At 37.1% G+C, this 72,089-nt stretch overlaps 1 long non-coding RNA gene across 1 annotated transcript; it reads right to left on the bottom strand.

The window, feature by feature from the left end:
* Positions 1-14,742: 14,742 nt before the first annotated feature.
* LOC141516491 (uncharacterized) lies at positions 14,743-46,635 on the bottom strand. Its single transcript, XR_012476711.1, has 4 exons — positions 46,531-46,635; positions 45,087-45,235; positions 32,639-32,865; positions 14,743-15,168 (listed from the first exon to the last, which is right to left on the bottom strand). It is a non-coding gene; the product is annotated as an uncharacterized LOC141516491 (long non-coding RNA).
* Positions 46,636-72,089: the final 25,454 nt, after the last annotated feature.

The following is a 72,089-nucleotide window of genomic DNA, read 5'->3' as shown; positions in this document are numbered from 1 at the left end:
AAGGACAATTCTAAAAGATTTATGATAGAAAATATCATCCACATCCAGACAAAAAACTATGAAGTCTGAATAAAGACCAAAGCAAACTATTTTCACTTTTAAAATTTTGTTTTATGTATTTTCTTTCTCATGGCTTTTTCTTTTAGTTCTGATTCTTCTTTTACAACCATGACTAATTGTGGAAATATGTTGAACATGATTGTATATCTATAACCTATGTCAGATTACTTGCAAAATATTACAAGGCTCAATGTTGAAAATTATCTTTACAAGTAACTGTAAAAATAAATTAAAATAAATTAAAAAATAGATAATTTTTGTCCATACTTATCAAAACTCTGATCTTCAGGGCCTCCCATGCTGAGTTTTTAAGATAAGCATTTCACGGAAAATAGAAGTTTTTAGGGACATTTCAGAAATTCTACCCCTACTTTCTAGCCCTGAGATTAGACATTCCTTTAAGAGAGAGACTTAATCCTTCCACTCTTGATTAAAGAGTAGATTGAAAATACATGGTTTTTGTGAGATTTTTGTGAGGTGGAAAGAGTTCAAATTAATCTCTATTATTAGATTTTCTCTTCCGTAAAGCAAGGTGGAGAGTGGACTGATGACCACGAAGGTAATTTTCAGCTTTAAATCTCTGTTCTTTCCTTCATCTTTATTTCTGTGCCATTGTTTCTTAGTTTCCCAGGCTTGTTACTTTTGGAATCGTCTTTGATTCTCCTTCACATCCATTCACTTGGATGTGTCCTGTGGATTCTGCCTCCCCAGTGTTTCTAACATCTGTCTTTCTACCCTTTATCCAAACTGCCACCAGCCTAGTTCATGGACCTCATAGCTTCTTGCTAGAATTATAATAACCGACAGGTCCTAATTGGTCTTCCTGACTCTAAATTCTTTCCTTTCAAGTCCATCTTTCACATCCCTACCTCAATAATTATCTAGGAAACTACTTTGACCATGGTCTTTGCTTATTCTAAAGCTTTGTTTACCAGATAAATTTTTAACACCTGACTCTGGCATTTGAGTCCCAGGACAACCCAATACAACTAGTTCATCCTTATTTCAAATCATTCCTCTCTTCTGGCCATAAGCTGCCCAAAAATCTTTCTTAGCTCAGGATGAGATCCTTAAGAAGCTGAAAGATTTTGAAATAACTTCAGGGAATGAAAGGCAGGAGAAGGCAGGAGCCACACTGTGCATGAGGTGGGGGGAGGTGTGTACTCATCCCTTATTAGATCCCATCCTGAGAACCCCGATTGTGTAGATTCCTTTCTCCCCTACAGGGTTGCTTTTTTTTAAATAAACTTTTGTTTTCCTTTATCAGGCCTGATACATCATTCTAAACTGTTAAAAGGGGTGAGAACCTTCCCACACAGAAGCAAACCAAATTTATATGCAAAGTGTGCCTGGTCTTGAATAATTAAGTCTAATTTGCATGTTCAAATGAGCCTTAGAGCTGCACTTGTCAGGGATAGGGTGGGGGTGTGAAAGAACTGGGCAGTGTCCTCCCCCTCCCCCCAGCTGGTGCCAGCAGAGCCTTGAAGGCCCATGGGGCTCCCCTTTCTGGGTTCCCTATTCTTCACCTTCTCCATGTCTTTTTTTGTAGGATGTGCCACTAATTAGATTGGGTAGGAACCTTATATCAACTATCTCAACACCAAAGTCTTTGCCTACTTCTTAGAGGCCTTTACCAGGATCTCTATAGCAGCATGCCAACCTCAGCCCAAGGGGGCAGCTGGCTCTAGGGAAAGAAGTACAGAAAAAAGGTCATCTCCCAAATTAAGATTTTCTCCTTGGGAGACTAACTCTGCAGAGCCCATAGGGCTACAATTCTAAGCTCATCCAGAAGATGAGGCCTTCTAATTGACTGCAGTCCCTCTAGGCTTCAGGATGGATTGGAGTACTTCACTCCAGGATATTTGGACTGGATTTAAACTACCCTAAAGTTTCCACCCAAAGGGAAGAGCTCATGGCGCCTGAACATCAGAGAACAATAGATAGGTGATAGGCAGGGGATACCTATAAATAACAGTTTTGCTAGAGCCATCTCACTCAACTGAACTTGATAATCCATCTTGGCCTAGTCTCATTAAATTTGAACTGAGTAGTTTTTCAAATGAGCCAATTTACAATAGAACTACTTAAAAAATCTATTTCATCTTATTCTCCTTAAAAATTGAACAAAAAATCCTTCCCTCTTTTCTCTGAATGTTTTAAAAAAACATTTTATTGTTTTTTATGCATGGGCATACCTACTTTTCACAATGATTTCTCCCTTGTAACAAAGAAAAAGGGTTAAGAAAAACCAATTGATGATGTCCTTATATCATCGTGCAACTTCCTACACCTTTAGTCCCCCACACCTACTTAGAAAGAAGGGTATGAGTTTCTTCTTCTGTTCTCTTGGACAGTGATTATTCAGAACAGTTAAATGATATTTATTGGTCTTCCTCTCACCCCTTCAGGAGGTACCTTAAGGATGCTTGAGCAGCTGAGACTTGTCCTCCTTATCCTATGGATAGAGAAATGCTAGCACCTGAGATGAAATTGTTCCCTCCTAAAAACACCAGTAATTCTGAGTTATCTTCTGATAGAGGGTAGACTATATTCTTCCTTCTCTATGGACTCTTTTAGAACCTTTCCCCTCTCTTATTATCCCCACTCCTTCAGTACCTTCCACGAAAACCCTATCACCATCCACTGGTTGACGAAGCTGGCAGGGATTCTCCCTGCAGTACACCTCCAGGGATGGAGGGAAGGGTGGGGTGAATTCTGTCACATGGGTTGTAGAAGTGGAAATTAAGTCATGTTCAGGTCACATTAAGCAGCATTTTAGATAGTCTTTGATTTAAGTTTTTTTAAAATCTCAAAGATCATTTAGTCTAGCAACAAACATTTCATAGGCAAAGAAACTTCACACAGTCAAGTGGTTCAGTGATTTGACCCTGGTCAAGTGGGTAGCAAGGATCATATCTTTTAGGACTGGAAGAGACCTAAGGGATCATCTGATGAGATTAAAACCCGCAAAGTTGTATCATCTTGGCCAACACACTCTCCCTGAAGGCAAAGTCTTCATTTTTGACTCCATTGCCAGGTCCAGAGTAGGTGCTTAATCCATACCTTTTGAGAAATTGATTACTGGATTTTATGTAGGAAGGAAGCAGTAGGGGTAGGCTTTGAACTTCAACTCTTGGACTCTGAAGTCCTTTTAATAGTGTTACTTAAATTGTTGATATGAATGGTGCTTTGAACTTACCCCACTGGGAGAGCTAAGCCTTTTCTTTCTATTGCCTCTTTCACAGGAAAGAGGCTCAGATGACTGTAGAGGGGACTGGAGCAGAGAGAAGTTTGGGGTTTAGAGGCAAATGTTCAAGACAGCTGAGAGCATGTGGAGCTCAAGGTGCTTCTAAATGAAAATCATGAAACTTCAGAATCTCAAGACTGGAAAGCTCTAGGGGCAGTTTGGGTCAATTAACATCTGATCATAAATCCCTTCTAAAATAAAGGTTGAGATGCTGAACATAAACATTCTTGATATAACCTGAACCAGATTAAAGTGGAATTGGGAAATATTTTACAAAGAACCTAGATACCTAATGGTATCTAATGGTACCTAATGCCAGTAGGTAACCAACAGGGACTTTGACAAATGGTTTAGTGGTTCTTGGTTTTAATTGAGTTTGACACCACAGATCTACAATATTCTTGATAAGTGATCATCCAGCCTTCATAAGAACACCCCAGTGATGGATTAATTCAGTGCTTATCATTTGGGTGACTCTTTTTTGTTAGGAGGTTTGTTATTCTAGTGAAATGAAACCTAATTATCTGAAAATTGAACCCATTTTTGCCCAGGATGCTTCTACTTGGCCACTTTTGAAATTCTGTTCTTTCAAATACTTGAAGTCCTGTTGCTGTTATGTCTCATGAAGCTGGATAAACATTCCAGGTTCTTTCCTCCATCCCTTTTTATGAACTAATTTCAAGTATTTTCACTGTTCTGCTGATTATCTCACTGTTTTCAACTTGTTTGTATCCATCTATTGTAAAATGTGGGAGTCATACTAGGACTGATGGGGCTTCCTGCATGAGTGAAGAGACTTGTTTGGACAGTGTATAAGCTCACTGCATGTTTGTTGTGGTTGTTATTGATGATGAATGATGTAAAAGCTGTACTTTTTATAAGATTGTTGACTAGAGTACATACACAGGAGCCTGTATGAGACAAATTCTGATCTTCTGAGAGGATTACTGGGTAAGAGCAAACAGAACCAAATTTTGATGTACCCAGATATGAGCCAGAGTGATTTGTGAAAAGGCTTTAAGATTGAAATCAGGCCTTGAATATTCAGAACCTTTTATTCTAGGCTCTGGGATGTACATACAAAGTTGAAATTTCGAAATCTAGTCCTTATCTAGAGTAAGCTATGCTGACTCTTTGTGATCAAGTAACTTCTCTTTTTAAGTGTTTGAAAATCACTCCCTTAATAATGGATGGTAGAATTTTTCCAGGAATCAAAGTCATATTCATTGCCTGCAGTTCAAAGTTTGCACATTCCCTTTTGACAATTGGAGTATTTGTCTCTCTCTCTATGGTACCTCTCCTATTCTACATGATCTTTCTTAGAATCTAAATTGCAGCTTATTAATCATGCCTGCCATTTCAATTAGTAGCCTGGGAAAGAGATTACTCTGTAGTCTAGTGACTTGGACTCATGGAGGGAATCAAGATGCTCTCTTACCAATTATTTACCTACCTTGAGTTTCAGTTCTCTATTTGTTTTATCCTTTTCCTCTAGAGGCCATGGGAAGAAAAATAAAACAGAACCAAAAGGAATTCAGCAGTCCTGACTTTTATTCATTATCCATTGTCATCAGACTCAATTGTCCCATCCAAACTAAGCAGTGGTCCTATCCAAGGCAGTTAAATGATATGGGGAATGGAAAGCTACAAATGAACTCAGGAAGAGCAACTTAAAATCTGGACTTATTCACTGTGTGACCCTGGACAAGTCACTTAACAATTATCTGTCTTAGTTTCTTTAGTTGCAAAATGGGGATCATAATAACACACACCTCTTAGGGTGGTTGTGAGGATCAAATGAGGTAATAGTTGTAAAATGCTTAGCAAAGTAAACACCTAGTAAATTCTTGTTCCTGGTTCTATCTCATGTTTTTTATCCTTTGCCTCTAACCACACCACTACCACCTCCACCCCTCTACCACCACAACTATCACTACCTCCACCAGCAGCATGCTTATTGTCTTTAGAATTCATTATAAACAAGCATTAGCTCTTTTGGAGCTTGCCATTTGGAAGGGGGATTAGATGAGCTCGAAGGTCCTTTTCCATTTATGAGACTCAGTAGATCTATAATTGATTTAATGTTTAATGTGGTGCCATAAAATATTCTTTGTCCATTTTGGTACATCTAGGCACAATTGTTGCTAAAATTTGAGACATTCCAACTGTAAGTATAAAGGTAAAGTGATGAGCTGGATCTCTTCAAAAGGAGGCCATATGACAACTTGACCAGGATGTTAGGGATTTCTGTATAGATATAATCTGGCCAAGATGCTCTCTGAAGCATCTTCCATCCCTCTAGAAGCTACAGTTCTATGACTTAAAGTTATGAACACCAACTGCAAAATGACACTGTAATGCAGTGATGCTTTCAGAGAAGACTGATGAGGGTGGGTCTATTTCCAGGACATTGAATGGCCCCAGATAGCTGTGTGCTCAGAGTTCTAGGGTCTTACATTTTCTCCATCTTTTCTTTCACATTGTGATCATTTATTGTCATCTCTTTTGTACATCCAGTACGTCCTAGGACTTCTTGAGGAAGATTGTAGACTTTCCTCAAATCCAGGAGAATGACTGGTTATGCTAATGCCTGTTATTATCTATCTGGTTCTTTTGTAATTTGCTGATACCCAGATATACAAGTTATATATCTGGCTATTCAAATTTAAGACTACAAAGACATACATCCATGACATGCACACACTGATATACCTAAGCATATGCAGTCATCTTTTTATGCATGCAGAGTTTGGGAGGTTATATGATACAGAATCAGAGGTTCTGGCCATAAATTTCTCCTTCAGATGCTGTATGACCTTGAAAAAGTCCTTTAACCTTCCTAAACCTCAGTTTCCTTATTTGTACAATGAAGAATTTGTACTAGATGGTCTCTCAGATAATTTACAGTTCTAAGTCTCTGATCCCTGGAGATAAATATATCTGAATGCATGTACCAGTTGTATACAGACCTGTAGATACAATAATACACATGTGCATACTTGTGTGTCCAAATAGCCATGAACCCATGGTTACATATGTACAGATGCATGCACATGCATATAAATATACTTTCACATAAACTCATATAAATATACCTATGAATACATACATATTTCTATATGCATACAAATATAAGACAATACTTTCTGATTCATGTCTCAACATACATAAAAATGTATCCCCATATAGGCATACAAACACTTATTCATGTAAGATTGTGTATGTCCACATACCAACACACATCCCTGTCCCCCACCCTAGACTGGTTGACTTTGTCCTCCATAACTGGCACACATGCCACATATGCAAATTTGGTTTTCAGAGCCAGTCAATCCTTTGTTGACTTTTATGAAGACAAACAGGAGAGTAGACACCATCCTCTGGTTGGGTGGATGGGAGTTTGCTGAGATGTAATGTCAGAAACTGTTGATGCAGAATTAATACTCACTTTTACGAGTTTAGCTTATGTCATAGAGTTTAAAAAAATCCTGGTGTAAATATTCATCATGGGGCTTAATTGGTTTGATAGACTGTGGCAACATGAGCGTCGTCAGCTGCTCGCTATGTAGGTCTTCGTGTTGTTTCAAAGTCTTTATTATTATGACAGCAAAGTCTTGTTCATTAAAGTTTCACAATCCATTTTCATTAGGATGAAACTGATTCTGTAAATGAACAGTTGCTTAGAAAAAATCCAACCCTCGCAGCAATCACCGGGGAGGTAGTGCGTCTGTATTAATTATCAGGACGATGGTGTCGATCGACGATGTTAATTGCCCCGATGGCTCGGTATTTGGGGAATTGCCATGCATTTCATGCCGGGATAATAAAAATGAATTTTTAAACAAAGAGATCTTAAAATAATATCTAATCTGTGGAGGATACCAACATCAAAGGCTCCTCTCCATGCTTTGAATTTTATCTTTGTGGTCCAAAATGTTAAAGAGGAGCCAGCTTGCAGTTGGTTCAAGTTTGCAAGAGGAAAACAAAACAGGAGTTAATTAACTGTTATTACAAACCTTTTCAACTTTAATTTGACTTTCAAATATTAGCATTTATCCATGAACTGTGCTTCTGGCTTTGACAAATTAGTTTTCACAGAACAAGTTTAATTAGCCATCATTGTGCTCCTATGTCACTTTGCAGCACTGCAGACAATGAATGGATTAACTTATTAAAAGTCATCTGTTTAAAAGATGTTGTCGAATGTTAAAAAGGTTGGTGGAGTGGCCTGGCTTTTGCTAAGAGATATAGGGAAGATGCTGCTAGATTGGTATCATGAGGCCCCTTGTAATGATGGACAGCATAGTCTTCCTATTTTGTTCCTCTCTACCCAACATTACATACATCAAAGGGTGTGTGTGTGAATGTATGTTTGTGTGTGTGTGTGTGTGTGTGTATACTTGCATCCTAATGTATATTCAGGGTAGAGGGATGTTTGCTCCCCACTATCAAGGCCCAAGAAAGCAGATGGAGAGAAAAGACACTAGATGGACAGTTTAGGAATAGGAACTGTCATCTGAGGGTCACTCCCTCCCTTCTCTGAACTTCCATTGTAAAGTGTTTTATTCTTGTTTCACATGTTGTGCAATGGAACATTAAGTTCCCATGTCTATTGGCATCATTGATACCCTTGAAAGTGAGGTTGTGTTTTCCCTATTACTGGTGTCCTTGAGGGTATGGCTATGGATTCCTCATTATTGATATCTCTCAGAGTGAGTTTACACCTTCCCTTAACTGGTGTTGCTAAGGGCAGGGTCATAGAAGTTCATGTCTTCTCTTTACTCTTCATGTGCTTATCTATTTGTGTTATTTTCTCCCTTAGAATGTAAGCTCCTTGAGGGCAGGGACTGTGCTTTTAACTTTCTTAGTATTCCCATCCTTTAATAAAGATTCTGGAACATGGTAAGCATTTACTAAATTCTATTTATTTTTGATATGAAAGGATATAATAATAATAGTGATAATGATAATGTTTTGTCCTTCATTCTTGAAGAAGACCATGATCTCAGAGAAGTGATACCATGATAAGTACATGAATTGGATCTGTGTGAGGGGGGGGTTGTGCTAAGTCACCAGCCTCACTTTCTCCTCCAGAGCCATCCAGTTCAGTGGCCAGATATGAATCAGGATGACTGGAGATAGCCCTGGGGGTGAGACAATCAGGGTTCAGTGACTTGACCAAGGTTACACAGCTTATAAGAGTTGAGTGTCTAAGGGCAATTCGAACTCCTGTTCTCCTGATTCCAAGACCAGTGCTCTCTTCACTGTGCCACTGAGCTGCCCCTATGTAAGGATATAAAATATGGATAAATATTATATATGATTGATTAGCTTTCCCTATCAATAGTGGATTTTTCCATTATTGGTGTCCCTAAGAATAAGACTATGGATTTCTTCTTATTGCTGGCATTGAATTCTTGTTGATTCAGGAAGGCAACTAGAAAGAACATTCTGGGGAGAGAGAAGAACTGGATTTGAATCTTCACTACTCATCTCTTGGGATAGTTATGGAGCAAGGTCTTAAAATAATAGAGAAGAGGGGACCGTCCACCTTGTTGCATAGATGAAGAGGCATAATCAGACTCTCTCTGTGCGTGTTCAAAACCTACCTGTGGCCAAGGATTACCTATGTTGGGTATTTTATATTAGTTGATTTATGGACCTGTTAATATTTATCCTGCAGAATAGATGATTAAAGAGAGAAGCAAATTGCTTCAAAGGAGCCAGATGGTAGAAAGATGGCAAGGTAAATTTGACTGTAGTTAACCTTGATGGAGGTTGGTGGATTTTAATATTAATATGGAAGATTTCCTTCTATAATCAAAAGGCATTACAACTCTTTTAGAGTAAGGTACAGAAGATACCCTCTTTTCTTGTTCAGTGTACCCAACCCTGTCCAGACAGTATGTCTTTTATCTTCCCACTCACGTGCATCCCAATTGGTTTTAGCACCCTAGAACAGAGTTCATCTAGGGAGCCTTTGCCTTCTTTAGCTCAACATACCTTCATGTTTGGATTTGACACAGGAAAACATGGTGCCATATCCTACCATTGTTACTTAAGACCTGGGTGTCAAGGCAAACAACTTGAAATGTCTTTTTCTCTGATTTCTCATCTGTAAAATGAGAGAATTGGCTAAGATTTTTAGGTATTCTTCAAGTTTTAAATACAGGATACTAAGATTATGATGATCTCAAGCTGAGAATAGAATTAGAGGAGTGCATATATGGAAGGATTCTTAGTTCCATTTTCTAAATAGAGAAACTGAGGCTCAGAATGAACAAGTGCCTTGCCCAAGATCATACAATGAAAACATTGGAAAGGTATCAGGAAGTTTTCATCTAAAGGGATGACAATTAGGCAAAGAGGTCAGACATGCTGCTTGGACTAGGAGGGCAAAACTAGAACCAGTGGGCTTCAGCTGCAAAGTAGTAGATTTTAGCTTATTATAAAGGAGAAGACATTTATTTATTATTTATTTAGTCTTACATTGTTCTAAGCACTTTGCAGATATTATCTTATTGGATTCTTACAGCAATCCTATGAGATAGGTGCTATTATTATCATCTCGAGTTTATGTTTGGGGAAAATGAGTCAGGTTAGAGATTAAGTGACTTGCCCAGGGTCACATAGCTAGTAAGTTTCTGAGTCAGGACTTGAACTTTGACTTGAAGCTTTCCTGACTCCGAATCCAGGGCTCTATCCACTGTGTCACCCACCTGCCTTATAACAAAAAAAGTTCTTAACCATCAGAGCTTTCCAAAACTATAAGGGGATGACTTGAGAAATAGTGAATTCCTAATTTCTTGAAGTCGTCAATTTGAGGCTCTGTAATCTCTTAGAAAGTAGAGATTTGGGGCGACTAGCAGGTGCAGTGGATAGAGCACCGGCCCTGGAGTCAGGAGTACCTGGGTTCAAATCCGGTCTCAGACACTTACTAATTACCTAGCTGTGTGGCCTTGGGCAAGCCACTTAACCCCATTTGCCTTGCAAAAAAAAAAAACCCAACAAAAAAACTAAAAAAAAAGAAAGAGATTTCCCTATCTTTGGAATTCTTCAAGCCAGAGGTCATTTGATGGGCATGCTCTAGAAAGATCTTCTATCATGGATAGATGCCTTCTGAGTTTCCTTCTGGCTCTGAGATCCTGGGATTCCTGCTGTGGAATGAAAGATGAAAACACCAAAAAAAAAAGGGATGAAGACTTTGGTTCTGGGATGACTAAGAACTACTGAAACTTGACGTAGGTCAGAGGGTTTTAAGATGGGGTACATGAATGTGCTTTTTAAATATTTTAATGATTCTTTTAACATAAATAATTTGTGAGTATGTATTTTTTATTCATTATTATTTGAGAAGGAGTTCATAGGCTTCACCAGACTATCCAGGAAGTCTATGATACAAAAATGACCAAGAATCTGTAGTTTAGGGACTTCTATCCTGATATTATGGGCAGTCAAATGACACTGGGGATAAAGCGCTAGGCTTGGAGTTGGGAAGTCCTAAGTTCAAATCTGACCTCAGACATACTTTACTCTGGGCAAGTCACTTAATTCCATTTGCCTCAGTTTTCTGCAAAATGAGCTGGAGAAGGAAATGATAAATTACTCCAGTATCATACCTAAGAAAAACCTCAAATGGGGTCATAAAGAATTGGGTATAACTGAAGTGTTTGAACATTCTGATATTCAAATGATGGATTTGGTTTCAATGCACCATACAAATTCCCAGCTCATAGGAACTGTGTCAAAGAGCTAATTAATAAATTTATCAGCAGCTTAGAATCTTCACAGCTTCTGATTATCTGCAGTTCACAAGCAGATAGGTTCAGTCTTTAATATTTGAAACTGCCCACTAAAATTGGCCAGGGTATATGTAGTTTCCCCAACCCAGCAGATCAAGGAAATACCCTAATTATTCCTATTATATTGGTAAAGAATCTTGTTTGCATCACAGCTATTATGACTGGAGGGGGTGCCACAGCCTTGACTGACAATATAAAATCTAATATGATGTAATCTTTGCAACTGGAAACTCTTCACCATGTCATTGCTACTCTGTTACTGGTTGTTTTTGTATGCAAGGCAGCCTACTTTTCGCTTCTGTTGTGGGATAAAAATGAGACATTATTTGTAAAATGCTTTAAAAATCTAAAATGTTTAAATATATATATATATATATATATATATATATATATATATATATATATATGGTATCTATGTATATGTGAGAGAGAGAGAGAGAGAGAGAGAGAGAGAGAGAGAGAGAGAGAGAGAGAGAGAGAGAATATTGTTCAGTTTTTTACTTTTATCTGACGTTTTGTGATTCCTATTTCAGATTTTCTTGGCAAAGAAACTGTAAAAATTTGCCATTTCCTTCTCAGTTCATTTTAAAGAAGAAATTCAGGCAAACAGGATTGAGTGACCTGCTCATATTTGAACACAGGAAGATGAGTCTTCTTGACTTCAAGTTGGTTGCTTGCTCCTCTGTGCCATCTCCCTATGTTAAATGCTATATTACTTTTAGTATTGTTGGAATGATGGTGATAATGATGAATGAAGGTCCTTTTGGTGGAAATGGAACTTAGACAATGTAGTTGCAGAAAACTTGGTGATTTCTTTTTGTCCTCTCCATCTAGGGACTGTACTTCTGAAGAGCTCCCTACACAACTTCTCAGGAATGACCCAGCACCCCAGTCTGACTCCCACATCTTTTCCTTGGGGATACTCATCTGCCCAGGAGGCCTGGGTGATGCAGTTCTTTGGTAGAGCAGTCAAGGTCTGCTTTTATACCCCTCCGTCACTAGGGCCCATGATCCCCAATGCCCTCCCAAATGCTCCCCAACCAATTCTGGAATCCATGTTCATTTCTGTAAACATCAACATAGCAGAATTTATTTTGATGTCTCACTATGATCCATGCTTGAGCTGACAATAATAACATCTAATTTATGTCTGTCATATTACCTTCCCATCTCTCTGCTCACATTATTACATAAATTAACTTAATGCGTCTGACACTCATCTGATAATTTAAGCATTTGTTCTCTCGTCTCCAGCTCCAGTTGTGCTGATTTCCAAGTTGTTGAACATGAATCTACTTTGATACTGATCTGGGAGAACATCCACTTGTAGGATCATTGCAGAATATTCTTTAGAGTGGACCTCAGGGGGACGTTCTGCTTCTCTGGGGTGAGTGAGTGATAGTGGATCAATGTGGCTGAGGCAGATTTAGAGGAGAAACAGATTTTGGAAACCTTCATTTGAAATGTGAGGAGGGGTTAAGGTACTGACCCCAGTGGCCAGAAGGCCATTTCTCTGCTCCCATTTTTCAGATGAGAAAAAACAAGTTAACAGAGGTTAAGTGATTTGCCTGCATAACTAGTAACTAACTAAAGTGGGTCTATTGCCCCCTCCATTACATCATGGTGCTGGCCCTAGTCTTCTCGACATGACTGTCAGAGGACCAGGAAACATTATTTGAAGGTAGTTGGGTCTCTAACACTAGAAGTTTCAGGGCTTTTGCTTCTCTGTTTCTAGAATGCCCCCTTTCCCCAATTGTCTTTTTGTAATTTTCTCCACCCTTCATGGCTCAGTTCAAGTACCACCTCTGTGAAGCTCTTCCTAAATGCCCAAAAATCAAGAAGGATTTTTTCTTCCTCTAGAAAGCATAATGTTTTGTTTACAACGTTGTGTGTTTATCACGTTCCTTTAGCATCATAGTTATCTCTATTGTTCAGTCATTTTTTGATCTGCTGACCCTTCGTGATCCCATTTGGGATTTTCTAGGGAGAGATACTTGAGTGGTTTGGCATTTCCTTCTTCAACTCATTTTACAGATAAGGAAACTGAGGCAAACAAGATTGAGTGTCTTGCCCAGGGTCACAAAGCTAGTAAGGATCTGAGGCTAGTAAGTATAAGATTTGAACTCAGGTCTTTCTCACTCTAGGTCCACCTAGCTGCCTTATGATATTTTTTTTTTAGGCTTTTGCAAGGCAGTGGGGTTAAGTGGCTTGGCAAGGCCACATAGCTAGGTAATTATTAAGTGTCTGACACTGGATTTGAACTCAGGTACTCCTGACTCCAGGGCCAGTGCTCACTGTGCCACCTAGCCACCCCCCCCATGATATTTCTAAACTTGTCTTTATTTTGCTCTATTTTAGATAGTGATTTCTATGAGGGCAGGATTATATTTTATCTGTATCTCCCAGCAGGACTTTTTATTCAGTACAAGTGTTCCAAAAATGCTTCCTCATTGAACTTACAGTGACATAACAGTAGAATTTCACTATCCTTCCCAGGGGCAATTGCCAACCAGTTCCAATGGACTTTGACTCCCAAAGTCATATTTTTTTTTCTCATTTAATTCACCAGTAGGCTGCATTCTCTGCCAGTCTCCCTTTCCAAGCCCTTTTGTCTTGATTACCGCTCTGTCAGAATCCTATGATAGTATTAGGGCAGTATTAATGTTTTTAGTGCAAAGGTCTAGGAGCTTCACTGAAACTGGGAATCTCAGAGCTGGGAGACTATTGGGGGACCTTGAGGAACTGTTCAACCAATTTGTGAATAATAGAAGAGAAAGCTCCACAGTTGAGTACCCAAGACCCAATGGAAATGGAGTCCTAGGAACTGGGTTCAAATTCTATTTCTGCCCATTGTGGGGGACCTTGAACCTCAATTTCTACTTCTACAGAACATTGAGATTGGACAAAGTGGTTTATCATGTCACTTGAAGAGCTAAACCTTTGTTCCTATAAACTTTTCTAGGCTTTCATTTCCTAATCTATAAAATGTGGGGTTTAGTCCAGTGGTCCCTAAGGTTCTTTTCAGCTCTAATCTGGTGATTTTTGTGCTTCTTTCAACATTGGTTCCTTACCTATAGGTCTCAGGGTTTCACCTGCAAACTATGGGCATTTGAATGTATTAACTTCCAGTGTTTTTGAGGAAGTTTGACCTGATTATAGAGTCTAAGTCTGCTTCTCTTATCATCTACCCATTGCTCCTGGTTCCTCTCTCTGAGGCTAGGAAAAACAGGGAAATCCCTTCTTTCACTTACTTAAAGATAGCTATTGTCTCCTCCCCCCATGCAATTTCCCCTTCTCTAGGCTAGACATCCTCAGTTATCCCGAGTACCACGTGTGCTGTTGTGTAGTTTTCTCCCTGTTATGTTCTCTCTCTGGAACAAGGACACATGATAAGGGAAGGCTCAAAGGTTTGGTTTTGTTTGACTTTTCCAAGTAGAACTTGTGCTTCTGGCTGGGGCCCTGTCACAACACATCTGCTCTCAGTCTGTGAAAGGTTTGAGTAGTGGGTACCCAAGGGAATTTTAATCAAGATGGTTTCCGTGCTAAACGTTGGCAGCTCATTGATGAGGTGGCTTCCTGGAGTATCAGGTTGGATGTTTGCTCTTTACACTTCATTGTCAAGAGCTGGGAAAGTTTGGAAGGTTGTTGAAGTAGAAAGATTGAAGAGACAGGAGTGAAGGGTCATGGAAACAAGAGAAAGAGATTGCTATAAATATGGGAACTGAATTTTGGAGCCTTTCTCTACTTGAGTGGAAGCTTATAGTGGGAAGATCAGGAGGCAGAAAACCTGGACGTGAGCATCCTGGTCCCTCCCCTGACTCTCTGGGTGAATCTTTGGGTTCAAGACCTCAAAAAATGGAGAACCAAAGAATGTTTCATAGAGGCATATTTCAGTCTGACTTTTGGGCAAGTGAGTGCTATCCCCCCAAATGGGGACTATCTTGTAGCTGCTAAGTTCCTTATTTCTGGAAGTCTTTAAATGGAGGCTGAGTGAGGTTGTGAAGAGAATTCCTATTCAAGTCTGAGGTGATCTTTGGGAAATGTTAAAGTACCAGGCTCCTGAAAAAAAAACAGAGTACAATACAGTTTTAAGTTTAATTTACAGTATTGACATTTTTCCATTGCTTTCTCAAGTCTAGACAATTAAAAAACCCCCAATCAACCAAGTCCTGAATTGTAGCATTTTTCAATTTTCAAAGTGTAAGCATTCACACTGAAAACTTAATGATCTTCCCAAGAGCCTGATATGAGTTGGCTCCATCACCCTCCACTTCTTCATCTTAGAGTAGTCTGATTCTCTCATTCTGTCAAAAGCATCACTATTCTTTTGCCCACCTACAGTCATAATCTCAGACTTATGTTTTATTCCTCAAACACCCTCCTCAAATTAGGAAGTTACTTTATCAAGTCTCGCCAATTCTTTTTTCACACTCATTCCAACATCTAGTACCCTCTTTTCACTTACAGGGTCACCAAATGTCTCAAGGTCTCATCCCTTCTCAAAATTGTACTATTGTGGGGCAGTTAGGTGACTTAATGAATAGAGCACTGGCCCTGGAGTCAGGAGGACCTGAGTTCAAATCCTGTCTCAGACTCTTAATAATTGCCAAGTTCTGTGACCTTGGGCAAGTCACTTAAGCCCATTGCCTTAAGTAAAAAAAAAAAAATCGGGCTATTGAAATAACCATCTGGGCAGTCTCCTGAATTCAAGTCTCTCTTCAGAAGCTGCCAAATGAATTTTCCCAAAGCATGAGCTTGCCCAGGTCACTTCCCTAGTCAACCACCTCCAGTGATTCCCTAGTATCTGTAGGATCAAATACACAATTTTCTATTTGACATTTAAAGCCCTTCACAATCTGCTCCAATCCATTTCAGCAATATTTTTCTGCTTGTTGTACTTCAGCCAATCTGGCTTTCTTTTTATCATTCCATAGGACTTTTTAATGAATTATGTCTGAAATGTAAAAGTCAGTCCAGGTGCCTCCTTCTATGTGAAACCTTCAACCACTAGTACCTCTACCCTTTCTTTAAATCTCCTTGCATTTATTTTGTATATATGTCTCTAACAGGGAGGTAGATGGTACAGTGGATGGAGTGCTGGATCTGGAATCAGGAAGACTCATCCTCTTGAGTTCAAATTTAACCTCAGACATTAATTTTGTGACCCTGAGCAAATCACTTAATTTGTTTACCTCAGTTTCCTCATCTGTTAAGTGAATTGGAGAAGGAAATGGTAAACTACTCCAGTATCTTAGCAAAGAAAGCCGTAAATGGGTCCACAGAGAGTTCCACATGACAGAAATGACTAAATAAATCCTGCATATATTTATACATGCACATACTTTCTTTCCCCAGTAGAATGTCAGCTTTTTGAAAAAAGGGATTATTTAATTTTTGTCTTTGGGCTTTATGGCCTCTAAGACCAAGTGGCAGCTCTGTGAAATTTGTCTCTCAGACATAATGAATAAACATGGTGCGCCAAAGTCTTATTTCAGTTTTAAGTCTTAAATAGCACCCTATATGATAATAACAGTAATAATATAACTAATATTTATATAATACTTTAAAATTTGTCAAATAATTTATATATGCTACTATCATTCCTAATTTTCAGATGAAAAGACTGTGTCTCTAAGAGGTTAAATGATTTGGCTAAAGTCATAGCAGTATGTGTCTGAGGCAGCATTCAAACTCAGGTCTTCCTGACTCTAGATCCAGCTATCTAAATATTGCATCATCTCATTGTGATATATTTTTGGAGGGCTTATTTCATTGGCTTGACAAGTTTGATCTTACTGAAATATAACATGTAAATTACTTTAAATTTTTTTTTAGGTTTTTTTTGCAAGGCAAATGGGTTTAAGTGGCTTGCCCAAGGCCACACAGCTAGGTAATTATTAAGTGTCTGAGACCGGATTTGAACCCAGGTACTCCTGATTCCAAGGCCAGTGCTTTATCCACTATGCCACCTAGCCACCCCTTACTTTAAATTTTTTACATAGAACAAGATATTATATATTCTGAATATTCTGTAACTATTTATTATATGTAAATATAGTCAGGTTTCTGAGCAAAAAATAGGTGTGTGATCCAGAGGAAAACATAAAACACATATCTCATATTCTTCCCCTGTCTCTTGCTCAGCCACCATCCTAGCCTTGACCTCCATCAGTATCTATTTAGGCTGTTGCCACAACCTTTTAAGCAGTCTCTTTTGTATTCAGTCTTGAGCTTTTTAAAATTATTTTATTTTTGCAAGGCAATGGGGTAAGTGCTTTGCCCAAGGTCACACAGCTCGGTAATTATTAAGTGTCTGAGGTTGGATTTGAACTCAGGTCCTCCTGACTCCAGGGCCAATGCTCTATCTACTGCACCACCTAGCTGCTCTGTATTCAGGTTTAACTCCGGCTGGTCCATTTTTGACCCAAATTAGTATTAGTGATCATATTAAAACCTGAGTTTGAACAAGTTACTGCTCTCCTCAAGAAATTTTGGTGGCCTATTATTGCCACAAAAAATGCAAACTCCTCTGGCATTGAAAGCTCTTTCCACTCTTATTTATTATTTCTTTCACACAGTCCACTTTCCATCCATCCTTAAGCTTTCTATCCAGAGATCTCCCCTGTCTGTGCCTTTGCCTATGCTTGAAGGCATATACTCCCTCCTTACCTTTGTCTTGGAGATCCATGAGCTTCCTTCAGGCATCCCACAAATGACGCCATTTCTGCTTCCTCCAGTTCTTAACTCTCCTCTCTCACCATACTACTTTGTACACTTCTTGTACTTGCTTAGTTGTCTACATGCTATTATCTCCCAGTAGAAAATATACACCGTGACTATTTTGCTTTTTTGTCTCCTATCTGTACTTCGTATATTAGGTGCTTAAGAATGCTTGAGGAATGAATGACTGGACTTCCTCAGTACTTGGAAATCTATAAAGTCTTTATTCCATCTGTATGAATCAGGTAGTGCAAATGTCAATATGCCCTTCTCCCAGATGGGGAAGTTATTTCTCAGAAGAAAATCCAGGTGGCAAGTAATAGATCTGGGACTCAGACTCTGGTCTCCTGATACCAATTGAATTGTTTCTTTATGCTACTTAAAAGAAAATAGAACCAGTGAGACATCCCTAGAGAAATGTACTGTACAGTGTGTAGAGAGCTAGACATGCAGTGAAGAAAAAAAAGGTGGTTTGGTTTGGGGAAATTTCTACTCTTTCAACAAATATTTGTTGGCAATCAATTGTGTGGAATGCTGGATAGGCTAATCCTATGCAACATTTAAATAATACTTTAAGGGTTGTAAAGTATTTTATACCTATTATCTCATTTGATAATTGCAATAATATTATGAATTATGTACTTTGTTATTACAGCTAGGTGACTTAGTTGATAGAGCACTGAAACTGAAGTCAGGAAGATCTGAGTTCAATTCCAGCCTCAGACACTTACTAGCTGAGTGATCCTGGTCAAGTCATTTAACCTGTGTACATTTAAATTTCATCAGTTGTGAATTAGACATCATATTAGCACCAGCTTCCTATTAATATTATATGTAACAAATAATATAATACGTGTAAAGCTTTTATCTTCTTGTTCCCTCTTTCCTCTTTCCTCATTTATCTGATTATCCAGCTGAGTCAAATAAGGCTGAATTTACCTATAGTTGTTTTAAAATCTAACTTTTAGGGGAGGCTAGGTGGCATAGTAAATAGAGCACTGGCCCTGGAGTCAGGAGTACCTGAGTTCAAATGCGGCCTCACCTAGCTGTGTGGCCTTGGGCAAGCCACTTAACCCCATTGCCTTGCAAAAAAACCCCAAAAACTAAACTAAAAAAAGTATCTAACTTTTAGATTTTTTTCTAACCTTTTAAAGGATTTGTAAAACATGCTGTCACAAAGTGCTTAGAGAAATCTCCTTCTGTCTCAGTTTCTGGTAGTATTCATGACCTATGAACAACATGGCCAGTCTAGACACCCCAGGTGTTTTATTACAATCTCTATGGTGAATATCATGGACTTGGAATCTCAAGAAATTTGGATATTTCTGGAGGGTTCTAGGGTTCTATCCTAGCAAGACTAGAAGGGTAAAAAGCAGACTTTTCCAAGGAGATTAGATTGGAAACCTTCATGGTGAGCTTACTGTGGTGTGTCCTTCATGAGGGAGACTTGGCTTCAAGAAGTTATCCATGACTTCTTTTTCAAATGAAGCAGCTCAGAAGCTAAGCCCATCATGTTCCTATCATGGACTACTGAGAAATGGCAGTCATTGATGGAGTGGGAAAATATAGTTTTAAAAATTCTTAGGTTGAATCCCATCTGTGCCATTCATTTACTTGATGTGACATTGTGAAAATTTATTTAATATTTTGGGCTTCAGGTTTTTCTTTTTTATTATATAAATATTTTTTTACAATTATATACTATAATAGTTTCTACCTATCATTTTTGGTAAGGTATTGAATTTTATGCTTCCCCCCCCACTCTCCTTTCCTTCCCTTCTCCTCTCCACCCTCCACAGAAAGCAATCTGATAATCTTTACATTGTTTCCATGCTATGCATTGATCAAAATTGAATGTGTTGAGAGAAAAAAACATATCCTTGGGGAAAAAATAAAATAGGGCTTCAGTTTTTTCAATGGAAAAAATTAGGACATAACCAAAAGAGAAGAGAAGAAAGACTTATGGGTCATGATAAGGGAAAGGAGTAATAGCAGACATCAAGTTATTATCAACTTTTGAGTGGAAAATGAAAGAGTATACGTTTCTTAGACTTATTGTATTTAAATTACTAATGTGCTAAGATTTAAAGAAAAAGAAAATATAAAAAGGCAAAAATTTAGAATCTATTTTTATAGATCATAATGTAATAAAATGACAACTAATAAAGGAAAATAAACAAAAGATATAAACCCATATGGAAATTAAGTAATGCCATCCTAAAGTAAGAATTAGTTGTACAACAAATCATAAAAGTACCTATTTTTTTGTTAAAAAGAATAACAAAATATGCAAAATTAATGAGATGTAACTAAAATAGTTTCAGAGAAAAAAATTATCTCTGAAAATTTATGTTACAAAAACAGAAAAAAAAAGCTTCAATGTACTGAGAATGAATTTAATGCAATAACTAGAAATCTGTGGATTAAAAAACCTCAAAGGCTAAAAGAGACAATTTGAAAATCACAAGAGAAATTTATAAAAGTAAAAATAAAATATTTTTGAATTGTTAAAAAGTAGGAGCATTAAGAAAAATATTAACAGTGCACCATTAGTTAATTTGTTTTAACAAGTGAAAAAAAGGAAATCAAATTGCCACAAAACAAAAGAGGAATAAGATGAATTCACAATTAAATGAAGGAATTAAGAATAAATAAAATAATTGCTTTTCTAAAAATATAAAATATTTGCATAAATGAAACAAGAAATAGAGATCTTTATCACAATTCTCAGAAAAATTAAAATACACACCAATGTGAATAGGGAAAAAAACTAAATCAAGTCCAGATGCAATTTACAAGTGAATGCTATCATATGTCTAAATGACACTTAGAATGTTTATTTTATAAATATTATTTTCAATCATGGTGAAAGAAAATATTTTATTAAAAACAAACCAAAAAACCCCAACTCTTCTCCTTAGGCAAATATGGTCCTGAAATCCAATTCAGGAAGGGATGAAATAGAGAAAGAAAATGTGCAATGATGCTATTAATGAATATTGACTTGAAAATTGAAATAAAATTTTAAGAAAGATACTACAGAAATATGTTTAAAATTATTCCTTAATAATCAAGTTGTATTTGTGCTAAAGATAAAGGGGTGATTCAACAATAGAAGCAAATTCAGCATAATTTAGCATATAAACAACAGAAACATCAATGTAACAAGAGATACAGAAAAATACTTGCCAAAATATTTAGCATTAATTTGTTGTAAAAACTTCTTTAAAAGTATAGTAATAGAAAGAACTTTCTTTGGGGTGAACACACACATATTTTATATATATATATATATATATATATATATATGTGTGTGTGTGTGTGTGTGTGTGTGTGTGTGTGTGTGTGTGTGTACACATATATATCCAACATTAAGCACTGTCAACAATGGAAAACCATGGGAACATTTTCTAGACTACAGATTCAAACCAAAGCTGTGACTTATTACTATTTAACTAGAAGTAGTAACTTTAATAGCATAAAAGAGAGGAATATTAACAAGATAAATATTGGTAAAGAATTAAAAAACACACATCATATTTGGGATTAAAATGGTGTATTAACTTAGGAAACCCCAGAGAATTAGTAAAGAAATGCTATGATTAGTAACTGTAGTAAAATAACAGGATGCAAAAATAAATCCACACAATCATTAGCATGTCTGTACAATATTAATAAAAATCAGGAGAAAATTGCAGAAATAGAAATTACATTCATAATGTGCATATAATATTTAGAATTTAAGTTTACAACACATAGGACTTTTATAAATACAAATACAAGCACTAGATACAGAAAAAAGAAATATTCATTGTTTGGTTTGACTTTCCATTAAAATGATTATGCTAACTATTTTAATTTACAGAAAGTTCTATACTTATCAAACTCCCAAGGGTCTAATATATAGAACTAGGCAAAATAATTAAAAAAACTAATTTGGAGGAAAATAAGATCAAATATTTTGAGAGATGGAATGAAAAATATGAAAAAAAGAGAGATAGAATAATATTGTAACTAAAATTAGACTACTAAGGCAGTAATCATCAAAACTTTTTGGTTAAAATAGAAAAAAATAGAACAATGGAACAGATTAGATGAAAAAGTTTTAGACATGATTAAAATGGTAACCTGGTATTTAAAAAAACCTAAGAATGAGAATTACTAGGAGGTGGGCTCCCTTTTCCAGAGGAATTGATGACAAAACAGGGAAGTAATTTGGTGAAAATTAGACTTAAACCATCTTTTGCTATATTCCTTAATAGTTTCCTACTCAGACAAACAATTTAAATATAAAAGATAACTTTATAAAAAAAAGTGAGTGTAGAGATACCTTTCACAGCCAAATTCAGATTGAATGCAATAGTCAATGTTGGTTCCAGAGGACTGAGGTGGGAGCACATTTCCTTTCATTTGAGAGAGATTAGAGGCAACAGAATAAAATATTTATTCTTCAGTTATAATTCTCATATGGGGAAGTCTTCTTAATTTTAATTCCTATGTGGGGAGGTTTTTTAGTTTCTTGGGAAATTGTTGTTGAGATAAAATTAAATGTCAGACCAGATAATCTTTAAAATCCTTTAGTGATCCAACCTACCATATATTTCCATAATCAGGTCGAAATCATCCAGTTCACTGAAAGATTCATGACTGGATAACTAGCATTCAGTGATTTTGTGTGTATGTGTGTGTGTGTGTGTGTGTGTGTGTGTGTGTGTGTGTGTGTGTGTCCATATGGTGGTAGCTAGGTATGTGTGATGTGTTGTACTTGCTAGATCCAAGATCAGTGATCTCCATAACTCTCTCATTAATATGTTCAGTGAGCATAATGTGATAGATAGATCTCTGGTCTAAAAGTCAGGAGACATTAGTGTTGAGTCCCACCATAACACTGACCTTTTGTAAGATTTTATAAAATTCTCATAGTATGGAATGAAAAGGTCCTGAATAGGGAATCACTGGATATGAGTTTGAATACTGGCTCTGAGTTTTAGGTTCATATACTCATAGATGTGGGGCCAGAAGGTATTTCATATGTCTTCTGATACAACTTAATTTATTTTTATAGATGAGGAAACTGAAACTTAGTGAGAGGACATTATTTTCCAGAGTCAGAAGGTCAGTGCCAAAGGAAGTACCATATTTCCCCATGTATAGGATGCACCTTAATTTGGGGACCCGAAATTTGAAAAAAAATGTATTACACAAAATTATTGGACTCAAGTTTTATTCTTCATGAAATTCATGGACCTTCTGCTCATAGCTTTCAGGCATCTTTTGTGGGAGTCTGGTGAATGGATGTATGCTTAGTCCATTCTGTTTCATGAACCTGAAGCACCAATTATATCCTCCTTTGAAATCAGTCACTTCTTTTCCATCAGCAATTCATCTTGCTTCATGCTAAACCCTCTTTGTGGACACAGGAATTCCAGTGGTCCTTTGCTCTTCAATCCATCTCTTCAATGCCTTCTCTAACTCAGGCCATTTTGCTGACTTGCCTCTCATGGTCTTCTTTTGCTGAGGCATGTTTGGTTGGGTGTCTTTTTCCTCTAGCCAGTCTTGGAATGTTTTCTCAGTTGAGGAAGACCAAACTAATGTTCAGCAGCATGATTTCTATTCACTTTTGCAAAATGGATCACTTTGAACCTGGATTCAGCACTGGATGAAAATCTTTTCTGAGCCATTTCTGGGTAGACCCTGGTAAAATATAACCTAATATAGCGATAGCAAATGTGAAGCAATGAGTGCAATAACAAGTGTGAAAAAGCTGGAAATGCAAGTAAAAAAATTCTATAACCACTGTATAAGATTCTCCTGGTTTTCATATGGTATGCTACTCAGTATAGGAGCTAGCATTTATTTAGTGAATACTAGGAGGATCTTTATTTTGCCTCTTTAGGATTCAGTTTCCCCATTTGTAAAATGAGGGCAATGCCCTAGATGTTCTCTGATTCCATGATCTAGCTGGGGTGCTTTACTGGAGAATCACTTGCAATCTCATTTATTCTGGGCTGAGTGGTGCTGGGCTCACCCTCCATAGTAAAAGATTGTTTAAGGAGAAAATAAAAAGTGTGAGAAATGGGAAAGTGGGAATCAGTACAGTACATTCCCCTAACAATGCTGTATGAAGAGGCAGTAAAAATAGATCCAATTATCCTCTGTCAAAGCTTTTCTCTAAGCAGCTGCCTAACAGAATATGACAATTTTTCGTACAATGTAGTAAAAATATATGAAAAAAATCCTTACACAATGCCAGCCCATGCTGAGCTGAATTCATTAATGCCTCCCTACCTTGCATGTCATGGAAGGAGACAAATAACACGGGGAAGCATGTTCCCGGGCTTTTTTCCTTCTTTTCTTTTTTTTGGCTTTGTTTCCATGATGGTTTAGGAATTGGGTCCCCACTTGAGTGTTGTGATCTAAATTTAATTATCTTAACAGGGAGTTAGGAAGACATTGTTCACATCTCATGCTGACATCCCTTGGTGGAGTGTTACAGGAACAGAGAGACTCAATTATGGAAAAGTATTATTTATAAAAGAGGAGGAAAAAGTTCTTTTCTTGGCACATTCCTGAGGGAGACCAGTAGATTTCTAGTAGCAGTTTCTGGGTTCTGTTTTACAACAATATAATTAGTATAACCCGAACGTTTGCATGTAGGACAGGGCAAATGGAATTCTCTAGGTGTTTCTTGAGGGGGAATTGGCATTCTTTGTGTCCAATGTTGTAAGTCAAGATAGGCAGTGGCTGACAGGTGAAACTCCATGGTCAAGTTTAGTCATAAAGAGGCCATTCTGGAGGAATCTAGGATCAAAGACTAATAAAATAGATGTCCCTGAATCCCCCAGACAGTTAAACCAGAAGGAAGAAATTATAAGGAACTATGAGGAATCAGAAGACCTGAATTTGATTCTTGCCTCAGATGATTACTAGCTATGCAACCCTGGACAAGTCATCTAGTTAACTTCCAATCTCAGATTCCTTCTTTGTAAAATGGTATTATAATAATAGTACCTACCTTTGGGGGTTTTTGCAAGGATTAAATGAGATAATAAAAATTAAAGTGCTTAGCAAACCTTAAAGCTTTATATAAATGATGATGTTGTTGTTATATTTAAACTTACTCTTCCAGAAGTGGCCCAGGCCCTTTAGAGTGTTTGGGGATGAACTTAACTATATGCATTAAAATTAGGCACACACATTTACATATATGTTATTCCCTCTGCACTGCAAGATCAGGAATGCTTCATTATGGAATTTGGAGTACTTTGTAGGAATAAAGGGGGAAAACAAAGGAGGAAAGGAACAAGCAATCTTTAAGTTTCTAATATGAGCTATGCATATACACACACGTACACTCACACCCACACACACACACATAATTTCTTCCTAATTCTGCTTGATATGCAAACAATGATGATAATGTTCTTAGAAGGAGGTCTCCTTTAAGTAACATTTTCAGTTCTCTGATCAAATATTTTTGATCAAATATTTTCATCATAGGAGTTGACCTACCATTACAAAGTATTTTTGTACCCGTTATTAAATGAGCTTTTGGTTTGTTTGATGCTTTGCTTATGAGTCTATCCATGAGATCAAAGAAACTGAAAGTTGTTCCCCATGTGCTGGGATGCTTCACTATGGAATTTGGGGTACCCTGTAGGAATAATGGAGAGAAAACAAAGGAGGAAAGGAAGAAGCATTTTGGAAGTTGCTGTTCTGAGTCAGGCACAAGGGTGGTACCTAGCAAATACTTATGATTGATTGATCCTCAGTTCTTTCAATCTATTCTCATTAAACAAGACTGGGAGGTCTTCTAGTACTTTGGTTGTTCTCCTCTGGATGGTCTCCAGTTTATCAGAGTCCTGAGGTGGCCAAAACAGGATGCAGTGTTTGAGATTTGATCTAACTGTGGCAGAGGACAGTCATCTCCAAAAAGGATTGCCAACTCTCTTGTGTACAAACTGGAACCTCAGCAGCAAACCATGTTCAAATAGAATTCATCATATTCAACAGGATTATCAAAATAAGATCATATTTATAATGCACTTAGCACTGTGTTATACCCCTTCCTGACTCAGCTGTACTCAATAAGGCCATAGAGTCAATTATTAAAGACATTAGGCTGTATCTTCAGTGCTTAATACACTGTCTGACATACAAGAGGTACTTAATAAATGCTTATTGAACTGGATTGAATTGAATTAGCCACTGGAGATGAAGATTATTGACAGAGACAGATACTCCTTTTGGTATAGTTGCAGTTAACGATGAAAGGAGCTGGGAAGAATTTAGAAGGCATTCAATCCTTTGTTTTACAGATGAGATTGAGAGAGATTAAATAATTTACCCAAAATCCCACAGAAAACAATATGGAGGAGATGTAAATTAGATTCACAAAATCTTAGTTTTGGAAGGTGTTTGAGACAGTGAAAACAACATGGTTTTGCATCAGAGTTCTACCAGAAATACTTTTGTATTGCTGCACAAGGCATTTAATTTCTTTGGGCTTTAATCTCATCATCTGTAGATCAAAGAGATTGGACTAGAGGACCTCTGGAATCACTTACATCTCTAGAACCCTGAAATTAGACTTGAATTTATGTGCTCTGACTCACTAATCCAATGAGTGTCTGTCTGTCTGTCTGTCTCTCTCTATTAGAAGCTCTCTTGAAACTTTTGTTTTCATTTTTAAAATAAGTTTTTTTTTGAGTTTTCTATTCTTTATAGATATCCCCGGTATTCTTCCTCTCCTTCTCACCTTCCCAGAGTACCATCGCATATAATAAATAGTATCTTTAAAGAGGAAAAAAAATCAGCACAAGTGATAGATACATTGCAAGTCTGAAAATATATGCAATGGTAACATATATAGACTTCTTACCTTCATGAATGAATGGGTTGAGAATGCTGTTCAATATTTATATATTTTATTCATGCATGATTTTTATAATTTTTGTTATATTCATTTTTGAGTTTTTGCTATATGATTGTTCTTTCTATTTACCTCACTGTAGTTATTGTGTGTATTATTTTCTTTGTTCTGCTTCAACTCCTTCTGTATCAGTTCAGATAGCCCTTTCAAAGCTTCTTTATTCATCACTTACACAATTTCTTGTAGCACTGCAATATTCTATTGCATTTCTTATATCACCATTTATTTAACTATCCCCAATTGATTGACATCTTCTTTGTTTCCAGTTCTTCACTATCACAAAGAGGTATTGCTATAAATATTTTGGTATATATGGAAATTTTCTTCTTACCGACGGATTCCTTGGAGTATTAACCCAACAATGGAAGCTCTAGGTCAAAGATTATATAGATATTTTAGTTACTTTATTTGAGTAATTCCAAATTACTTTCCAAAAAGGACAAAAATTATGTATTAGTGCATCTATCATCTTATAGCCCTTCCAACAATGACTACTGCAGATTTTTGTTATTTTTGGTGATTTGGAGGGTATGAGGTGAGACCTCAGTGGTATTTAAATTTGCATTTCTAGGATTATTAACATTAGGAACATTTTTTTCATGTGGTTGTTAATATTTTCAATTCTTTTTTGAGGACAATTTGCATTTAAAGTTTGAGAATTGGATTATGTTTTCCCTTGTGTCTAATATTTTTCAAATTATAATTTTCCCTTCTTCTGCTGTAAATATAGTCCTATATTTCTTCAGTTAACTTGTTTCTTTTATTTTTAAGATTACCCTATTCCCACAGCCTCTCTTCCATTCCCCTATGATTCCCCCAGCCATTTATTACCTCTTTTCCTTTGAAAGTTTGTTTCTTAGTTCCTTTTTCTTTAATGATTTTATCTCATTTGATTCCTCCTCTTAAACTCTTTTCCCTTTAAGTAAGCGAAGAAGACTCCTTCTTTGCCATTCCCCTTCACTGCATTTTCAGTGCTTCTTTCCAGAGAGGGTTTATCTCATTCCCTTTATTATATATCTTGTCCTTTTGTCTGTTCTAGATTTTTATTCTCTGGTCCATGACTTCTTTAATTACTTAATTTCTCTCTATTTTTGGTATTTCTCATGGAATTAAAATTGCTGAGTGATCCATAATGTCCAAGTCAGTCTCTTCACTTTTAACTTCCAGCTAACTTCTGCTTTCACCCCAGTTTCCTTGTATTTATTTAGAAAAGCAGTCTCTTATTATTCTCTGTGCTGTCATTGTTGTGCTGTTGCTGAATTTGGTTGCCACACTGCTTTGCCCCTTTTGCAATTTCATTGACTAGGGTGTTTGACAAGAACATAATCTCTTCAGGTCTGGTTTTCTTTCTAAGAATGTTCCAAATACTTCTTTATTATTGAACATCCATCTTTTATTTTTCATTTATGATGAAGCTTAGATTTACAGATAACCCAGAGCTTCATTATTCTTTAAAACATATAATTCCATTCCCTCCTGCATTTTCTGTTGGTTGTAGTCATATGTTATTTCAATTTCCTTTCTTTAGTATTTGAAAGTCTTTCTCTTGTTTCTCCTCTTGTTCTTAATTAAGTTGTTAAATATAACCTTTCTTTTCTGGAGGTGATTTGTGAATTCTTTCAATTGGTATTTCATTTTCTATGTTCAGAAATTCTGATCACTTCTTTTCTATTATTTCCTGCATTGTAGTGTTAAGATTTTTGTCCATAGGTTGTTTTCAAGAGCTATGTGTTTTTCTTGTTAAAGCATATTTTATATTAAAATTATGGGTTTTTTGCTTCTCCTCTTATAGATTGTTTTTCACTTCTGTGTATTTGCATTCAAATATTCTCTTTTTTGTTTCTTATTATTTCAGAATAAACTTTTTCTATCTTCCCATTATTTTTGCTTTGCTGACCATAAATTCTGTCCTCATAATTCTCATTTCTTTTTCAAACCACTCAAGAATAGCATATTGTGGTTCCATATTTTTTCTTAAATTGCAAAGTCACTTTCTTTTATTTTACAATATTTATTCATAAATGTCTTTAATTAATTTAGTTGATATGGATGATAAACTTCCTCCTACTTTTACTGTTTTTCAGTTTTCATTTATATACCTATATTCAAAGTCTTTGAGTTTTCTTCCTCCTGAGATCTTTGGTAATTTCAGCCTTCTCTCCCCAACTTTGTTTTCTCCTATTACTCACTTTCTGACTCCCTCCCCTCTGAGAGAATTTTCCTTGGGAGATGGTTTTTAAGCATCTCAGCCTTCTCACACCCTAGGAAATAAATGGTTTACCAAGCAAAGTTTGCCCTTTCTCTTAGGTTTGATGGAGCGCCACATAGCATCTTCCCTCAGTGATGTCCTTATGTAGTATCTTGTCCTGATCCCCAAGTTTCTCAATTTTCTTATTCATCATTGACAGTTCTGAGAGCTTTCATGTTTGTGTTATAGGGTTAATTTCTATAGTTTGCATCTCCAAAACTATGGGGGAGATAAAAATAGAGAGTAGGGTTAAACTATTTCAAACCTAGACATATATCTTGCCCCCTTTCCTCTCATCCTCTATTCTACTCCAGATATATTTTGCCATACAGAACATTGCCATTGCTGTACTGTCTGTCATGACCAAAGCAAGCTTTTTTAGTCTGCAGTCAGAGTTTTCAAGGCACCAAAATGAAAGGGAAGGTACTGAAATGTAAGACTGGGTTTTGTTGCAAGACCTTGTTGTTGTAGTATGGTGGATAGGAGATGGCAAGGGAAGGGAAGAATTGTGCTAAATGAGTTAAGGGTATGCATCAATTCATTTTTTTTTAACTTCCTGGGTTTAAGTGACTTAGACAAGTTCACACAGTTAGGTAATTATTAAGTGTATGAGGCTGGATTTGAACTCAGGTCCTTTTGATTCTAGGGCTGGTGCTGTATCCACTGTGCCACCTCGTTGCTCCAATATTTTCCTTTACTGAGAGAACTGAGATGTTGTGGGGAATCAGGAAAAAATGTCTAGTCCTATTTCAATAATACCTTATTGTTTTTCCACTGATGCCATGAATTAAAAATTGAACTTAGGCTAATATCCCTAAAACTTAATTAAATTGGTTAATGAATGCCTGAAAATGAAGCAAGTTAATTAATTACACACACACACACACACACACACACACACACACACACATATATATATGTATATATACATTTCAAACATCTTTTAATGACAAGTAGGGATGACTGTAGAAGACTAAGGAGGCCTTGGATTAGACAAACAGATGGGTTTATCTGACAACAGAAGTGTAAACATGACCCTAATTAATGAATTTCTCAGAGTTGTTCCCTGTTGACAGGCTTTAGTCCAAGTTCAATCTTCAGCCATATATATATATATATATATATATATATATATATATATATATATATATATATATATATGTCTTAGAAAGAAACAACAAAGTAGATAATTTAATAAAAACTTACATTAGTATGAGAATTTGTAATTACAAAGGGCTTTCAAAACCATTGTTTCATTTGATCCTCACAAGAACCTTGTGAGACAAACAGGGCAGGGTTTATTTCTGATTTACAGATGGACAAATTATGAACCAGAGAGAGACTCACAAAAGGTCAAATGGTGAGCAAATAATAGAACACTTAAATTGCAAGCATTCTGGCCCCTAGCTCAAGACTTTGCAATTTTCCTATTTTGATTCACAAGTTTTCTGTGTATGATTTTAAATTTGCCACAAAAGGACTAAAGCAATTCTTCATCTGAATTTAGGGGTGACCTTTCCAGTGTGTGTGTGTGTGTGTGTGTGTGTGTGTGTGTGTGTGTGTGTGTTAAAAGGGACAATTGTTTAGTGTATCCAGACAAATTTCCTTGCCCACCAAACAATGGGAAAGACCTGGCAACTTTTTAATAGCAAACCATTCTATCAATGCTGGTAGAGCCCCACATTTGGACTTTAATATCACACTGGTTAGTAGAATGAATAAACATACATAAAGGAGTTCATGCTGAAGATGATCCAATTTTAGACTCATCTAGAAAACAATTCTTAAGACATCTGAAATCAGGGAAGAAAATGAGTAACTGAAAACCAAATCACAGTTGTTATTCTTAGTCCCAAAGAAAGGTGATCAAAAGGGCATACATGAGTACTGAGCATTCTACTTTACTCCCCCACCCCTAAAATTTTACATGTAATTTGTTGTTTATCTTTCATTTTCAAAGAGGACCAATGACATCACAATGCTGGGGTAAAATAAGGGATGAAGGTGGTGTTTAGACGTACCCATAAACTGATTTAAGTGAGGCAGAGTTGTGCAAAACCATCAGTCTCATTCTTTCTTCCAGAATCATCTAAGTCCAATGGCAAGACAAAAGTCAAGATGACCTTAGCATCTTCAATATCTTACCAAGCTCTAAGAGTTGCACAGAGTCTGACTTTAGCTACCTTCCTTGCTGTTAGAACATGTTGCTCTCATATGCTCATTTTCACATGCTGTGGATAGATGGTTTCCCTAATTCACCAACAGGTTTGAGGCCCATTTGTGTACTTGTTAAAAATGTGAAAGAGAGCAGGAAAGTAGAAATTCTTAGAGCCCCAGGCAGTTCTCCAAGTGAGCTTCTGACTTGAATTAGTGAGGTGAATTAATAAGGAATACTACATTGCTAGTACTCTACAGTGATAAAATCATAGGTCCTGATCCCAGATAATAACATAGAGGATTGCATCTTTATGGTTACATAATTGATAGAAGGGTTCAAAAGTATTCAAGATCTCTTTGGATTCCTTGTTTGATTCAGTACAACAAACTGTAGCATTAAAGAATTTCTTCTAATGAAATGATTTTTTAAAAAGAATTTTTTATTGATATCCTTTGTTTTTATATTCCCTAAATTTTCTAAAATCCCTTCTCATTCCCTAGCCCAAGGCACTATCCCACTAATTTAAAAAAAAAAGAAAAAAGGAAAAAAGGGAAAAAATCAGCAAAATTCATCAATGAATTGAAAAAAAAAACCCCTAGCATTATATGTACTGTTTCACAATAGGAGTGGGAGAAGATTTTGATTAATCTCTCTTTGTTAAGGCCAAGTTTGTATTTTGTAATTTTTCAACATTCACTTTAAATTGTTTTTGAGTGATTCTTTCCATTTATATTTTTTCTAGTGATTGTTAATATGGTTTTCCAGTTTTGCTTCATTTTATAACAGTTTTCTATATTTATCATGCTTGTCATTTCATGCAGCACAGTAATATCCCATTACATTCATACACCACAATTTGTTGAACCATTCCCCACATAATGGACACATACTTTGTTTCTGGTTCTTTACTACCACAAAATGGACTGCTATAAATATTCTGATAAGCATAGGCCCTTTCTTTTTTTTTTTTTTTATCAATTATCTTGAATAGAGTATATGTCTGGAAGTGGAACCCCAGGGTCAAAGGGTTTGGACATTCTAACCACTTTATTTACATAATTCCAAATTACTTTCCAGAGTGGTTGTACTAATTTGTAGCTCCATTAACAATGCACATGTTGTACTTATCTTGCCTTAATCCCTCCCACACAGTTTCCATCTTTTGTCACATTTACCAATATGTGAGGTGTGAGGTTAAACTTTAGGATTGTTTTGATTTGCATTTTTCTTATTTTTTAGAAATATGAAAAAGATTTTTTCCACAAGGTTGTTAAAAGATCATAATTTGCCTTTTGAGAAATGTTTATTCATATCTTTTTGACAACTTTTTATGGGGAAATAGGGCTTTTGACCTGAAATATTACTTAATTGTTTACAGAAACCAAAGAAAACAACTAAATATGAAAAACCAACAGGTATATTGTGGCTACCAAAGAAAATAAGTTGTTTTTATACTATATTAAGAACTCACAAGATTCCTTGATAGATTGAAGCACAGGGGTATCTTTGATGACCTTCTGATGATTAATATCAAATGCATAATAAATACTAAGTTGTATTTGTGCCAAAGTTACTTGCTGTTGTCATGAAGAATATCAAGGAAAGAGTTCAAATGGAAATGATAATTCTTGTCACAAGATCATGAGGTTCTCTGTCCATTTGCTGTTTAAGTGATTAATGTAATGGCTTCTTCACAACCTGTAAATTACAGAGATAGGAGATCCTCAATCTCTCAAATGAACTTGACTTCATTCTGTATACAGGGAAAAAGCAAATGGTTAAAGAACAATTACCCAAATTATGTGATACATTTGTGTGGGTAGGTCCTGGAATCGACCCATCAGCATATAGATCTAATACAAATTTTGTTTATGGACAATGGATAGATGGACCCAGAATTAAATGGGAAGAGGAGAGAAGTCTGGATTGAATTTGATAGATTTTTACATTCCCTTCAGTAAATCAATAAACATTAAGTTTGTTGTCATCTGTCAAGTTCTGGAGCTATAAAGACAGCAGGACAAACAGATATCCATAAAGCTTTGTATATCTACATCGAAGTATGGATTTTCCAATGATGTGACAGACTTGGTTGGATAGGAAGTTTTCTCCTTGACTCTTCTTTTAGCTGTGATTTTGAGTAAGTGATTTCATGGGGGCAACTGCAAATTAGAATTAGCAGAATCTCTGCCAGTTAACTTGTGACATGAATTGGGGTAGTTCACTTCTCCCACTAGGAACTTTAGTGTTCTTCTCTGTAATGTGAAGATAATGAGCTGACTCTCCAAACCTGTCCCCTGCATTGAATCACATGTCTCTTATGACTCAGTTCAATTCATTATATATTTATGAGTGTCCACTTGTATCTGGTAAAAATAAAATAGTCCCTGTTCTAAGAGGGTTCATTTTCTAGTATAGATACACAAATTAAGTTTATGTGTGTGTATGTGTGTATATATATATATATATGTATATTCACTTTATATCTACATATATAAGGTAATTTCAGCGTGTGATAGGAAGACATTTAAAAAGGGGGTCATATATAGAAAGGGGGTAAATGAATGGAACCTTGAAGGGAACTGCAAATTCCAAGATGTGGAAGTGAGGAAGGAAGACAGAAACGTGGGAAATGGAATATTAAGAACAGAGAACAGCTAATTGATTCAGCAGTTTGGTTAAAATGTAGACTATTTAAAACTAATATGAAATGAATCTGTAAGGGTCGGTTGGGGACAGATTGTCAACAGTTTTAAGTGCAAATAGAGGAATTTTCATTTAGGATAAACTATCTGAAAGAAGCTTCTTGAGGAAAGTAGTGATATAGACGGAATCATGTTTTAAGATGATCAATTGGGTAACTAACTAGAGGGAGGACAGATTGAAAAAGAGAGTGATTAGAGGCCAGGAAGTGAAGTGATACTATTTCAATAATCCAGGAGCAAGGTGTTGAGGGCTTGGGTTGAGAAGGTGAGAGATGTGAGAAGTATGATAGGAGAATTGGAATATGAGGATTTGACAGTGACTAAGGTTGCAAGCCTGTTGGATTGGGAAGGTTATTAGTTTCAACCCTTGCTGGTCCCCAGTTGCTTCCAGAACAAAAGAAGACTCCTTAATTTAGCATTCCAGAACCAAGGACCTCCACTTCCTCCTTCCAACTTACCCGACTTGCACACTTCTCTATTTCAAGTATTGTGGAGTCTAGTCAATTGGACACATCATTTAGCTGTTGCTGGGCTCTTGGACAGTCCTCCTCCACTACTCCCCATGACTAGAATGTATTTTCTCCATAGTTCTCCCACTGAAATCCTTTTCTTCCCTCAATTCAGGTGCTGCTTCCTTCATAAAATCTTTGCCTCCCACCTCTCCAGATAGAAGTGATTCCTCTCTAATCAATGTCACATCCTTTTGTTTGACCCCTTGATACTTAATACATCCTACCTTGTATCATAGATTAGATTCCCAAGGATATACCCTGCATCATTTTCATCTTTCTATCACCAGTACATTGCACATATTATAGATACTTAATGCATGTTTGTTGAAATAATGTGAATTGATTATATTCCTCAACTTTCCTTGGACTCCTATGAGAGCTTTTAGGACCAGAAGCCAGTTAGCTTCATTCTTTAACTCTACAAGTTAAAAGAGGAACTATCAGGATATTTGCTAACTCTCTAGTGGCCACCTTTTCCCTTTCTGCCTTATCTCACATGACCAATGATCACCTCTCCCTCTCTCATGTGCCCTTTGCTCCAACCAGATTGAACAGCTCATTTCCCCTATATGTGTTCTGCATCTTTCCAGCTTAGTGCCTTGTTCATATTGTTATTAGAGTATTAGTAGAATGCTCTTGCCAGAACATCCTTCTTTGGCACCTCTATCTATTAACAACTTACTCATTCTTTAAGACCATTCTTCTACAGGATGCCTTTCCTGGTCAGCCAAGCTGCCTTCCCTTGTCTCCCTAGTCCCAATTAAAATGTAAGCTTTTGCAGGGCAGGGACTGTTTCATTTTTGCCTTTGTATCCTTGGCATAAAGTAGATGCTTAATGAAAGCAAAATGATTGGTGGAGTGATCCTTCCTGCTAGAAAGGCATCTGTTTCTGACTCTCTCTCTAGGTCCATCTGTCTGTTTCATTTCATTTCTACCTCCTTCTCTCTTTTCCCTCTCCCATCTGCTCTCAAATGGTTGTACTACCTCGGACACATAACTGGTGCTTAATTTCATAGTCTCATTTACATTATGTTTAATAATAGTAAATAGGACTCACATCTTGTTTTTTTTCCCCATTAAAGTTCTTGGCATTGACTTTGAGATCTTAGTGGCTGTCCCAGGTGAGCATACCCTTTGGCTGTACCAAGGTAGAGGCATCTAATTGGCCTCCAGCAATGGACTGATGTGTAGCTATTATCTGAAGTTTAACCCAAATAGAGTCAGAGAGCTCTTAGTCAGGAGGTTGTTCCTTTGGGGACATAGAGAGGCTACAGCAAGTCATTAGGCAGGGAGGTATTGAGGGCACCTGTATGGATGAAATAATGCTCCTTTTATGTGCTATATTGACATTTCTGAAGTTCAGTTCTTTCTAAATCAATGCTAAGTTGGTGCTATCTCATTATCCCTTTTCTACAGGTGAGAAACCTGTGCTTAGAGAGACTAAATAATTTATGCAAAGCTAAGCATCTAGTAAATGAAAGAAGAAACTGAGACAGCTATTCTATTCAGTGAATAGAATATGGGGTTTAGAGTTAATAAGATTTGAGTTCAAATCTAGTCTCAAATATTTGATGTGTGATCTTGGGTGAAATATTTAATCTCTGCTTGCCTCCGTTTTCACAACAATGAAAAATGGGGATAATCACATTACCCATCTCACAGGGTTGTTGTTATCAAATGTTGGTGCTTAGGACATTGCTTGATTATATATATTTTTGGCAGGTACTATATAAATGCATCTTTCCTACCCTTCCATTCAGAGTCAGTCAATGAAAGCCAAAAATTGAAGGTTTCCTTACTTCACATCATAGAATAATAAATTTAGTTCTGGAAGAGGCCTCAGAAGTTTGAATGTCCTACAGGCTTAAATAATTGGCCTCCTGGAATTTCTTCCCTGTACAACAAACATTCCCCAATTGGACTTGAGAGAGGGATGTAAGTTAGAAGCTCCTACTAATATAAAGGGAGAAATCCTTGTGAAGAACAGGCTTACCATTTCTGCTAACCATACCACTCACCATGACAAAAAGCTACCAATGTGAACATACACCTAAGCACCCTGAAAACAGTAATGCCTCCCAAACCACTTTTCCTGTGCCCAGCTGGATTCCTGCAAGCCATAGTCTAGTCTAAGGAAGCAACTCTTATGGCAAGTTTCTCTGCAAGGTACCTACCCACTAAAGATTTCAAAAAGAAACTCTACTACACCAATTCCTTGGAAATGTCAAATGATTCATCAGCAGAAGCCAAGATGATTTCATTAATGAAAATGCCATTGTAAGAGATGCATTGCCATCTGTTTTACTGCTGCATCTGAAGGCACAGGCTTTTTCTATCTTATCTTCAATTGTTAGAATCTGGGCTTCTTGTGAGCAAGGATTGTCATGCCTTTTGCTATATTTGCTAAGGACTTTGTTCATTGCAAATATTAAATGCTGCCATTCATTCAATCATTTATTCATTCATTCCTCAAATTTATGCACTTAATAAATAAATAGCAGACCTGAGATTACAAACCTAGATCTCTGATTCTAAATTTGGCTTTCTTTGCACTACTATGTTGCTCCAGTCCAGAGCTTTGGCCACTAAACTTAAATAAGACCTCTTAAGTCCTAGAACATTAGAGGTGGAAGAAACTTTAGAGATCATCTCCAGACTATGCCACCTATCCTTTGGGAATTATTTTCATTCTCATCATCCTTCCACTGGATCCTTGACTCTGCCCTTGGAATCAGTTGGTTTTTAGATGGTAGACTTGGGAGTCAGCCCACCATGCCGCTTTCTGGTTTTTGCCAGACCATACTGTTTATAGTGTATTTTCCCTCTCTCTTTTCTAGCTTTCCTTTATGGATTATCTTCCTCTATTAAAATGTAAACTTCTTGAGGTAGGGACTGTCATTCTTTTTTGTCTTTCTATCACTAGTGCTTTTGCACAGTGCCTAGAACATGTGTTTAATAAATGTCTTATCATTCATTCAATCATGCGTCCAACTCCATCATTTTACATAAGAGTATCATAATAACCTCATTTGGGAAGGGACAGATCCAAATGCACATAGCAATTTGATGGCAGAGACAAATTGAAGATCCAAGTCTTCTGACTCCTGGTCCACTGTGCCTTCTCCATTGCTACTTTCTCCTGATCACTTAGCTAAGACAATGCAACACAACAAAAGAGAGTTGAAGAGAAAACTCTCAGTTAAGCCTACAGTCTGTCATTTATCCATAAGAAAGTTTACTGCCCTGTTTTGCCCAGAATACAGTATTTAAATCTCAATGTCTGGTAGCTAATGCCCAGTTTCCAATTCATTAACAGGGATAGACTATCTAAAAGGAACATATCTAACCATTTTTATGAGGCTGATTAATTTTTCTAATGTTACCTTGGTCAAATTATCAGCATTCACATTTCAGACCTCTTCAATAGCTTTCCATTGATTACAAAATAAAACTCATCTTCAATAGCCTCAATCATATGATCCCATTGTACCTTTCTTGTCTTTTCTTTTTCTCAGATATCCTCTATGCTATCTAGACCAAATCACGTCCTATCTTTAGTCAGAGAATGGGATAGTATTCTGTTGTTTCTTATGCCTGGAATTTAATTTCCATTCACCAGTCAATATTCTTAGAGTCAGTTAGACTTTGGTTCCAGTCCTACTTCTGATACATATGGCAGTATGTCACTGGAAAAGTTATTCAACTTCATAGTTCCCTAGGCAATTCTCTAAGTTTCAGAATAATTTCTCATTTGCACTGGGGTTGGGGGAGGGAGTTACTTATGCCAATGAAATCTCAGATTCACACAAATTAAATGCACCTAATCCAAGTGATAGAATGCATAAGATCTTTAAAACTTTGTGAATTGGGCAAAACATTTATAGTAACACAGTAAGAATTATAATAATAGCAATAGGAAACTAAAATTATTTTTAGAATTGGATAAATTAAATTGAGAAATAAACAAGAATAAAATAAAGAACTGAAGTATTGGATAGATTTGACTATTGATGTGATGACTTCAGAATATAAATATTTTTCATCTTTAGAAAAACCTATCATTATCTGAAACCATCAACAAGCATTATATTCAATGGGGAGAGGCTAGAGGCATTCCCAATAAGATCAGGGGTGAAACAAGGGTGCCCATTAGCGCCACTACTATTCAATATTGTATTAGAAATGTTAGCATCAGCAATTAGAGAAGAAAAAGAAATAGAAATTGAAGGAATTAGAATTGGGAAGGAAGAGACAAAACTCTCACTCTTTGCAGATGACACGATGGTCTACCTAGAGAATCCCAAGAAATCATCCAAAAAACTACTGGAAACAATTAGCAATTTTAGCAAAGTTGCAGGTTATAAAATAAACCCTCATAAATCCTCAACTTTTCTATATATGTCTAGCAAGATACAGCAGGAAGAGCTAGAAAGAGAAATCCCATTCAAAGTAACCTCAGACAATATAAAATGCTTGGGAGTCTATTTGCCAAGACAGACTCGGGATCTTTTTGAAAACAATTATAAAACACTTGTCACACAAATTAAATCAGATTTAAATAACTGGGCAAATATCAACTGCTCATGGATAGGTAGAGCTAATATAATAAATATGACAATTCTACCAAAATTAAACTATCTGTTTAGTGCCCTACCAATCAAAATTCCAAAAAAATTACTTTAATGAGTTAGAAAAAATTGTAAGTAAATTCATATGGAGAAGTAAAAAGTCAAGAATTGCCAGGAACTTAATGAAAAAAAGTGCAAAAGAAGGTGGCTTAGCCCTACCTGATCTAAAATTATATTATAAAGCATCAGTCATCAAAACTGTTTGGTATTGGCTAAGAAATAGAGTGGTGGACCAGTGGAATAGACTAGATGTAAAAGCAGGAGATGATTATAGTAATCTGCTGTTTGATAAACCCAAAGAGTCCAGCCATTGGGATAAAAACTCCCTCTTTGACAAAAACTGCTGGGATAATTTGAAGTTAGTATGGAAGAAACTTATATTAGGCCAACGCCTCACACCCTTTACCAAGATAAGATCCTAATGGTTACAGAGCTTAGACATAAAAAACAATACTATAAGCAAATTAGAAGATCAAGGACTAATTTACCTGTCAGATCTATGGAAAGGGGAACAGTTTATGACTAAGGAAGAGTTGGAGAGCATCACCAAAAACCAATTAGATGATTTCGATTACATTAAATTAAAAAGCTTTTGCACAGATAAAACCACTGTAACCAAGATCAAAAGAAATGTAGTAAATTGGGAAACAATCTTTACAATTAATGATTCTGACAAAGGACTCATTTCTAAAATATACAGAGAACTGAGTCATATTTTTAAAACAAAAAGCCATTTCCCAATTGACAAATGGTCAAAGGATATGCAAAGGCAATTTACAGATGAGGAGATCAAAGCAATTCATAGCCATATGAAAAAATGCTCTAAATCATTAATTATTAGAGAAATGCAGATTAAAACCTCTCTGAGGTACCACCTCACACCTCTCAGATTGGCCAATATGACCAGAAAGGATAATGATCATTGTTGGAAGGGTTGTGGGAAATCTGGGACACTATTACACTGTTGGTGGAGCTGTGAACTCATCCAACCCTTCTAGAGAGCTATTTGGAACTATGCCCAAAGGGCAACAAAAATGTGCATACCCTTTGACCCAGCAATACCACTACTGGGTCTATATCCTGAAGAGATGATGAAAAAGGGTAAAAACATTACTTGTACAAAAATATTCATAGCAGCCCTGTTTGTGGTGGCAAAGAATTGGAAATCAAGTAAATGTCCTTCAATTGGGGAATGGCTTAGCAAACTGTGGTAATATGTATGTCATGAAACACTATTGTTCTATTAGAAACCAGGAGGGATGGGATTTCAGGGAAGCCTGAAGGGATTTGCATGAACTGATGCTGAGTGAGATGAGCAGAACCTGAAAAACACAGTACACCCTAACAGCAACATGGGAGTGATGATCAACCTTGAAGGGCTCACTCATTCCATCAGTGCAACAATTGGGAGCAATTTTGGGCTGTCTGCAAAGGAAAGTGCCATCTGTATCCAGTTAAGGAGCTGTGGAGTTTGAACAAAGTTCAAGGACTATTCCCTTTAATTTAGAAAAAAACCAGATATCTTATTGTCTGATCTTGTTACTTCTTAGACTTCTTGTCTCTTCTCTAAGGATATTTCTCTCTCATCACACCCAATTTAGATCAAGGTACAACATGGAAACAAAGTAAAGACTGACAGATTGCTTTCCGTGGGAGGGGGGGAAGTTAAGGTTGGGGGGAAAATTGTGAAACTCAAATAATATCTTTAATAAAAATTAATTAAAAAAAGAAAACCTTATCATGTGTTAAGTTCTAAAGGAAGATATGTAGCATAGAATGTATAAGTTCACCCTTTACAAACTATAGCACTATAAAATGAGAAATGAATAAACAAAACATAAGGGAAAAGAGACAGACTTAAATGAAGGCTAAAGATATCTTGCATAAATTACTGTCAAAGAAAAGAATCATATAAACAAATATTTATTAATAATATCAAAACAACTTTCAAAACTTTGGGACTAAAATAGTCTTCAGAATAAAGCATATATATATATATATATATATTTCTTTTTCAATATGACTATAGAAAAGTTATCTAATTGAGCATGTAATTCAAAAGAGTGCAAAATCAATTGAGAATCTAGCAAAACTAAAAAAACAACCTAATTACAACAAAGGAAAATGAAATGACCAAAAATAAAAAATGAAAAAATTAATAAATGAATTTATTGCAAAGAGGAATTTTTCATCATGTATTTCTATGCAGCAATAAAACTGACAATTCAGAAGAAATGATTGTATCTACTCAAATGCAAAATACTCAAGCTAATAAAACAAAACATGGAATCTTAATCAATAAAAAATCAAACCACAAATGAATTGCAGAAGGGATAAAACACAAAATTATAGGCAGATGGATTAAAAATGAATTCTATCAATCATTCAAAAATAAATTTTAAATAAATTTAAAATAAAATCCTTGCAAGGAGACTGAAGCAGTAAAAATGACAAAACTTCATTGTGACTAAGGAAGATTCTTACAAAATTGTTTCAACATCGGGAAAGCAATTCATACAATTAATCATATAATAAAAAACACAATCTTAATAGAAATAAAAAACCCTTTTGACAAATTATTGATGCCTATTAACAGATAAAGAATATGATCAAAAGCATGTATCTAATATAAGAGCATCATTTGACAAGGAAAAATATCAAAAATTTTCTCAATTCAACCAGGGGCAAAGAAAATAGATACTTTTTCCCTATTATTATTTGAAATAGCTTTAGAAATGCTAGGCTTAGCAATATGATAAGAGAACAAAAACAAGTATTATTTACATTTGCAGATGATGTGATGGCTAGCTAGAATACCCCAAAGAATGAGCCAAGAAAGTAATCAAGAAGAAACCAATGGCCTAGGTGGCATAGTGGAGAACATACTAGACCTGGATTCAGGAATAACTGAGTTCAAATCCTGCTTCAGATACTTACTAGATAGTTAATGGGCAAATCAATTAAATTCTCTCAGTTTCAGTTTTTTATCTGTAAAATGATTTTATTATTAGCACTTATATCATAGAGTTGTTATGAAGATCAAATGAAATAGTATATATAAAGTGCATTATAAACCATAAATAGTTATAAATGCTGGTTAGTACCCTCATCCTCATCCATCATCACAGAGAATGAAAAATATATATCTACAAAAAATCAGTATTTCAATTTGATATTAATAAAATCCTTAGAAAATGATTGAAAAATTCAGTTTAAAGTAGCTACAAAATGTATACAATATCTGGTGGTTAACCTTTTAGAAAACATGCAAGACTTACATTAATGCAACTACAATGCATTCTGCACAAATTAAGAAAAACAAATAACTAGAAAGACAATCTTTACTCATAGTTTGGCCACACTACTATAACAAAGAATAATGTGCTATCTAATTTAACTTACAGATGCATTTTTATATCAATAAAATTACTGAGGAGATATTTTAAAGAGCTGGTCAAAGAAATGAAGTTAATTTGAAGGAATCAAAGGTCTAGATATAAAGGGAAATTATGAGCAAAATTCCTAATCAATACGCCTAGCCTTAGAAGGTCTTTGTGTGAAATACAATAGTAATAGCAATTATTTTGGTAAAAAACTGAAAAGTGGATTAATAGAACAGAAAAAGCAAAGATCAAAAAACTCAGAAGTAATAAAATATAGTAGACAAATATATGCTAAAGTTAAGAATAGGAAAAAAATTACTCTATCAATATTAGATATTACTAAAGGAAATGCTTCCTTTTTGGTAAGAATTACTGGGAAAACTGTAAAGCGTTTTGGCAGAAATTAGGTTTAGACTTACATCTTATACCAAGTATCACAATAAGCTCATAATGAGTATGCAACCTGAATATTTTAAATTGCAACATTGAAAAAAAGGTCAGGGGAGAATTGGAGAAGGTTCTTTTCACAATTAGAGCTAGGAAGAGAATTTTTAAACAAGGTATAGAGGAGCCCATAAAAGACAAAGTAGCCTACTCAATTACATATAACACTTTTTATATAAAGAAAATTAATGAAGAGAGAACAAGAAGAGAAATTGTAGTCAGAGAAATATTTGCATCAAATAGCACTCATAAAAGTCTAATGTCTAAGATATATTAGGGAATTGGCATAAATAGATAGCACAAAGAACCATTCCCTGATAGATAAGTTGTCAAAAGAAAAATTGCAAACTATAAACGACCTTATGAAAACATACTGCAAATCACAAATAGTAGGAAAAATGCAAATTAAAACAACTGAGATTTCACCTCACACCCTACAAAGTGTAAAAGATGACTAAAAAATGAGACTAGTGTATTTCGGAGGGACTGTGGGAGGATGAGTATATTAATATGTGATTGGTAGAGTTGTGAATTGATTTGCCAACTATTCTGGATGTCATTTTGAAATTATAGAAGAAGAATAACTTAATGCATGTATAAATTGTATAAATTCTTAATATGCCATTAAGAAAGAGAGAGAAAAATAATTTAAATAGTGCTTGTGATGCTACCTGCCATTCTACTCAATGAATGTATGCCCTTCTGTGATGGGCAATATGAATTTCTCCCTGGTCCCAGAGTAATATCCCATCTCCAGAAGATCTGAAGTTCCAGAATAATCCTTCTCCTTGGGGAAGGGTGAAATTTAAAGAAAAATTATTCTGGAGGAGATAGAAAGTGGTTGGGAGCAGTTTGTCCTCATTCAATTGCTATTTATCCCCAATCCCTTCACAATTAATTTCTCCAACCCAGACCCAAGACCCAATCCTGCCTGGAGATTTTCTGACTTGCCATTTCTGTAGACTACATTCTTGTAACATTCCAGAGACTTCTTATCTTGGAGCCATACTTTAGAGAGGGCAACTTTTGACCATGTGAGAATTTTGCCAAATACTGACTTGAGAACTTGAATCCTCAAATAAGATAAAACTTTATTATGTATAAGAAAAGTACCTTAGGGGTGGCTAGGTGGCGTAGTGGATAGAGCACCAGCCCTGGAGTCAGGAATACCTGAGTTCAAATCCCTCCTCAGACACTTAATAATTACCTAGCTGTGTGGCCTTGGGCAAGCCACTTAACTCCATTGCCTTGCAAAAAACCTAAAACAAACAAACAAAAAAAACAACAAAAAAAGAAAAGTACCTTATACTGTCCAGTTTTTGACTAAGTTCTCTCACTTTTGGGCATACATGCTGAAGTATATTTAAAGGCAAAAATCAAAGGTCTGAAATAAGCTATAATATTCATTAGCAGTATTCTCTGTGATAGAAAAGAACTGGAAACTAGGTGAATGCCCATCGATTAGGAAGCTGGTGAAAAGAAATTCCTGTGATGTATGGGACATTATTGTGCAATCAGAAATGACAAAATAAATGGAATTTAGAAAAATATGGGAAGATTTATAAGAACCATTGCAGAATAAAATGAATATATTATTGCAACAATGTATTAAAAAGAAATCAGATTTCATGCAATTGAAAAAAAGTGATATTCCTAAAGAAATAATTAAACATATATCGCTAGAACCAATTTGTGAGAACTGATTGTTAAATTTTCAGTGTGAGCATTTAAACCTTGGAAAGTGTTAAACAGGGCTTGATTTATTGTTTTGTTCATTGTCTAGACTTAAGAAAGTAATAAAAATATTTTAATAATGCAGAATAATAATTAAAAGTACATAGAATTTTATGAAGATTGAATTGTTAAATATTTACTAGCAGCTGCCCTGTATATCACTATCCTGGGAGATAATCAAAGGGCAGAATACTTTATATACTTTATATACTATTAGATGAGGTCACTGAACTGGGTGCTTTTATTTAGTTATTTTTGTTGTTACCAAGTCAGGATTTAATTGGACATTTTTGTAAATGACTGGTATCATGAACAAAAAGCAGCAATAAAGCATATTACCAAAGAAAAGAGGGTTAAAAAAGAAAAGAAAAAAATGGTCAGAGTCAAGGCCTTGGATCTAGGGTAGGGATCAGGGACCAAAGATTAGTTGGGATTATAAAACAGTCTATGGCAGGAATTAGGAGCTGTCATATGTTATCCAGGCTGATAGAAGTGGCTAGAGGATGAGCTTACCTGGCATGGTTCCAGACTTGTAAGTTTGCAAGGATCTGTGTCTCCTTTGGGGAAGCAGCCAAGGACATAGGTGGGATCCTGGGAGACAGTAGCAGGGTTCTAATTGCCCTGTTAGGGCAGATGATGGCACAATGGATATAGCATTGGACCTAGAGTCAGAAAGGCCTGAGTTCAAATGTGCCCTCAGATACCTAGCTATGTGATCCTGGCTAAGCCATTTAATCCTTTTTGCCACAGTTTCCTCATCTGTAAAATGAGCTAGAGAAGGAAATGTCAAATTACTTCAGAATGTTTGCCAAGATAACTCCCAATGGGATCATCAAGAGTTGGACATGACTGAAACAGTTTAATAAGAGCAGAATTTATATATATATATATATATATATATATATATATATATATATATATATATATATATATATATGTACCAATATATAATCTACATATATACCTATATATAATATGCATATACATACACATACACAATGGTCTACCTTGCTGGTATGTCCAATCCACATCCCAAAGGTCACATGTGGTCCTCAAAGCCCATTTATGTGTTTTTATTACATTTTATTATTATACTTATTGGGAATATGAGTTACATTGTAGTCATAAATATTAAATTCTATATGTGGCCTTTGACAAATTTTTGTTGGGTGATGTGACCCAGAAGAGCTAAAAGTTTGGACACTCATGTATAGCTTATGAACTGCTTTCCCATCATTATTTCATTTAATCCTTGCATGTCTTTTTAAAATTAATATATTTTATTTTTTCAATTATATCTAACAATTTTAACATTCATTTTTCAAATATTGAGTTCCAAATTCTCTCCTTCTCTCCCTTACCCCCTCATTTACAGAAGGAAAACTTATTGACATAAATTATACACTCACATCCATCTTAAAACTAAAACTCCTAGAAGTGGAAAAGGGTTTAGGAGCCAATCTAATCAATACATAAAGGCCTTTCCAGCATCACTGTCAAAATTGCACCTAGCTTCTTAAGGCTTGGTAGAAATGTGATCTGTTATTTTTAGAGATCATATTTCTTCCAAGCCTTAAGAGGAAGAATCTGAGACCAGAGAGAAGTGAATTACCTTAGTTCATATAACTAGTAATTGTCAGGAATCTAAAGTTGCCCCAATTTTCTAGGATTCTTTTTACTGTCCAAAGCCATTTCTTTCTTCATCTGTTTATTTGGTTTATGGCCACTGGGTGGTGCCAGCCTACCAGTTTACAAGAATCACTAATTCTGTCTGAGGAGCTAATGCCTTGACTACTCCTTGCTTGGGCACTGGAGTCCACTTCTAGGTGACAGTCCTGGTCCTGATGAATCCTGCCAGGCTAGGCTAAGGGGACTGCAGAAGGAAGACTTCTGTCTTTCCTTCCCTGTTTTTCACCCACTTAACAGTTTGAGTAATAAAACTTAGGAACCCACTTACTTGGGAACCATTGGGATTTACATCCTAGGGAATCATTTGTCCTGAGAGTTAGTCTGCCTTAAGAGCGGTATTTAAAGGTAACACTGGAACAAGTGAGATTGAGACTTGAATATCAGATCAGAAAGAAGGTCTTAGAACATAGAAACCCCTGTTCTCCATAGTAACATTTGTTGAATCATGCCCCTATCCCTCCTGACAGTATGATGATACTTGTCTCGTTATTAGTTTTCCCTTAAGGGAAGTCTATTTGCTTGCTAGTATTTCAGACTGGCAAAGCACGGATCAGAGAAAAAGAAAGTTTTCATTTTAAGGCAAAATGTTTTCTCTCTCTTTCAGAAGGTTGGCCATGGTTCCTAAATGCTCACAATGCCAGTAGGAGTCGCAGACCTTTTTGAAGGTCAGCTTCTCTCCTCAAGCCTGCTTCTCTCCAGAGGTCTGCTCACTCTTTTGTCTCAGTGTTTACTGACCCATTGTACCCCCTGTCTCAGCCCCCCATCTCTCAGCTCTTGGTTGAGTAACTCCCCCACACTCTTCAAGGTACTATCAGATCATTCCAGCTCCCCTTGTTCCAAATGGAGCTCAGGAATTTTTTTTCTTACTTAACTGGCAGCATGCTCCCCCTGCTTACCCAGTTCTACATTCTTATTCATCACCAACTTCCAGAGCTCTACCCTTTTTCATGGCTTGCTTTTCCCCATAAGACCCTGCTTTCAACTTTCATGCACTTGGACCCTGGTCTGCTGATAGCAACATGGGAAAGAACACCTCAGCTGCCCTAAAAGATGTTCTTTACTACAAGGGGATAATAATGCCTGCTTTTCTTTTCTGCTTCAGAGGAAAAACTGTAGTCATTTAGTATTTCTGAGTCACCGTTTTCTTATTGGTAAAACAAGGCAGTTGGTAGATGACCTCTAAAGTCCTTCCTAACTCTTAATGTATGATCCTATGCACAAAACTAGGGCACAGTCCAGAATCCCTTTTACTGCCCCATACTCACTCTTAACTGTCTTTTTTTTGGTCTATCTACTGGCCTGAAGCATAAAGGAATATTTTTTCCTCTCACTTTGGGTCTACTCTGACCCATCACCATCTCCTCTGAGTCCCAGAGTGGAGAGAGTGCTATGCAAGGGTGAGAGACAGAAGACTTGGGTAAGTTCCTTCCTCCCTATGGGCTTCAGGAATTGTTCAAAAGTAGAAATTCTTTTTTTTTTTGTGGCATGATCAATCTGGTAAAATTTAAGGATCTCTCAGAATAATTTTTTAAATATGCAAAATATATATATATATATATATATATATATATATATATATATATATATAGAGAGAGAGAGAGAGAGAGAGAGAGAGAGAGAGAGAGATGTGATTACAAAGGCTATCAATTATATTGAAATACAGTGGCCAAAGCAATAATTAAATAAAAAGTGCACAGATTCAGGTTATGAACTCCCTAAGACTCTTCTCAGTTGTAACATTCCAGAATCTGATTCTTCCCATCTTTTTTCTTTCTTTCTTTCTTTCCTTCCTTCTTTCTTTTCTTCTTCCTCCCTCCTTCCTTTCTCTCTCTCTCTCTTCCTTTCTTTCTTTCTTTCTTTCTTTCTTTCTTTCTTTCTTTCTTTCTTTCTTTCTCTCTTTCTTTCTTTCTTTCTTTCTTCCTTTCTTTCTTTTCTCTCTCTCTCTCTTTCTATTTCTTTCTTTTTCTTTCCTTCCTTCCTTCCTCCCTTCCTCCCTCCCTCCATCCCTCCCTCCCTTTCTTCCCTCTATCTTTTTTCTTTTTTAGATTGGGTATTCTTATCTCACCTAGGTTGGAATAGCAGTGACCACTACTCATTGGCTGATTCCTGTCTTGTTTCTGTCCTGGACCATTTCAGTCCACTTAATTCCTTATTTTCTCTTCTTTCATACCAGGGGCTAACTATCTTAGTTGTGTACTTGAGAAACCCAAGTTTATCCTTCTGTAGCTCTAGCAAGGTTGACAGGCCTTCATCATGTGCAGCTAAAAGTGATGATTCTGAGGATGTTTCATTGATGGTGCTTTTTGACCCTCAGTTCTGGTGGCCATCTATTACTCCTATGCCTGACATGGCTTTCTTTCCATAGATAAGAAGTGGCTCTAGTGATGGGGGCACTGCTGACTTCTTAACACAGCTAATAATCACTGGCCATTTATGGGCTCTGTGCAGAGGCATAATGTGCTTTATATAAAACATAGTTATGAGTGCTCATTATGGGTGGAGGCAGCAGTTAAAATGGAAATTAAACAATCACAGACTTGTAATGTCAGGCAGCTAATGAATCCAGGCTGGTGGTTCCTCTGAATCCAAAGAGGTATCTATGAAAGGCTTCTTGGGGGCCCCTGGCTAGAGCCCTAGGAAGCTGGTGGGGTTTGAGGCATGGTTGACACCCCCCATAGTCTGTGACCCTCTCGACCTTCCTTCACATAGCTTGGTAGCTTCCTAAGATCTCAGAGTCATAAGGGAACTCTGACACTGATTAGTTCAACACACATCAGCCTGAGCAAGAATCTACTATGTACTAGGTGTTGTTAATTATACTAAGTTTCCAAAGATAAATATAAAATAACCTGAGCCTAGGAGATGCTTATGTTGTGCTGAGTGTTCATCATTGTCTAATTCTATGACAAGTGATACTCCAACTATGACAAGAAACGTTCTTGATTTTCTAGGTCTAATTGGTGAACTCTCCTAACTAAAATTTATTTGTGTTTTTACTTAGGAAATTACTTAGTATCTAGATGTTGAATGCCTTTTGGGCAACGATTCATTTTTTTGACTGAAAATTTTTTTTATTGTTTTCTCCATGTGCATGTGTACATATGAGACCTTTATGCTAGAAGTTGACAAATAGGGCTTTCTCTCACTTTCTTTTAATTTTAATTTTTAAAATATTTTATTTATTTGTGTTTCCAACTATTTGCAATAGTAATTTTGGTATACCAATCATTTTTTGCTAGGTTTTGAGTTTTACATTTTCTCCCTCCCTTCCCTCCCCTCCTCCCCCTGACAGAAAGCAATCTGATATAGGTGCTACATGTATAACCATGCTAGATATAGATCCATATTGATAATGTTGTGAAAGAAGAATCAGATGCAAATGGAAGAAAGAAAACATTTAAAGAGAAAAAATGATATCTTAACATATGACAATTTTTAAAAATTGAAGATAATAAGTTTTAGTCTGCATTTAAACTTCATAGTTCCTTCTCTGGATATGATGGCATTTTCTATAACAATTTTTTAAAAATTGTCTTTGATTACTGTACTGGTGAAATGAACAAGTCCATTAAGGTTGATCATCACCCCATGTTGTTGTTAATGTGTACACTATTCTTGTGGTTCTGTTCATCTCACTCTGCATCAATTCAGGCAAGTCTTTCCAAACTTCTCTGAAATCCCATCCCTCATGATTTCTCATAGAACAATAGTGTTCCATCACATACATATACCACAATTTGTTCAGCCATTCCACAGTTGATGTACTTTCACTCAATTTCTAATTCTTTGCCACTTCAAAAAAAGCTGCTATGAATATTTTTGTGCATGTGCAACTTTTATTGGATAAAGATTCTTAATCTGGGATCCATGGAACCCCAAGAAGTTCAGAGGCAGATTTTTGTGTTGGTCAGTTTGGATGGTAAAAATTACACCTGTTCTTCTTAACCTTTCAAAAGTGAAGGGAGATGATACACATTATTCTGATAAAAGGTCTATTGATTATCAAAGGGATTCAAGATGCAAAAACAGTTAATGGTGACTACTCTAGAGAGATTGGTGGAAATCAGGAGAGATTTCATTGCTAGTAGAGGAGGTGAGGAGAGAGTACCTTGGAGTTATGAGAGACAGCATGGGCAAAGGAACTGGGGAGGAAGATAGTAGAATAAACTGGGAAGTAGCTTTTGTTACTCACTATTTGTCCTTTTGGTGCTGTCCATTTTCCTAAGGGCCTAACCTAGAGGTGCTTCCCCCCCCCCCCCCAGTATCCATGGTGTGTATTCTCTTTCAGGGTAGAAGAACTCTCATGGTTAAGAAGTGGGCTTCTTCTTAGTACTTTATTCTCTTTGTTTATGGTTTTGCTTTATGAAACCAAGTAGAGAAAAATCTGACCCTACTTGACAAAACACCTCTTAGAATATTGAAGAAAACTCTTATGCCCTCCCTAAATGTTCTCTCTCAATGAATGAATCAGCAAATAATTTATTAAGTTCCTACCATGCACTAGGTCCTGGTAAACAAAAAAGTCAACAAGAAATACAAAAGTGAGACAATTCCCACCTTCCATTGCATCCCATAGAAATCAATGAACGATGAAGGCAAAATAAATCCATAGTGAATTGGGAGTAGAGAGGGCAATAAAGAAAAATTGCCTGAGGGAGGTGACCTTTGAACTGACTATCATTCAAGGCTTCAAGATCTTTCAATCTACCCCCAAATCACCTAGTTTTTAGCCTCTTCTATACCTTGGTCTCTCATCTCTGAGTATATTGCGACCTCAGACGTGGAATCTAAACTTGAATGCAATCATCTAGTTGTGATCTGGTCTGGAGAAATGTCAACTGGAAATAAATCTCAGGTATTATTTTCTCCTGGACCTAGAAGAGGAGGGGAAGGGAAATAAAAGGATCAGCCATTTATTAAGAACCTACTAAGAGCAAGACATTGGACTTAGTGAATTACAGATTTTATCTCATTTGGTCCTGATCCAGGGAGGAAGGTATTATTCCCATTTTACAGAGGGGAAAACTAAAATGGATGTTAAGTCATTTGCCCAAAGTCACAGAGCTAGTAAATGTCCAAAGCTGAATTTGGGCTTCGGTCTTCCTGAATCAATATTCTATCCACTGAACCATCTTGTAAGATGAGTTTTGAACCAGTCACCTTCATTATCATAGCTTTAGTTTTAAAAGGATAATTGAATTATTTCCCAAAGATGACCAATACTTCCTAAAGAAGACTCTCTTATGCTCTGGGCTATGAGTACCCTGAATGCAGATCCCTGGACTAAATGGTCTCTAAACCAAGGCCTTTTTTTAACTTTTAAAAATTTTATATATATATATATTTATATCCAGTTGAAAAATAGCATCGCATTTGTTACTGTATAAAAGCAAAACAAAACTAAAATCACCATTGAAGCTAAGGCCTAGGTTCTTATTCCAATTGTTTCCTTTTAAAGTCAAGAACTTTTCATTTTATTTTATGTCTTATATGGACAAGTCTAGTGAAGCCTATGGACCCTTTCTCAGATTTAAGTTTTTAAATGAATAAAATAAAATGCATAGAATTGCAAAGGGAGCCGATAAAATTGAAATAAAGTTGTATTTGTTTTCCTATCCAAGTAACGGAGATCCTGAAATCTCTCTATTAATCCTTTGGAAATCCATTGACCCAATATCTCTTTGAGTTTTCTGTAGTCCTCAGGATGTCAGATGATGATGATGCACAATTCATTGTCAATGGATTCATTTTGGGATCAGGGGAACTTTTTAAAGAAAACTTGTACTCAGTGAAGCTTGTGATGGATACCTTTCCTTCCATTTCCTTTTTATGACCATCAATGTCCTTGCCATCTTGCCTTCTTTCTATGGGTTTAGCTTTAAGAAATCTCCCTCTGCAGTCACACAAGTCCTTGTGTTGCCCAGACAGACCAAGCAGGCTTTGTTAAAGAGGAAACAATTCTTGATGAACATTGCCTATCCATCTGAACAAGGAGTTTGGATAGCAGGTGAGATCTTTGTTTTAGTTTTTAAATTTGTAAATGTATCAGTCCACCATTGGGAAGAGCACATCATAAAACAGAGACAAAATGTCTTCTATTCCTGGGATATGAGAGTCTATTGAATAAAGAGCTGGAGGAAACTTAGAACATACAAACTGGAATGTCACAGCTAAATGGCACCTTAGAACACAGAACCTGGAATGTCACTGGATAGGACCTTTAAACATAGAATGGAAGGGTCTGTAGAGTTTTGAACTGCTAGTCCCTGAGTGACATTCCATGACCTTTCTCTTAAACCTGAATGTATTTCCTCCTCCCTTCTTTTACTCAGAATCATTATTTTTTATCCTGACTCTGCTAAATGTCATTTGGTTTGTGAAACCTTCATTGATGTTTGCCTCACTCCTTTGTCCCCAATCACTAGTTCCTTGAATCAATCAATCAATATTTATTAATCACCTTCTATGTATCAGACATAGATACAAAAATATGGGGGGGGATACAAAAAGCAGAAAAGAGTTCCTGTTCTCAAGGAGCTTATAATCAAATGGGGGATAGAAGACAGTGACGAAAATCTTTTTTGATTTCATGTTTCCAGCACCTTACTTTGGTGTCTTATCCATAAGTAGGCTCCCTGTAAATATGTATTGATTTGTAAACATTCACTTCAACATAGGAACTGAATTTGTGTACAGATTTTATTCATATCTCTCTTCCCTAATAGAATGTAAGTTCTTCCTTCCCACCCTTCCACCTCCCTTCCTCCTTCCCACCCTCCCACCTTCTTTCCTCCCTCCCTCCTTCCTTCCCTTCCTTCCTTCCTTCCTTCCTTCCTTCCTTCCTTCCCTCCCTCCCTTCCTCCCTTCCTCCCTTCCTCCCTTCCTTCCTTCCTTCCTTCCTTCCTTCCTTCCTTCCTTCTTTCCTTCCTTCCTTCCTTCTTTCCTCCCTCCCTCCTTTTTCCTTTCCTCCCCCTCCCCCCCACTTCCCCTTCCCTTTCCCTTCCCTTTTCTTTCCTTCCCCCTTTCCTTCCCTTTCTCTTTCTCTTTTGCTCTGCTTTGTTTTCCTTCCTTTCCCTCTCCCTTTCCCCATTCCCCTTCCCCCCTTCCTCCTAGTCTTTATATCCCAGAATTCAGCATTATATGCCTTATATCTTATAGTCAGCTAAATATTTATTGAATTGATCTGAATTTAGTCTGCTGAGAACCCAGAGAAAGGAAACAGACTATGACCATGTAAATGAAAAGTGCAAAAAACAGAACAAAACAAAACCCCAACTGAATTTTGTACTAATGATGAAAGAACATTGGCCTGAAGAAGAGATAAGGACCACCTATAATTTCAAAGGTTCAAAGATGAAAGATCTTACCAGATTCTTAACAGAGAGGAGATGGAGTCATAGTAAGGAAGAAGACACCTTTTTTTAGATATGACCAAAGTGGGAATTTGTTTTGCTTAACTATGCATATTTGTCCCAAGAATTTTGTTCTTATTTTATTTTTCATCAATGGTGAGTGGAAGTGAGAAAGAGAGAAAATAAGTGTTCATTAACTTAAAAATTAATTTACAAAAAGAAATGAGAACATATACTTCCCTCAAATTTTTCCTGGAATGAGGTACTATGGACGTGGAACCTACTATCAAGTTCAGCTGATTTATTGGTTAGTTTTGCTGAATTGCATTTTTATTGTTAGAAGGAATGGTTCTGTGGTTAGGGAAGGGGAAAGGTAGAATTGAAGATACAAAAAAAGATATCCTTCATATTTAAAAAGGAAAACAAATTAGACCAGTCCATGATTCACAAACAAGGGTGATCTGTATTTCAAGACTGATAGAGCAAAGGAAGAAGGTTGGTGGGCAAAAACAAAATGCCATATACAATGATCAGAGGTATCCTAACTGGTGGAGGTGGGGATTGACATGTAGGTACAAGAGTGAAGCAAACCTTCGAAGGAGGCTAGAAATTGCAGCCAGGGTTCCTTCTCTTCTGGGCCCTTCACCATCTCATTTGTGATCTGACATTTTGGTGGGTGTATAGGATCCTTGACTCAGGAGGCCTTGGGGAGGTTGTGTGTCACCCACGCCTGCTGGGTAAGCCTGACACTGGAAGTAAGTGATTATCAGTGGAAACCAAATACGTGTTTACATGTTGCAGTCATTAGAGGTTCTAGCCACACTTCCTGTGCCCGGGCCTCCTGCCAGATGTTTGGAGGGGATTTTCACGAGCTGTGTAGTTTAGTAAATACAAAAGCTCTCTTATTAAGGGTTTTTAGTATTAGACTGTGCAATTAAGATTACGGGTAATTAAATGCCTTTTGTTGGAGTACAACTACCCAAGGCATTCAGAAAACTTATGCCTTGACAGGATACCAATGGACCCAAGGGATTTAGCTGGACCTTGCTCCATATGGGACATGGACAGGAAAAGTAAGGTGGGGCAATTGGCTATTAGATTCCAAATTGAAACAACTATAGGATGATACCAGGCCTCTCTTGTTTGCCTCCTTTTGCATAGAAGCATCATGAGAATCAATGTGGTACAATAGTAAGTGAGCTTCATCTTCCATTTTGAGATGGATGATCCATGGTCCTCTAATGACACAAATGCAAAGTCTACCTCTGCCACTTACTAGTTATTTGATCACAAACAAGTCACTTAACTACCTTCAACCTCAATTTTGTCATCTGTAAAATGGGATTGATAATGTCTATCTATACTATCCTGATTCATAAGTTAGGATGATATATTAATAGCCTTACCAACTTTGACATATTCTGCAAATATCAACCACTGTTATATTTTTCTCCCAAGGAGAGGCAATTTGGTGGATAGAAGACTTATTGAAGTCAGAGAAACCTGAATTGTATAGCCTTGTGTAAGTCATTTGTCATCCACACCATGGAATATTTTAAGACTGCTAGGAAGCATTAAGGTCCACAGGAGGGAGAACTGGCTTAGAATGCTGAACATGGAGTCATGAGCCCCAAGTTCAGATCCTGAAGAACTATATAACCTGAGGGACTTTGAGTAAATCACTCCAAGAGCCTCCATTTTTTTTTCTCGAGGAGGTTCAGCTAGTTCAGTCCTAGATCTTTGATTCTATGATTACTATATATTAGGGGACTTAATGTCAGTATTGGTGGGTGAGGGGGGCATTCCAATATGGAGTCATTCTCCATATTAATGAAATTGTAAGTCAAACTGGGAAAAGTTATCATTTTACTCTAGTCTATTTTCTTCTCTCTTTCCACTCAGTGTCAGATTAGCTTCATTGATGCTGATATTTGGAAGGTTAGAAGGACTCACTGAAACCAATCCCCTCATTTTACAGATAAGGAAATTGAGTCTCAAAGAAGGAAAGCAAGAAAACATATTTGACTTGCTCAAGGTTTCCCAGTGAGTCTTGAGCCCAGATCTGAATATCAGCTTAATGCTGTTTATGCCATGGAACATTAGAGTTTGACTTTGGAAAACTTTCCAGTTGAGTTATAGGATGAGGAAAGGGAGTTAAGGATCTCTTTCTCTTCCTCCCCCTCCAATTTCAGGAGAGCGTGACCATTTCTCTCCATGGTACCCTGGCCTGCCTGCTCTCAGATGGAATGAGAGTCTCTTGTCTCACCTGTCAGAGGTTGTTAGTAGCAGAGGGATAGTGGCCGAAAACTTCACTCTGACCAGGCTGGTAAGCACATTAATCGTGGACAGAAATAAATCCAGTTCATCATTGGAACTGGCTGTCTGGGCTGTCTTTGCTTGCTGCCCTCCCTCTGCTGAATCTCCCCTCTGTAGGAAGCAGGAATGGTAAATTATTCAAGAATGGGGAGAGTAGGTTTTGTAACAGAATTGCGAGGTCGTTGAATAAGAAACTCTAGAAGTCCATACATATTTCATCTCTATTTTTTAAATAATTTTTTTTTGCTTCTTTGCTGAAGAAGGAGATTTCGGTTCCTGCGTCTCCCATGCAGGATGGCTGTCTTTGACATTCCCTGGCTGTCTGTAGTACGAGGCAATAATTAAATATCAGGTGAATTAGTTGCTTTTTAATTTGACATGTGTGCTCCAGGCAATAAACACATGCCGAGCCACGTGGGAGTGTAATTGCCAAGGAATAAAATCTTGTACCGAGCGAGATCATTGTATCAGGTACAGCGCGACAGCTCATTTGATCGTTATGCCCAGGCTAAAGAGCTGGCCTAATTAGTTTCCATTAAAACTCACCCTTTAATCAAGAGTTATTCTTGCATAAAGAATGTCACTCGGTCCAGATGAATGAACAATGGTTTCCCCTTGAGATCCGACTCTCTGTTACTCTTGGGATGCCATATGTCTTCAAACAATCCAGCTTCCAACCCTCAGCTGGGAAACTGCTACCCAGCCTGCTGCCCGCTCCAGTGATGGTGCCTGCCTTGCCCCATGAGCTGGGCTGGGTTCAGAAGAAAGGTGGCAGCTGTGGGGAGCCACTGCTGGAGTCTGGTAGAGGAAGAAGGAAGAGGGGATCCCAGAAGTGAGAGAATTGTTGAGGATCTGGAGTTGAAAGAGAACTTACTTCATGGAATATCAAAACTATAAAGGCAAACACTGGGAATAGAAAGGAAGAACAAGTCTGAAGGGTTCAGTGGCAGTGGTGCTGGTTCCCATACTCTGTCTGATGCTTCCTCTGAGATCTTGGGCATGCAATTTAACTACCTGAGCCTCAGTGTTCTCACTTGTAAAATGAGGAGTATTGGGGTTAAATGACTTCTGGGATTTCTTTTGGCTTCAGACCTATGATCTTAGGACCTGATCCAACTTCTTCATTTTATAGGGGAGAAAACCAAGGTGAGGTCTCATTCTAATGAAACATGCCATTACTTTAATCAATGGTTTTCTTCTTGGGTATTCTGATCCTTTTGCTCTCCATTGAAAGGAGAGTCTCTTGTCTGATCTGTCAGAAAGCATTGATAAATATATCAGAGAACTCTCATCGTCCCCTTGCTATTTCCAATCCTTTCCCATGTCCTCACCCTAACATGTTGCTGCTCTCAGTTTTGTGGAGATTCTCAGATTGTGCAATTTGTGCCAATAGTGTTTCAGGCAGTAGGGAACTGATTCTGGAGAAAAAGATTAGATGATCTCCCTTGTAGCTCTATGTACCTATCATTCAATGAACCTAGGAGCACATGGAAGTCAGAATATTTGGGCAAAGGCATAATTAGAATGGAGTGATTAAGATATTGGTCCAAGGGGCAACTAGGTGGCACAGTGGATAGAGTATCGGCCCTGGAGTCAGGAGTACCTGAGTTCAAATCTGACCTCAGACACTTAATAATTACCTAGCTGTGTGGCCTTGGGCAAGCCACTTAACCCCATTTGCCTTGCAACAACCTTAAAAAAAGAAGATATTGGTCCAAGGTGCTGTCATCTGGAGTGGTGACTTCCATGTAGGACTCCTCTGATTTAGCAGTCCTGGGGCTTGAGATTCTCTTCAGTGACTTGAAACTGGAAGGTGAGTCTCCTCTGGGATTATGGTACTACCATGAGGGTCTAATCACCATCCTGTCTGCATTTTCCCAGAAACTGAAGGCATAGTAGCTATGTAGTTGCTATATAGACTACATCCCATGGAGGATAACTTGGCTCTGTCCTCTCCTGTTTTAAACTATCTTACATATACCTCCACAGAATTTGTCCTAGGAGCAGAATTTCTGGATCTGTCTCTGCTCTGAGCTATTTGGCTCAAAGGAAGACTTCATTCTTGGGGAATGGAAAGTGACCCATGGGAGGGGAATTAGACTCTTTATACTGTTTAAATACCCAGACTTTGAATAGCCTCTTTTATGAGATTTTTTTCCCTGCTCTGGAACCTAGGGGGAAAATACTAAAGTGGATCATTCTCTACTGTTGTTCTCATTTGTATATATTTATAAAATCACTTTTAATAGGGGAGTATAAGAACACTGAAGTGCATATCTGGAGATCTGGGTTCTAATGCTGGTCCCACTGTGTGTGGTGTGACTTTAGGCAAGTCACTGTACTTCCCTTGGTCTCAGTTTTTGCATCTGTTATATGGGTATATTAAATACATGAGTGTTCCAATTATATTGGTGAGCTATGAACTATGAAGACTAAATAAGATAAAGTTGATGAGAGTGCTCTGGAACAAAACCTGATTAAGGACCTAAAGTATGAAGGACATGTGAGGGTGGGGTGAAGAAACAACAAAAGATCAGAGAAGGTCTTTGATCTTGAGAGCTTACAGTTAAGTAAGAGGAGATGACCACAGAGCTGGGTAAGGTCCTAGGAGAGAAAGATTAGTAATAGAATCCTAGAAATGGAGCTGGAAGGGGACCTCAGAGGCCAATCTACTCCACCCCCTTCATTTTTATAACTGAAATGAAGACCAGAGAAGATTAAAGGAATTAAAATCACACAGATAGTGACAGAACCAGAATTTGAACCTGGAACCTCTGATTTCAAACCAGTATATTTTGCACTTACTACTTGTGTTACCTTGAGAGGCCATCCCAAGTGGTGGAATGAAAAGTGAAATTGGAATGAGGACTCCTGGGTTCAAGTCTATGTCTTTTATTGCTAAATGGATTACCACTTCTTCTTGTGTAAAATGGGGGGAGGGATTATCATAATTTTACTGTCTATCTCAAAAGTTTGAGAAAAAAAATCCATGACCTAGTTCAAGATCCTTTCCCCTTCTGGGCATTTGTTTTCCCATCTATAAAAGGAAGAATTGGACTCCATTGATATCGGGGAAAGGGTGCTTTGGAAATCTTGCCTTGTTCAGTCATTTCAATCATGTCTGCCTCTCCATGACCCCATATGGGGTTTTATTGGCAGAGATATTAGAGCAATTTATCATTTCCTTCTCCACCTCATCTTACAGATGAAGAAATTGAAGCAAACACGATGAAGTGACTTGCCCAGAGTCATAAAGTTTAAAAGTATCTGAATCTGGATTTGAACTCAGGAAGATGAGTCTTCTCAGTTTCAAGCCCTTCACTCTATCCACTGTACTCCTAGTTGCTGTACTTTGGAAATTGGTGCTTTTCCAATTGAGGAGAATCCAGAAAGACTTCATGAAGGAAGAAACATTTAACTTATAGTTTAAAGTAGAGGTATCAATCTCTTAACTTCATGAATCTCGAGGGTTGCAATACTCTTGGGTTTGCTCAGAATCAGATTAAAATATAATTGTGAAATATTAAACAAAATAAATAAAAATATAATATAGATAATGTTAGCATATGGTTTTTAAAGTCAATCTGAAAAGATTTTTATGAATCATTCAGTGGACCCTGTTTTTATTTGAGTTTGACACAATTACTTTGAAGGAAGGGTGAGACTTCAAGAGTCAAAAGAGGGAGAGTGTCATTTGAGGCACAGGAAATACTATGAGTAAAGACAAATTTGATTAAAGCCACTTTTGGTTTCAACAAAAATTTTTATGTGACCAGTAGGAAAAGATTGTCTAATTGTAGAATTGTCCTCTTGAGACCCCTTCAGCACTGTGCGTGGGATCTCAGAAGTCACAGAGTCAACTGTACTCATTTTGGTAGGTGGAGAAAGTTTTCTAGAGGAGTTAAAGGATTCATCCTAAGTCACAGGAGTCAGAACCTGAAACAATATACTCTGATGCTACATACAGTGATCTTTTCTTTCACCACATCATCTCTCTATGAGTGATGGGCCTAGATGTCATTTAATTTCACCAAGAGGAGAGACTAGCTATGTTCTACTATATTACATTTTTTCAACTGGAAATCCCAGGATCTAGAAATGTAGGTTAGTAGTGAGCACTGAGCATGCTCTGGCCTTGATCTTTCTTCTTTCTCTAGTCATGTCCATTTGTATTGTCACTGATTTCCCCATCTTGATACGTTACACATCCTGTGGTCTTTGGCTCTCACTGTCAAGTGACCCTGAATGTTTTTTTAACCACCCTACTCTACTCCTTTCAATCTCTTTTTGCCCCCAACCTCAGAGACAGTTCACATTGTGGGATGATTTATCCTCAAAGTAATTGGAATCTGAGTAAATTATGATGGAGAAAACAGTGTCCTAGAGTCCAAAGTCTTAGGCTGTAAATCATTGGAGGTAAGGTGATATAGGGGAAAGGGAACTGATTCTGGTGACAGAAGACCTGGGTTCAAATCTTGCTTTGTTGCTTTTTTTCCTGTGTAACTTTGGCTAGGCCATTTCACCTCTCTGAATTCAGTTTTCTCATCTGTAAACTGAGGAAGATAGGAGAGTCTCCTTGAGCTCTAGATCTTGGTTTCTATGGCTAAGACATTAGGAATCAAGAAATTTGGGATGATATCCTGGTTCTTTCTAGCTGTTTGGCCATGAAACCCTATTTTCCTTCCTTTGTGTATCAGTTTCTTCACCCATAAAATGATGAAGTTGGATTTGAGGCTAGTTAAATTGACTGTGTGTCTATGTTTTCTGGACTCTTCTATTGACTCATTGCATGACCTAGGTCAAGATCCTTTCCCCTTCTGGGCATTTGTTTTCTAATCTATAAAAGGAAGAATTGGACTCCATTGAACTCTAGGGTCCCTTAAAGTCCTGACATTCTCTGTTTAGGAAAACTTCCTATATATCTGTCCCCTGGCAATCCTTTTTCTTTCTTGGCAGAGAGAGTTCAGGGTGTGGTGTTTTATTCATGGACCATTTATATTCTCTAGGGTGCCATCTTGGCTCTTAGTCATTTCAACTTTTGCCTTTTGCCTAGATGATTTGTTGGTTCCATCACATACCAATTTTTGTAGATTCCCAGAAGTCTTTGGACCCATAGTCCCTATGAACTTTGGATAATTATGACATCATGAATACCATTAGAGTGACTTCTTATATGACCTTGGGCAATCCAGTTAACCCTATTTGCCTCAGTTTCCTCATGAGTAAAATGAGTTGGAGAAGGAAATGGCAAACCATTCCAGTATCTTTGCCAAGAAAACCCCAAATGGGGTCATGAAGAGTTGATCATGACTGAAAAATGATTGAACAACAACATGTCCTAGGCAATGTGGTTAGTTCTGGAGGTATAATTCTATTAGACTACTCCCTCTACCAAAACAGAGATCAGCAGTTATTCTGCAACTTATAGTCCCAAGAGAAATGAGAGGTTAAGGGACCTGCCCAGGGTTACACAACCAGTATGTGTCAGAAATAAGACTTGATGCCAAGTATTCCAGAATCACATACCCCTTTTCTAGTCATTGCACAATATAGTCTCTGTTTTCTGAACTATGTGTTTTTGTCTTTCTGGATCTTTATTTAGAGTTTCTTTAGATCTTTAAAATTATTTCAGATTCATAAAGGCTAAAAGACCCAGAGCAATGGAAAATACCATAGCTTCTGGCTTCTTCCACTAAACAGCTGTGAGGTTGGATGAATAAATGAAGTATTTATTGAGTATATTGTTGTTGCTCTTGTTCAGATGTTTCAGTCATGTCTAACATTTTGTGACCCCATTTGAGGTTTCCTTGGCAAATACTGAAATAATTTGCCATTTCATTCTCTAGCTCATTTGATAGATTAGGAAACTGAGGCAAATAGAATTAAGTGACTTGGCCAGGGTCACATAAGTAGTAAATTATCTATGGCTGGATTTGAACTCAGGATGCTGAGTCTTCCTGACTCCAGATACACTCTGTGTGTTATTAAGCACTTACTCTGTTCAAAGTGCTAAAAATACAATTACAGCTTTGAGACAGTCCTCACCCTCAAGAAGCTTATATTCTAAAGAGGAAGACAACATGTAGTACAAGGTTTCAGGGCCAAATCAGATGGCCAGGTCCCATGTTCTTAGGGTAGAGTAGCATAGCAGTTGGTAATGATTTTTCTTCGATCTTATTTGGACTGGTAAAATGCTATCAGTTTATGATGTTGAACTATTTGATAGTAACAAGGTCTTTGATGGTGAGAACTTTTTCTGGGTTTTGAGTAGCTGTGGCTTCACACAGAAGCAGTGGGTACATGCCAGGTGGCACCTCAGAGGGACTGCTGCCCATGATGATGGCTGGTGTCAGTGGGCTGGAAGTATTACTATTAATTGATTTCAGGGTCTTGGTCTGACTTGATCAGGTTCTCAGGATGGTGTAGTTTGACTTCACCTGACCCAGGGTCTCCTCAAAGGATCTTGCTCTTCCAAATAGCTAATTCCTCCTGGAAATCATTACCAGTCTTCTTGGTTTAGTATAAAGGCCATACCAGGATAGAACTTGTTAAGGCACTCCTGTGTCTCTCTAGGGTCTTCTTCTTTGTTAGAAACATCCTGCCATCCTGAACTCCTTCTTGGGTCTAATTTTAGAATTCATCTGCTTGTCCAAGAAGCTCCCTGTCATCTTGTGACTTTGACTTTGTCCCTGACCAATGCTATTCTTCAAATTCTCAGATTGCTTAGAAACTTCTCTTCATTCCACTACTATCTTGGTCCAAATCTATGTCTGGGGTCATGTATGTCTTTGTTCTCTTGGGATGATATGATTCCCTCTTGCACAAGGTTCCTAGGGTGGCCTCAGGACAACTGAGTTGAACTGGTTTCTTTACAAGGAATGAAATTTAATGTTTCAGTTTGCTCATGTGTCTGGCTATATTAGTTAGGACTCATTCTTTTTCTCTCTCTAGTAGTCAGGTGGCTTGGTAATTAGAGCTTTGGAAATCAGGAAGACTTGAGTTCAAATCCAGTCTTAGACACTAGCTTTGTTACCTAGGGCAAGGCATTTTACCTTTTGGAGCCTCTGCTTTCTCATCTATAATATGGAGTTTCACATGACACCTATGTGAAAAGGTTGTGGTGACAATCTAATGCAATGACATAAATAGAGCTCTTTTCAAAATCTTAAAGCAATATAAATATTAGTCTAGGTATGAGTGGATATGATGTGTGATATTAAAGAGATAAGAAAATTACTAGGGATAGTTTTGCCTGTATCAGAGAGCCTGGCATCATGTTAGGAGTTGGGAGCACAAGATAAAGTATCAAATAGTTAATATGTTAAGGACAACAGTGAAGCATTATTTTTTATTTAATTATATTATTGTACACACCTACTTTACTATCCCACATAATCCAGTAAATGATAATCTTTGATTACCATGACAATTCCAGAGACAAATTAGGGACCTGCACATATCAGCCAAGTGGGTGTCTGTCTATTATATTTAGAACTTTCTAAAAACTCCCCTGGGATAGCTAGGTGGCCAATGGATAGAGCACTGGTCTGGAATCAGGAAGAAGAGGACTCTATCTGTTAAAAGAGCTAGGGAAGGAAATGGCAAACCATTCTAGTATCTTTGCAAAGAAAACCCCAAATGGATCCATGGAGAGTTGGGCATGACTAAGAAAACTGAATGAAAATAATAAAAAATTTCTCGCTTCTAGTAGAAAGATCTCACTGTCCAGTATCAGTACCGGATTCTAGCATTGGCCTCATTTTTAAGGGGACTTCAGAAAGATAACTAGATCTTTTAAATGAATTAGGACATTATATTTCCTGGGAGGGATAACAGATTAACTGCTTATTCTAAGAAATTCATTTATCAGATGAATCCAGTTGAGTTTATTGTTGACTTTCTCTGAGATTTAGGATTTAACCTTGAGGATCAGTATTGTTGGAGGAAACCGGGCTGCTAGGATCCAATAACTGGGGAAAATCAAAGGCCAAGGTGAGAATACTAGATGCCACTAGAAGCATTTCTTATTGCATGAAGTCTCCCCCAATTTTCTAACATACTGATAAACTCTTTTGGTTTCTGTAGGCACTGCTAGACTTAGAAGGGAAAGGTTTCTTTGCTTGTGTGTGTGTTTGTGTGTGTGTGTGTGTGTGTGTGTGTGTGTGTGTGTGTGTGTATAGCTTCCTGATCCCCAGAAAGCAAATAATGGTCTAACTTAACCCCTGTTTTTCTCTAACTTTTTGACTAAGAGACTCCATAGTTCATAGATAGGGTCCTGACCAAAACAGGAACCTCTACTTGGTCAGAGAAAGATTAGGCTTCAATCAAAGGCATCTAGAACTTTGCCACTGATGAAGTAACTGGCATAATGCTTTACTCAGAATGAAAGACCTGGGTTTCCATGAACTGGGTTCAGTCTTGGGATCGTCTTACATGTCTTTCTTTGGTTTATGATCCACAACCAAGATTTCCCTTGGAAATGTCAGACTTTCACTCATGTCTGAATCTCCACAACAAATGGAAAAGAGGACTTTGACTCGCATGCAAGTAGTCAGGCTAAAAATAGACAAGTTAAATGGAGAGAAAATTTTATTTAACATGATAAAAAATATAAGAATTTGTACCACCATGCATAAGCAGTCAGAACAACTCTCCCTTCCCTCTCCTATAAGCTATAGATCAAATACTTTAATATATCTATGATGGTTATCTTAAATCTTTTCTTCAGATGAAGCATCTGTATTTCCTTCAACAAATCCACTCCAAGGCATGTCACCATTCTTTTAATTTTCTCTTGATTGCTTTCTAGCTTATCAATGACCTTCCATAAGATATGGTACCCAGAATCCAGAATGGCTTAACTTGGGCAGAAACCAGTGGGAACATCACCTCCTTAATCCTGGAGATGAATCAAAGATCCCTTTAGCTTTTGCGTCTGATGTCACATTCTGAAGCCTACTTGAATTTGCATGTTTGAGTGTCACTATAATGCTTTGTTGTTGATACTATTCTCTCTTTTTTAAACATTACTATCATTTTCCCCAATTTCCTTACCAATTTTTACCCAAACTGAAACCCTCCCTTGTAGAGAATAAGTGTGGTCAAAGAAAAAGTGAGACTATGTCTAAAAATAGATGTCTCATCCTGTCCCTCTAGTCCACCTCTTCTCTCCCCAGAGGTGGGGAGCATATATTGGCATCAATTCTCTACAGTCATGCTTGGTCACTGCATTCATTAGGGTTCTGAAGTCTCTCAGTGTTCTTTTCCTTTGTACTATTGTGGTCATTATGAAGATTCTCATATGAGTCTTCCCAAGTTTCTCCACATTTCCAGATCTTTGTCAAATGAAATTTTGTTCAACCATGTCCATTGTCCAACTGTGTATTCTCCATTTTATCTTTTTTTTCAGTTTTTGCAAGGCAATAGGGTTAAGTGACTTGCCCAAGGCCACACAACTAGGTAATTATTAAGTGTCTGAGGTCAGATTTGAACTCAGGTACTCCTGACTCCAGGGCCGGTGCTCTATCCACTACTCTACCTAGCTGCCCTTCCATTTTATCTTGTGGATTTAATGTTTTGAATCTTCCCTCTACTGTATTTTCCAGAAAATAAACTCTAGCTTGTTTTCTCATGGACCTAAAATTAAGAATTTATGACTTGACTAACCCCAAGTCATAATATAAGCACTACCCCCAAAATAGGCTCCAGTTAAAACTGTCAGTCAGACAGTATTGAATTATAATATTAATATATAATTAAACATAAATAAATATCATTGACATTGATGCTTAAAAGAAATGATAATATAAGTTATAATTAATTTTTTGTAAATATCCAAGCAGGTGCCTTTGAACAAGAGGTAAATGCCTATGTAAACAGATGAATTCCAAACATATTGCCCAATAACCAGTCAGACAGAGTACCAGGCAGACACAATATACAAATAGCATCTGGATGAAAAGAAAGTCCCACCTCTAATCATCACTAAAGGCAAGAAAGATAAGATTGAATGTGTTTCAGGTATTTATGTTCTTGAACTTGAAAAAGCCTAGTGCGTACAAGCAGTTATAAAGAAGTGGGTCGATTTGTTCTGGGAGGTGGCCAAAGAGGTCTGCTGGTCTGCTGGTCTGGGATTTAGCCAACACTCACTGTGCTCAAGACATGGAGAACTGTCTTGAAGAGAGAAGAATAGTTCAAATAATGATTCCAGCAGGAAATACTGCTTAGCTCTGAAAATAAGCCCTAATGTGTCTTTTGAAGCAAACATTTCAATAAGACCTAGTCTTATTTTGGGGAAAATGTGATATTTATCTTCAAGGAGGCCTAAAACTATGTTGATTGGGAATGGAAATAACAAGAACCATACTTGAATAGGACAGGTTGGAAAAGACATGTTCCTGGCCTTGGGTTCTCTATACTGATGAGGGAATTGGGCTATTGGAAAGAAGGGAGTGGGCAAGAAAAAAAAGTAGAAGGTTCCTCCTTAGACTGCCTCGTATCCACTTACCTAATCCCTCACGGCTTATAATGATGCCATACTTAATGTGCACAGCCCATTGGTTTAACTGAATGTAGCTCAGAAATCTGTCACTCAAGATAACTACCAGCCTCAGTCTCATGGATATGTGTCACAGCACCCAAGTATTGTATGAATTTCTTTTGTTGTACCTCAGTTTCCTCTCTATCAAATAATGGGGTTAGTCAAGTCATAGGCTCTTAATCTTGGGTCCATGAACTTGTTTTAAAGGTATTTTGATAACTGTATCCTAGCATAATTGGATTCCTTTGTAATTTTATATCTTTTATGTGTTTAAAAAACATTCTGGGGAGACAGGGTTCCATAGGTTTCATTAGACTGCCAAAAGTATCTACAACCCACAAAAAGATTAGGGAACCTTTGCTTAAATAGTGTCTATTAGCTATTCTTTGGTCCTAATTTGTCAAAACTTTTATTTTAGGGTCTGAATTCAGAGGAGTTAATCTGAGCTGGGGATGCTCCAGTTTGTATGTGTGTGTGTGTGTGTGTGTGTGTGTGTCTACTTCAATTCTAGTCAATACAGGTGCAATACACCTGTGGGATGAAACATCAAACAAATAAACCTGCTCCCGTCCTCGAGGAGCTTTCATTTGACTACAGGGATATAATATTTCCATATATGTATGTATATATATATATATATATATATATGTTAAAATACATGAGCAAATTATGAAGCAATACAAAATAATTCTAAGAAAGAAAAAACCCCAAAAGCTGAGGGGATGGTGAGGATTAGGAGCAATGGAAGGTCATAAGTTTTGCTTTTATTAAAAGATAGGGATTCTGAGTTAGAAATGAGGATGTAGGAGTTCATTCATTCTGGACATGTGCAAAGGTAGGGAGAAGGATGTTATCTCCTTTCTGAGAATGATGTTTCTTTAGCTTCTTCTCTCCTGTGAGATTTTGTCTGTTGTCATTGGCTTTTTCTTTTTTTCCTTTTCTTTTTTTTTTTTTTTTTGGTTTCTTTTAAAATAGACTAATTTTCCTGGGAATTGCATCTCCAGTTTACATAGAACCAGTGCACTTAGTGTTGATTTCATTCTGAAAGTTTTCCCTGGGCAGTCTTTCTTGGAGAGTGGCCAGTCCATCCTTGCGTGGAACCTTGGGCCTCATGACAGCCAGTAGGTCCCTGGGACCCAAAAGGCATTTTTTTTCTTAGTTGTTCTGTCTGGCCTAAGCCCCTGACTTCCCCTCCAGGGTCTGAGAGTTGTTTTAGAGGATTCCTTGCCCTGCTTACATTTTCTCTTTCCCATCCATTATGATTAGAAAATGGTCTCTGACAAAATCCCTCCTAACCCCCCCCCCCCAGCTCCCTGGCTAGTTCCATGATTAACTCAAGACTTGTTCAAGAAAGGATGAAGGGGAAGTCACTGTCAGCCCCAATCTCCACATGGGGCCAAGACCTCAGAGCAGGGTGGAGAAGAGATGTGAGGCTGGGGATGCTAACTTGTCAGGGAAGTCGAAGCCAGGCAGAAATTACCAGTGGGGGCCTTTCAGACTTGTTACATGAATAGTCGGTCTACCGGTGTATCATCTCAGGGAGTCAAATATAGAAGGTCCTGAATGGCCTTCAGTAGCAGAATTAATAGATTTTAGCATCCAGTTAACAGATGATTTAGTTAAAAGAGGAAGCTACCAGATAGCAGGAAGGTTATTATGTTTTGCCCTTCCCTTTCTAAGGGTATGTTTCATATAACTTGCTTCACAGTGGTGATATTTGTTTAATCTGCATTTGTTTCTGAGTTTTCTCTTTTCAAAGCTGCAAGTTTAATTCTCTCTTATCTGGGAAAAGAGGATAATGACATATATGAACTCAGACCCTGGAAACATCTTCATAAATTAATGTAACATTTTTAGGACCCTATTTGCTGTTACAGCAGTTATCCCCTTCTGGGATGCTCCAATATCAGTTGATTCTTACTGGCATTTTGAAAAATACTCAGCTCTTAAATATATAGAACCCCATGAAAAGCACTGCAGAATGGTCAAAAGACAAGAGGATGCCTGAGTTGTTTCCCAAGGGTTGTACAGTTGTCAGATCCCACCTGGGAGCTCAGATGTCTCACTTTGCTCAAGAAAGGATGAGAAGAAAGACAATTTATAGTGGTTCAAAGGATGTTTAACTTGGTGCTGGGAGATGTGAATTTTTTTTTGGTTTTTTTTTAGGTTTTTTTTTTTTTTGCAAGGCAAATGGGGTTAAGTGGCTTGCCCAAGGCTACACAGCTAGGTAATTATTAAGTGTCTGAGACCGGATTTGAACCCAGGTAATCCTGACTCCAAGGCCGGTACTTTATCCACTATGCCACCTAGGAGATGTGAATTTGAAGGCTGGTTCTCAAGCCTACCAACTATGTGACCATGAACAGGGCATTTTATCTCTCTGAAATGATTACTCATCTGTAAAATGGGCATTCTAATAGTTGTACCATCTACCTCAGTGGGTGTTATAAAGTACAATGTTGTTGTTAGGGTAATGAGGGACTGGACATCCATTGGGAGCCTCATCTTTGGGGCATGTGCAGCATTTTCCATTGTCAATCATGTGGGGAGGCTTAGGGAGTCTACTTCTGAGAAGGATGTAATGATGTGTAATAGAGGACCTAGTTTTCACTTAAGAATGTACAGATATTTTATCTACTTAAATTGTTGTAAAGAACTGAATTTATATTGACTACTGAGCCTGGTTTGCATTCAAAAGGCACAAACCAGCCAATGTGAGGCTTTCTCTCCCTTTCCTACTGGCTGTACAAAGAGGAAAGGCTGATATAAGCCTCTGGGTAGAAGGAGAAAGAGAGACAGAGATAGAAGGATAGAGATAGCCAGAGGGAGACAGAGACATATGAAAAAAAGAGAGGCAGAGAAAGAGACATAGAGGAGACATTTAATAGATGAGTAACCTGAGGAAGAGGTTAAGTGACTTAAGTGACTTGCCCAGGGTCACACTGATAGTACCTATCTGTTCATGTTTGAATTCAGGTCTTAGGTCCAACATTCTATTCTATGTTCTACTTAGCAACCTGTGAATGTGTGGTCCTGCTATGATTTTTGTCTCTGTTGAATTTATTATTTTCTTTCTTAGGAAGAATATTAGAGATGATCGGACTAGACTTAATGAGCTTTGTATGGTCTGGAGAGCCACCAAAAGTTGAGGAATGAGAGTCCATACCAGATAACCAAGACAGGTCCACCAGCACAGTCTGCAGAAATGATTGCAATGGACAGATTGTTCAGGAAAGAATTGAATCCTAGAACTCAACATGACAGACTTCATTTGTCAGTTATGCTGAATTTATAAGTAAACTTGGCTAATACTTGAAGAAACTCTTTGATGTTGAGCCCATTCTCCTTAGAGATTAAGGTAGAGGAGAGTATACCCCCTTGGGAGATGGTGAGGAATGTTTCTACTTCTCTTCTTTCTATATGTCCCTTTGTAATTTTAATGATGTTAATTGGTTAAATGAATTGGGGTAGGATTAATTGGTAATTAATGTTGGGGAACACACATTGGAATAGAGGATTAAGCTCTTTAATCAAACATTAGAGAAAAATATAACACCTTTAGATACCTGATGGGAAGATGAATTGCTTGGGGGATCCAACTCATCAGTTTATAAAGGGCCACCTTATTATAATTATAATAATTATTATTACAACTCACTTTTTAAAGGTTTTTGCGAGGCAATGGGGTAAAGTGGCTTGCCCAAGGCCACACAGCTGGGTAATTATTAAGTGTCTGAGGTCGGATTTGGACTCAGGTATTCCTGACTCCAGGGTCAGTGCTCTATCCACTGCACCACCTAGCTTCCCCAACAACTCACTTTCATCCATACTGCTCATTCCTCACTGCCTTCACTCGCAGTCCCATGCCTATCCTTGTTCCCATTGTGGCAGGATATATCAGATATCAGAAGTCTTTATGTTAAGCAAATGATGTTGAGTTCTAGAGGCTGGTACAATGCATGAATTGGAAGAAGTGTCAGAGGATTAGTTTCTAGTGGATGAATTAAAAGTAGGGTTCAGGACTGTCCATGGTCAAAGTTGAATGATTGTCACTGGGAAGGAAGATAAAGGCAGCAAGGCATCATGGTGCTTCCTTGAGGCATATCACATGGTGATGTATGAATAGCACAGGTGGAGAGGATCCAGTAACTTGAGCAATAAAAACGAGAATGAAGGAATGTTACACAGGTACAAGTGAGAATGGAAAGTGTTAATTAGTGCCCAGTGTAAATAGGGGACAACTCCAGATCATGGACTTCTGAAATGCACTTTGGTTTTTTTGGGTGTCCCATTTAGAATTCAGAGGGACAGGTAGGTAGTACAGTGAATAGAATTTCTGGTCTAGAGTCAGGAAGACCCGAATTTACATCTGACTTGAGACACATACTAGCTGTGTGACCCTGCATGAGTCACTTAATCTCTCTTTGCTTCAGTTTCCTAATCTGTAAATAGGGATATTAATAGCACTTACCTCCCAGAGACATTGTAAGTACAAAATGAGACAGTATTTGCAAAGTGCTTAGCACAGTAACATAGATGTTATATAAATGTTGTTGTTTTATGAATATTATTATCTCAGAGTAGTTGAAGGAGCTGGTAGAAATGAACTCTTACTACTGAGATTTCAATCCAGGAGAGCATTGGTAGCCATTCTAATGGAAAGGTAAGCATTTTCCTAGGTTGGGATGACTATTGGTCCAGGAAAAAAATGGAAGTTGGTAATAGGGATGTCAATTGAATGACTCTTGTCCATACCCCCCCCCCCCAATAGATTCAGTACAGGAATTCTACATTTTGAAGGTTTGAGTTCTTCCTTCCTTTCTCCTGAAATCTCTAGGTTCCCAGTGGACTGCTTGGGCTAATCTAATATTCGTACCCCCATCATGTGACCAGCCCACCATCTCTTCCTAGCATATATATTTCTATGCTTTAATTTTTTTTGCCCCTTTTCTTTTTTGGAGTGCTTCATTGGCTATGTCTTACATTCTGCTCACCATCCCCATGTCTTTGCTTTGATGGTCATTTTCAAATCTTCAAAGACTTTTGTATTCCATGATTCTGTCAAATAGCAGCACCTTTGGAATAACAGTATCAAAACCAAAACAAAACAGGCTTTATATCATCCACATCCAGAGAAGGAACTCTGGGGTCTGAATACAGACCAAAGTATATTATTGTCCATTTTTAAGATTTTTTTATATTTTATGTCTTTCCCCCACACATTTTTCCCCTTTTTGTTCTGATTCTTCTTTCACAACATGATTAATATAGAAATATCTTAAATACAGTTGTACATGTAAAACTATATTAGTTTGCTCTCTATCAAGGGAGGAGGGTGAGAAAAGGGAAGGAGGAAAATGTGGAACTCAAAACCTTACAAAAATAATTGTCTATAACTATCTTTACATGTAGTTGGAAAAAAATTTATTTTAAAAAAGATGAGTTTTTATAATCAGGAGAAATTTGGGGCAATTAAAAAAGTCTTACTAGTTTATCTTTTATATGACATATCACATTATTCACTCATATTAAACTTAGAGTCCACTAAAGCATCCAGAAATTTTTTCAGACTAACTTTCTAACTATTATCTCACCCATCTCATAGTTGTAAGATAGTGC

This window comes from Macrotis lagotis, chromosome 3 (assembly GCF_037893015.1).
Source record: "Macrotis lagotis isolate mMagLag1 chromosome 3, bilby.v1.9.chrom.fasta, whole genome shotgun sequence".
Taxonomy (NCBI): Eukaryota; Metazoa; Chordata; class Mammalia; order Peramelemorphia; family Peramelidae; genus Macrotis; species Macrotis lagotis.
This window is presented reverse-complemented; position numbering and strand designations above follow the sequence as displayed.